Genomic DNA, 72,089 nt, shown 5'->3' with positions numbered 1-72,089 from the left:
ACGCAAAATGGCGTTCAACACCAGCTTCCTGCCCTATTCTGGAGTTAAACGCCAGAAACAGGTTGCAAAGTGGAGTTCAACGCCCAAAATGGCACAAAGCTGGCGTTAAACTCCAAGAATGACCTCTCCACGTGTAGACTTCAAAGCTCAGCCCAAGCACACACCAAGTGGGCCCCGGAAGGTGATTTATGCATCAATTACTTACTTCTGTAAACCCTAGTAGCTAGTTTATTATAAATAGGACCTTTTACTATTGTATTAGACATCTTTGGAATCATCTTTGGACACTTAGTTCTTAGATCATGGGGGCTGGCCATTCGGCCATGCCTGGACCTTTCACTTATGTATTTTCAACGGTAGAGTTTCTACACTCCATAGATTAAGGTGTGGAGCTCTGCTGTTCTTCAAAGATTAATGCAAAGTACTACTGTTTTCCTATTCAATTCATCTTATTTCGCTTCTAAGATATTCATTCGCACTTCAACCTGAATGTGATGAACGTGACAATCATCATCATTCCCTATGAACGCGTGGCTGACAACCACTTCCGTTCTACCTTAGATTGAATGAGTATCTCTTAGATCTCTTAATCAGAATCTTCGTGGTATAAGCTAGATTGATGGCGGCATTCATGAGAGTCCGGAAAGTCTAAACCTTGTCCGTGGTATTCTGAGTAGCACTCTGGGATTGAATGACTGTGATGAACTCCAAACTCGCGAGTGCTGGGCGTAGTGACAGACGCAAAAGGATAGTAAATCCTATTCCAGTATGATCGAGAACCTCCAAGATGATTAGCCATGCTGTGACAGAGCATTTGGACCATTTTCACAAGAGGAGGGGATGTAACCAATGATTTACATAAGTATTTCTATCCTTCTTTTATTACTAAATTTCGAAAACTACATAACTATTTTATATCCGCCTGACTGAGATTTACAAGGTGACCATAGCTTGCTTTATACCAACAATCTCCGTGGGATTCGACCCTTACTCACGTAAGGTATTAATTGGATGACCCAGTGCACTTGCTGGTTAGTTTATCGAATTTGAGATTAGAGCACCAAGTTTTTGGAGCCATTACCAGAGATCACAATTTCATGCACCAAGTTTTTGGCGCCGTTGCCGGGGATTGTTCGAGTTTGGACAACTGACGGTTCATCTTGTTGCTCAGATTAGGTAACTTTCTTTTCGTTTTCTTTTCAAAAAGTTTTCAAAAAATTTTTCAAAAAATCTTTCAAAAAATTTCTCCTTTGTTTTCAAAAAAAAAAATAAAAAATAATGTTTTCAAAAATATATTTTTCTTCAAAATTTTTAAGAATGAATTCTAGTGTTTCATGAAGCATGTTGAAGCCTGACTAGCTATAAAGCCATGTCTAAATTCTTTTGGACTGAGGCTTCCAAACCATCACCATAGAGGCAAGTTACTTTGATAAGTAATGAGCAGTATATTCTCTGATGTTATATGCTAAAGCTTGGCTGCCTAACCCTCAGATTGGCGCTTTAGACTAAGAATGCTAGATTCCTGGAATTCATATTAAAAATTTTGGAATCCTTATTTTTGTTTTTCAAATAATTTTCGAAAAAATACAAAAAAATTAGAAAATCATAAAAATCAAAAATGTTTTTTGTGTCTCTTGTTTGAGTCATGTGTCATGTTATAAGTTTGGTGTCAATTGCATGTGCATCTTGCATTTTTCGAAAAAAATCATGCATTCATAGTGTTCTTCATGATCTTCAAGTTGTTCTTGGTAAGTCTTCTTGTTTGATCTTTGCATTTGCATGTTTTGTGTCTTTTCTTGTTTTTCATATGCATTCTTGAATTCTTAGTGCCTAAGCATTAAAGATTTCTAAGTTTGGTGTCTTGCATGTTTTCTTTGCATTAAAAATTTTTCAAAAATGTGTTCTTGATGTTCATCATGATCTTCATAGTGTTCTTGGTGTTCATCTTGACATTCATAGCATTCTTGCATGCATTCATTGTTTTGATCCATAACTTTCATGCATTGCATCATTTTTCTTGTTTTTCTCTCTCATCATAAAAATTCAAAAATCAAAAAAATATCTTTCCCTTTTTCTCTCTTAAAATTTCGAAAATTAGATTTGACTTTTTCAAAAATTTTTAAAATCTAGTTGTTTTTATGAGTCAAATCAAATTTTCAATTTTAAAAAATCTTATCTTTTTCAAAATCTTTTTCAAAAATCAAATCTTTTTTTCAATTTTTTTTAGTTATTTTCGAAAATTTTAAAAATATTTTTCAAAAATCTTTTTCTTATTTTTACATCAAATTTTCGAAAATAACAACAACAATTAATGTTTTGATTCAAAAATTTCAAGTTTGTTACTTATTTGTTAAGAAAGATTCAAACTTTGAGTTCTAGAATCATATCTTGTGATTTCTTGTGAATCAAGTCATTAATTGTGATTTTAAAAAAATCAAATCTTTTTCAAAACTAACTTCAATCATATCTTTTCAAAAATATCTTCTTATCTTACCTTTTTCAAAAATTTGATTTCAAAATATCTTTTCTAACTTCTTATCTTCTTATCTTTTCAAAATTTGTTTCAACTAACTAACTAACTTTTTGTTTGTTTCTTATCTTTTTCAAAACCACCTAACTAACTCTCTCTCTCTCTAATTTTCGAAAATATCTCCCTTTTTTTTCAAAAATTCTTTTTAATTAATTAATTATTTTAACTTTTGATTTTAAACTTTTCGAAAAATTACTAACCTTTTTCAAAAACTATTTTCGAAAATCACTAACTCTCTTTCAAAAATAATTTTCGAAAATCCTTCTCCCTCATCTCCTTCTAATTATTTATTCATCTACCAACACTTCTCTTCATTTCACATCACTGCTCTTATCCTTACCCTTGTGTTTGGATTCTTCATTCTTCTTCACCCCTATTCCTTTTCTTCTTCTACTAACAATAAGGAACCTCTTTACTGTGACATAGAGGATTCCTCTTCTTTTCTTGTTCTCTTCTCTTTCTTATGAGCAGGAAAAAGGAAAAAGGTATTCTTGTTGAAGCTGATCCAGAACCTGAAAGGACTCTGAAGAGGAAACTAAGAGAAGCTAAATTACAACAATTCAGAGACAACCTTATTGAAAAATTCGAACAAGTAAAGGAGACGGCAGCCGAACCCAACAACAATAATGCAAGGAGAATGCTTGGTGACTTTACTGCACCTAATTCCAATTTACATGGAAGAAGCATCTCCATTCCTACCATTGGAGCAAACAATTTTGAGCTGAAACCTCAGCTAGTTTCTCTGATGCAGCAGAACTGCAAGTTTCATGGACTTTCATCTGAAGATCCTTTTCAGTTCTTAACTGAATTCTTGCAGATCTGTGATACTGTTAAGACTAATGGAGTAGATCCTGAAGTCTACAGGCTCATGATTTTCCCTTTTGCTGTAAGAGACAGAGCTAGAATATGGTTGGACTCTCAACCCAAAGACAGCCTGAACTCTTGGGATAAGCTGGTCACGGCTTTCTTAGCCAAGTTCTTTCCTCCTCAAAAGCTGAGCAAGCTTAGAGCTGATGTTCAAACCTTCAGACAGAAAGAAGGTGAATCCCTCTATGAAGCTTGGGAAAGATACAAGCAGCTGACCAAAAAGTGTCCTTTTGACATGCTTTCAGAATGGACCATCCTGGATATATTCTATGATGTTTTATCTGAGCTATCAAAGATGTCATTGGATACTTCTGTAGGTGGATCCATTCACCTAAAGAAAACTCCTGCAGAAGCTCAAGAACTCATTGACATGGTTGCTAATAACCAGTTCATGTACACTTCTGAGAAGAATCCTGTGAGTAATGGGATGCCTATGAAGAAGGGAGTTCTTGAAATTGATACTCTGAATGCCATATTGGCTCAGAACAAAATATTGACTCAGCAAGTCAATATGATTTCTCAGAGTCTGAATGGAATGCAAGCTGCATCCAACAGTACTCAAGAGGCACCTTCTGAAGAAGAGGCCTATGATCCTGAAAACCCTGCAATAGCAGAGGTAAATTATATAGGTGAACCTTATAATCCATCATGGAGAAATCACCCAAATCTCTCAGGGAAGGATCAAAAGCCTCAACAAGGCTTTAATAATGGTGGAAGAAACATGCTTAGCAATAGCAAGCCTTTTCCATCATCCACTCAGCAACAGACAGAGAATTCTGAGCAGAATCCATCTAGCTTAGCAAATTTAGTCTCTGATCTATCTAAGGCCACTGTGAGTTTCATGAATGAAACAAGGTCTTCCATTAGAAATTTGGAAGCACAAGTGGGTCAGCTGAGTAAAAGAATCACTGAAATCCCTTCTAGTACTCTCCCAAGCAATACAGAAGAGAATCCAAAAGGAGAGTGCAAGGCCATTGAATTAATTACCATGGCCGAACCCACAAGAGAGGAGAAGGACGTGAATCCCAAGGAGGAAGACCTCTTGGGACGTCCAGTGATCAATAAGGAGTTTCCCTCTGAGGAACCAAAGGACTCTGAGGCTCATCTAGAGACCATAGAGATTCCATTGAACCTCCTTATGCCATTCATGAGCTCTGATGAGTATTCCTCTTCTGAAGAGAACGAGGATGTTACTGAAGAGCAAGCTGCTAAGTTCCTTGGTGCAATCATGAAGCTAAATGCCAAATTATTTGGTATTGAGACTTGGGAAGATGAACCTCCCTTGTTCACCAATGAACTAAGTGATCTGGATCAACTGACATTGCCTCAGAAGAGACAGGATCCTGGAAAGTTTATAATACCTTGTACCATAGGCACCATGATCTTTAAGGCTCTGTGTGACCTTGGTTCAGGGATAAACCTCGTGCCCCTCTCTGTAATAGAGAAACTGGGAATCTATGGCGTGCAAGTTGCTAAAATCTCATTAGAGATGGCAGACAATTCAAGAAAACAGGCTTATGGACAACTAGAGGACGTGTTGGTGAAGGTTGAAGGCCTTTACATCCCTACTAATTTCATAGTCCTAGATACTGGGAAGGATGAGGATGAATCCATCATCCTAGGAAGACCTTTCCTAGCCACAGCAAGAGTTGTGATTGATGTGGACAGAGGAGAATTGATCCTTCAATTAAATGAGGACAACCTTATGTTTACAACTCAAGGATCTCTCTCTGCATCCATGGAGAGGAAGCATAAAAAGCTTCTCTCAAAGCAGAGTCAACCAAAGCCCCCACAGTCAAACTCTAAGTTTGGTGTTGGGAAGCCACAACCAAACTCTAAGTTTGGTGTCAAACCCCCATATCCAAACTCTAAGTCTGGTGGGGAGGTCTCAACAAAGCTCTACACATCTGTGAGGCTCCATGAGAGCCCACTGTCAAGCTATTGACATAAAAGAAGCGCTTGTTGGGAGGCAACCCAATGTTTATTTATCTAATTTTATTTTTGTTTTTCATATTTTCTTAGGTTCATGATCATGTGGAGTCACAAAATAAATATAAAAATTGAAAACGGAATCAAAAACAGTGGAAGAAAAATCACACCCTGGAGGAAGCACCTGTTTGGCGTTCAACGCCAGAACAGAGCATGGTTCTGGTGCTGAACGCCCAAAATGGGCAATATCTGGGCGTTGAACGCCCAAAATGGGCACCAACCTGGCGCTGAACGCCCAGAGTTGTGTGCAAGGGCATTTTACATGCCTAATTTGGTGCAAGGTTGTAAATCCTTGAACACCTCAGGATCTGTGGACCCCACAGGATCATCTCAGGATCTGTGGACCCCACAGGATCCCCACCTACCTCCACTCACTCTCTTCTCTCTTCTCAATCATCCTCTATTCCCAATAAACACTCTTCCCCAAAACCCTTCACCACTCACATCCACCCACTTTTCCCCATAAACCTACCCAATAAACTCCACCTACCTTCAAAATTCAAATCAATTACCCACCCAAACCCACCCATATGGCCGAACCTTAACCCCCCCTCCCTTCGCTATATATAGCCCTCCATCCTTCCTCATTTTCACATAACACAACCCTTTTTTCTCTTCTTGGCCGAAACACACCTCCCCCCTCCTCTCCATATTTTCTTCTTTTTTTCATTTATTCTTTCTTCTCTTGCTCGAGGGCGAGCAAAAGTCTAAGTTTGGTGTGGTAAAAGCATAAGCTTTTTGTTTTTCCATTACCATTGATGGCACTTAAGACTGGAGAATCCTCTAGAAAAGGGAAAGGGAAGACAAAACTTCCACCTCCGAGTCATGGGAGATGGAAAGATTCATCTCCAAAGCTCATCAAGACCACTTCTATGATGTTGTGGCCAAGAAGAAGGTGATCCCCGAGGTCCCTTTCAAACTCAAAAGAAATGAGTATTCAGAGATCCGACATGAAATTCAAAGAAGAGGTTGGGAAGTTCTAACAAATCCCATCCAACAAGTCGGCATCCTAATGGTTCAAGAGTTCTTGCAAATGCATGGATCACCAAGAACCATGATCAAAGTAAGAACCTGGATCCAAAGAACTATGTTACAATGGTTCGGGGGAAATACTTGGATTTTAGTCCGGAAAATGTGAGGTTGGCGTTTAACTTGCCTATGATGCAAGGAGATGAACGCCCCTACACTAGAAGGGTCAACTTTAATCAAAGGTTGGACCAAGTCCTCATGGACATATGTGTGGAAGGAGCTCAATGGAAGATTGACTCCAAAGGCAAGCCGGTTCAACTAAGAAGACTGGACCTCAAGCCTGTAGCTAGAGGATGGTTGGAGTTCATACAACGCTCCATCATCCCCACTAGCAACCGATCCGAAGTTACTGTGGATCGGGCCATCATGATTCATAGCATCATGATTGGAGAGGAAGTAGAAGTTCATGAAGTCATCTCCCTTAAACTCTACAAAATAGCCGAAAAGTCCTCCCCCATGGCAAGGCTAGCTTTTCCTCATCTTATCTGCCATCTATGTTACTCAGCTGGAGCTTCCATAGAAGGAGACATTCACATTGAGGAAGAGAAGCCCATCACTTAGAAAAAGATGGAGCAAGCAAGATAGCCCATTCATGGAGCTCAAGAGGCACAGGAAGCTCATCACCATGAGATCCCAGAGATGCCTCATATGCATTTTCCTCCACAAAACTATTGGGAGCAAATCAACACCTCCCTAGGAGAACTAAGTTCCAACATGGGACAATTAAGGGTGGAACATCAAGAGCACTCCATCATCCTTCATGAAATTAGAGAAGATCAAAAAGCAATGAGGGAGGAGCAACAAAGACAAGGAAGAGACATAGAAGATCTCAAGGACATCATTGGTTCCTCAAGAAGGAAACGCCACCATCACTAAGGTGGATTCATTCCTTGTTCTTATTTCTTCTGTTTTTTTCTATGTTATGTGCTTATCTATGTTTGTGTCTTCATTACATGATCATTAGTAGTTAGTAACTATGTCTTAAAGTTATGAATGTCCTATGAATCCATCACCTCTCTTAAATGAAAAATGTTTTAATTCAAAAGAACAAGAAGTACATGAGTTTTGAATTTATCCTTGAACTTAGTTTAATTATATTGATGTGGTGACAATGCTTCTTGTTTTCTGAATGTATGCTTGAACAGTGCATATGTCTTTTGAAGTTGTTGTTTAAGAATGTTAAATATGTTGGCTCTTGAAAGAATGATGACTAGGAAACATGTTATTTGATAATCTGAAAAATCATAAAAATGATTCTTGAAGCAAGAAAAAGCAGCAAAGAACAAAGCTTGCAGAAAAAAAAAGGGGGCAAAAAAAAATAGAAAGAAAGAGGCAAGAGCAAAAAGCCAATGACCCTTAAAACCAAAAGGCAAGGGTAATAAAAAGGATCCCAAGGCTTTGAGCATCAGTGGATAGGAGGGCCTAAAGGAATAAAATCCTGTCCTAAGCGGCTAAACCAAGCTGTCCCTAACCATGTGCTTGTGGCGTGAAGGTGTCAAGTGAAAACATGAGACTGAGCGGTTAAAGTCAAGGTCCAAAGCAAAAAAAGAGTGTGCTTAAGAACCCTGGACACCTCTAATTGGGGACTTTAGCAAAGCTGAGTCACAATCTGAAAAAGGTTCACCCAATTATGTGTCTGTGGCATTTATGTATCCGGTGGTAATACTGGAAAACAAAGTGCTTAGGGCCACGGCCAAGACTCATAAAATAGCTGTGTTCAAGAATCATCATACTGAACTAGGAGAATCAATAACACTATCTAAACTCTGAGTTCCTATAGATGCCAATCATTCTGAACCTCAATGGATAAAGTGAGATGCCAAAACTATTCAAGAGGCAAAAAGCTACAAGTCCCGCTCATTTGATTGGAGCTATGTTTCATTGATAGTTTGGAATTTATAGTATATTCTCTTATTTTTATCCTATTTAATTTTCAGTTACTTGGGGACATGCAACAATTTAAGTTTGGTGTTGTGATGAGCCGATAATTTATACGCTTTTTGGCATTGTTTTTAGTATGTTTTTAGTAGAATATAGTTACTTTTAGGGATGTTTTCATTAGTTTTTATGTTAAATTCACATTTCTGGACTTTACTATGAGTTTGTGTGTTTTTCTATGATTTCAGGTATTTTCTGGCTGAAATTGAGAGACTTGAGTAAAAATCAGATTCAGAGGTTGAAGAAGGATTGCTGATGCTGTTGGATTCTGACCTCCCTACACTCAAAATGAATTTTCTGGAGCTAAAGAACTCAAAATTGCGCGCTTCTGATTCCGTTGGAAAGTAGACATCCAGGGCTTTCCAGCAATATATAATAGTCCATACTTTGCCCAAGTTTAGATGACGCAAACTGGCGTTCAACGCCAGCTCTCTGCCCAATTCTGGCGTCCAGCGCCAGAATCAAGTTGCAAAGTGGAGTTCAACGCCCAAAATGGCACAAAAGTTGGCGTTCAACTCCAAGAATGACCTCTCCCCGTGTAGACTTCAAAGCTCAGCCCAAGCACACACCAAGTGGGCCCCGGAAGTGGATTTATGCATCAATTACTTACTTCTGTAAACCCTAGTAGCTAGTTTATTATAAATAGGACCTTTTACTATTGTATTAGACATCTTTGGAATCATCTTTGGACGCCTAGTTCTTTGATCATGGGGGCTGGCCATTCGGCCATGCCTGGACCTTTCACTTATGTATTTTCAACGGTAGAGTTTCTACACTCCATAGATTAAGGTGTGGAGCTCTACTGTTCCTCAAAGATTAATGCAAAGTATTACTGTTTTCTATTCAATTCAACTTGTTTTGCTTCTAAGATATTCATTCGCACTTCAACATGAATGTGATGAACGTGACAATCATCATCATTCCCTATGAACGCGTGCCTGACAACCACTTCCGTTCTACCTTAGATTGAATGAGTATCTCTTAGATCTCTTAATCAGAATCTTCGTGGTATAAGCTAGATTGATGGCGGCATTCATGAGAGTCCGGAAAGTCTAAACCTTGTCCATGGTATTCCGAGTAGGACTCTGGGATTGAATGACTGTGACGAACTCCAAACTCGCGAGTGCTAGGCGTAGTGACAGACGCAAAAGGATAGTAAATCCTATTCCAGTATGATCGAGAACCTCCAAGATGATTAGCCATGCAGTGACAGCGCATCGGACCATTTTCACAGAGAGGAATAGGATGCAACCAATGACAAGGGTGATGCCTCCAGACGATTAGCCGTGCTATGACAGAGCATTTGGACCATTTTCCCGAGAGGATTGAAAGTAGCCATTGGCACCGGTGACATCCTTACATAAAGCCAGCCATAGAAAGGAGTAAGACTGATTGGATGAAGACAGCAGGAAAGCGAAGGTTCAGAGGAACGAATGCATCTCCATACGCTTATCTGAAATTCTCACCAATGATTTACATAAGTATTTCTATCCTTCTTTTATTACTAAATTTCGAAAACTACATAACTATTTTATATCCGCCTGATTGAGATTTACAAGGTGACCATAGCTTGCTTCATACCAACAATCTCCGTGGGATTCGACCCTAACTCACGTAAGGTATTACTTGGATGACCCAGTGCACTTGCTGGTTAGTTGTATCGAAGTTGTGACAAATTATGAATTTGAGATTAGAGCACCAAGTTTTTGGAGCCATTACCAGAGATCACAATTTCGTGCACCAATTACATAGCCCAAATGGCATGCGCCTATAGGCAAACACTCCATACGGACAAGTAACTGAGGTTTTCTCTTGGTCTCTGGGATCAACCACTATTTGGTTATATCCTGAATAACCGTCGAGAAAACAATAATATGCGTGCCCTACAAGTCTTTCCAACATCTGATCCATGAATGGAAGGGGAAAATGGTCTTTTCGGGTAGCCTCATTGAGTTTTCTGTAGTCTATGCACATCCGCCATCCTGTGACGGTCCTTGTAGGTATGAGTTCGTTCTTCTCATTGGTAACCACAGTGATTTCTCCCTTCTTGGGCACAACATGTATGGGGCTAACCCAAGGGCTGTCCGAAATTGGGTATATGACCCCTCCTTGCCAAAGCTTCATAACCTCTTTCTGTACCACTTCCTTCATGATTGGGTTCAGCCTTCTTTCGGATTGAATGGATGGCTTAGCATCATCTTCCAACAGTATTTTATGCATGCATATGGCTGAACTGATTCCCTTCAAGTCAGCAAGGGTCCATCCAATGGCATCCTTATGCTCCTGCAGCACCTTGAGTAGCTCGTCCTCTTGATCTTGACTGAGGGATGAATTTATGATCACTGGGTAGTTTTCATTTTCTCCTAGATATGCATATTTGAGAGTGGGTGACAGTGCTTTGAGTTCAAGTTTGGGTGCTTCTGACTTTTCGTTCCCTTCCTTTGGTGCATCTGGTATATGTATGTCTGCTGTGGCCACCTCTTCACTTTATTCAGATTCTTCCTCCACCAATCTCTCGTCCTTTTCAGGTTCTTCTTCTTCAAAATTCTCCTGCACTTCATCCTCAAGTGCATCTAACCTCATGCATTCCCCCAATTGTTCTGGTGGGTAACTCATGGCCTTGAACACATTGAATGTCATCTTTTCATTGTGTAATCTCAGGGTGAGGTCACCCTTCTGAACATCAATGACAGCTCCAGCAGTGGCCAAGAATGGCCTTCCCAAGATGATGGAGGTCTTGGCGTCCTCCTGCATGTCCAGCACCACAAAATTTGCTGGAAATATGAAATCTCCCACTTTTACCAGCAGATCCTCTACTATCCTGTGAGGGAATTTGAACGATCGGTCTGCCAGTTGTAGGGCCATTTTTGTTGGTTTAGCCTCCTCAATTTTCATCTTTTTCATCATAGCAACTGACATCAAATTGATGTTGGCCCCTAAGTCACAAAGAGCCTTCTCTACTGTGATTTCTCCTATAATACAAGGGATCTGAAAACTCCCAGGATCCTTCAGTTTTTGGGGTAGTTTATGCTGAATGATAGCACTACACTCTTCGGTTAGTATCACAGTCTCATTGTTCTTCCAGCTTCTCTTCTTAGTCATTAGCTCCTTCAAAAACTTGGCATAGAGTGGCATTTGTTCTATGGCTTCAGCAAAGGGTATGTTGAGTTGGGGATATGGAGCTCTTGAGATGTTCAGTTGTGGCACCCCTTTTTCTTTCTGCGGACTTGGCGTGGGAGGTTGAACTCCATCTTGTTTTTCTCCCTTCTCATTTGAGCCTTCTTCTTGTGGTTTTTGGGGCAGTTCCTTCAGTTCCTTCCCACTCCTAAGTGTGATAGCTTGACACTCCTCCCTTTTGCTTGAATTGGCATCATAGCAAAGGTTGTGGTTAGGAAGCTGCTTAAATAGATAGCTGATTTGTGTCTCCAGTTTCTTGATGGCAGCATTTTAATTCTGCATGTTTGACTGCACATCCTCTCTGAATGCTTTACTGTTTTGAATGTCTTTGCATACTTCTTCAATTAAGGTTTCGATCTTAGAGAGCTTGTCATCAATTGATGGATGATTGAGCAGATGTGCTATTTTGGTCTTGATAGGCGTGTGGAGAAGTGTTGTTGTGGGGGTTGTAACGTCTCTGGTCTGGTTTTGATCTTGCTCACTTTCCCACCCAAAGTTTGGGTGGTTTCTCCACCCAGGGTTGTAGGTCTTGGAGTATGGATCATAGTTTTTCCTTGGTGAATTTCCAATGTAGTTGGCTTGCTCCTGACTACCCTCTGCTTCTTCATTCACTCCTTCTTGGGTTGTTGATGAAGTTGAGATTGCTGCTACTTGGTTCCTCTCCATCTTCTTGGTGAGGTCAGCCAGCTGCTTGGTAATGAGCTTGTTTTGGGCCAACATAGCATCTACATTGTTTAGCTCCATTACTCCTCTTGTGTTCCCTCTTTCGGAAGCATAGAAGTAGTCGTTCTCTGCTACTATTTCAATAACATCTATGGCTTCCTCAATAGTCTTCTTCTTGTTCAAAGATCCTCCGGATGAATGGTCTACGGCCTTCTTTGACTCATAAGAGAGCCCTTCATAGAAAATGTGCAGCTGCACCCATTCGTTGAACATATCTGGTGGGCACCTCCTTGTTAGGTCTTTAAACCTCTCCCATGCTTCATATAGAGTCTCACCATCTTGTTTGGACCTCAGCTCTCAGCCTATTGATTCGTTGAGAAGGGTAAAATCTTGCTAAGAATTTGTTCATCACGTCTTCCCAAGTTGTCAAGCTTTCCCTTGGGAAAGATTCCAGCCACTTGGCTGTTTTGTCCCTAAGTGAGAATGGAAACAAGAGCAGTCTATAGGTGTCAGGATGAACACCATTAGACTTCACTGTGTCACATATTCTCAGGAACGTGGTCAAATGTTGATTGGGGTCTTCTTGAACACCTCCTCCAAACGAACAGTTGTTCTGAACAAGGGTAATGAGCTGTGGTTTAAGTTCAAAGTTGTTGGCATGGATTGTTGGCTTTTGGATGCTACTTCCACAATTTCCTGGGTTTGGATTGATGTAAGAGCCCAAAAATCTTCTATCCTCCCCAGCATGATTCACTCTACCTCCTCCCCCATGGTTGTGATCCTCTTCTTCATGATGGTTTTCCATGTTGTCTTCCATGTTTGGTTCAAAGAATTCCTCTTCTTCCTCATCTCCAACCACTTTCTTTCCTCTTGCCTCCCTCCTTAATCTAAGGAAGGTCCTCTCAGGTTCAGAATCAAAGGAAGTTGAAGGTCCTCTCAGGTTCATACAACCATCAAGTGTAAGCAAGAAAAGATAGGTGCAGAGAGTATTTTTTTTGTCAGAATTACTGTTAGTTGTGGGTGATGCAATATATCAAACAGTTAGTGGGTTAGCAAACAGAATTGAAAATAACAAAGAAAAACAAAAGAGTAGGGGGGGAAGGGAAGAAGTTTAACTAAAACAGAAAGTAAATCACTCAAACAAAAAACAAAAAATGAAATTCACAAAGTAAAAATGCTCAATCTAGTGATCTTCCAATTTAATCATTGTTGATGCACAATCAATCCCCGGCAACGGCGCCATAAACTTGATGCGGGTGGAAACTGTCTCTCAACAAATTTCCTTCGGCAAGTGTACCGAATTTGTCGTCAAGTAAAAACTCACAATAGAGTGAGGTCGAATCCCACAGGGATTGATTGATCAAGCAACTTTAATTTGGGTCGAGAGTTGCAGAAAATAAAATGGCGGGAATGTAAATAACAGAAAAGTAAATGCTAGAATTAAAGGACTGGAAGTAAATGACTGAAAATAAATTGCAGAATTGTAAATGGGAATGGGGGATTTGCTCATAAAAGTAAATGGCAGAAATTAAAGAGAATGGGTAAGATCAGAGATGGGGAGTTCATTGGGCTTAAGAGATGTTGCAATTCTCCGGATCAAGTTAATTTTCATCTCTTTCTCAATCAATGCACTCATTGATCTCATTGGCAATCTTAATTGATTGAATTACAATTTCTTGCAATTCAATCTCTCAAATCTTGATCAATAGCCAATTCTTTGGTCAATTGCTCATGAGAAGAGATAAAGTATGGTCACTGATTATACCACATGCATTTCCCAAATCAAGTATTGAGAGGGTTATAGTCACATACCCATCCAAACCCAATTTGGTCCAGCATGCGAAAGCATTTCTAGCTTGATCTCTTCATTCCTCTTTCAAGGTTCAGAAGAGATCCAAGTTTGAATAGCTTCTTTTCCAAGATAACTACTCAATTGGATGAAGATCGAAAGCTTTCAAGTAAAATCAAGAGAAAAGATAGAAGAAGAATAATGAAAATTATTATTGATCCATCAAATTACAACAGAGCTCCCTAACCCAATGAAAGGGGTTTAGTTGTTCATAGCTCTAGAAAATGGAAACAAAGATGGAGAATACATCATAGAACTAGAAATTGCAGAGAAAGTAAAATACAGAGAGTAGTTCCTTTTTTCCCCCTTTTCCTTATATTTTCAACAATTCAAAGCTACTCCTATATATACTACTTCTCTCAGCTTCTAGTTGGCTCTTCAAGTCTTGGGCCTTTGGATCTTGAGTTTGAAGCAGTTCTCTTCTTCATTTGGGCTTGGCTTTACTTGCAGAGAGAAAATGTGAAGTGGGCAGAGACTTTAGCTCAGGACGTTAGGGGTGTTAACGTTTAGTGAAAATATAAGTTCGAGAACGTTAGTGACAATCAACTTTCTCACTAACGTTACTAAGTAAAAGCCACGTTAACTTCAACGTTAGTGGCATAAACGTTGCCACTAACGTTGCCTCTAAGTCCTTCGCACACGTTATTGAGACTTAACATTTCCAATAATTTTGAAAAGCCCCCTTTGTTCCCACGTTAGAGCCCACGTTAACTTAGTTAAGGTGGCTCTTTAACGTGGGCTTGCCATCCTTTGAGAATATTAGTGACACTCAACATTGTCACTAACGTTCCAAGGTGCCCCTATGTCTCACGTTAGAGTCCTCGTTAACTAGGTTAACGTGGCTTCTAACGTGGCCATGCTTAGCCATCCCCAACGTTAGTGACAATGTTGAGTGTCACTAACGTTGGCCATTCTTTCACTCATCAACGTTAGCTTCCACATTAACTAAGTTAACATGGAAGTTAACGTGGCTCCTTGGGGTGTTGTGTGGTTGCTTCCAACGTTAGTGACAATGTTGGGTGTCACTAACGTTGTCGACCATGCTTGCTTCTTACGTTAGCTCCCACGTTAACCAAGTTAACGTGGTATGTTTCTCCTTAGGCCAACGTCAGTGACAATGTTGAATGTCACTAACGTTGGCATTTCTCCCCCTTTCTAACGTTAGAGGCCACATTAACTAAGTTAACGTGGACTCTAACGTGGCCACTTCTGAGCATTTGCCAACGTTAGTGACAATGTTAAGTGTCACTAACGTTGGCTCAACTTCCCTTCTCCACGTTAGAGTTCACGTTAACTTAGTTAACTTGACTCTTAACATGGTCAATGATGACTTTGAGAGCGTTATTGGCAATCACTTTTCTCATTAACTTTGCAAGTTACCTCCCATTCCTTGCTTCCTTTGGTCCTGAAATCAAGCAATAGAGCGCATCAAAGTTCTAATCCAAGTCATGGGCAATGCAACATACAATTTGTCACTAAAATTATTGATGCCAGGACATCTTGGCCAGTTTCACTGACCTTTTCTTTACTATTTTTAGGTTAGTTTCATGCATTTCCTTAGGAAATAAGCTAGTTTTGGGTAGATATTCACTTACACCTTGACTCAAGCATACATTGTGCATTTTACATTATTTCATGAGGATTTTGCATAAGTTTAGTGACAAATTGTATGTTGTATTGCCCATGACTTGGACTAGAACTTTGATGCACTCTATTGCTTGATTTCAGGACCAAAGGAAGCAAGGAAAGGGAGGAAACTTGCAAGGTTAATGATAAAAGTGATTGCCAATAACACTCTCATAGCCATCATTGCCCACGTTAAGAGTCACCTTAACTAAGTTAACGTGAACTCTAACGTGGAAAAAGGGAAGTTGAGCCAACGTTAGTGACACTTAACATTGTCATTAACGTTGGCAAACACTCATGAGTGGCCACGTTAGAGCCCACGTTAACCTAGTTAACGTGGCCTCTAACGTTAAAGGGGGAAGAGAAGCCAACGTTAGTGACATTCAATATTGTCACTAACGTTGGCCTAAGGATGCAACACACCATGTTAACTCCCACGTTAACTTGGTTAACGTGGGAGCTAACGTAAGAAGTGAGGGTTGTCGCCAACGTTAGTGACACTCAACATTGTCACTAACGTTGGAAGCAACCACACAACCCCCCAAGTAGCCACGTTAACTTTCACGTTAACTTAGTTAACATGGAAGCTAACGATGAGGAATGAATGATGAGCCAACGTTAGTGACACTCAACATTATCACTAACGTTGGGATGGCTAAGAATGGCCACGTTAGAAGCCACGCTAACCTAGTTAACGTGGACTCTAACGTGAGATCTAGGGGCACATTGGAACGTTAGTGACAATGTTGAGTGTCACTAACGTTCTCGAAGGTTGGCAAGGCCATGTTAGAAGCCATGTTAACCTAGTTAACGTGGAGCTTTAACGTGAAGCAAAAAGGGGCACACTGGAACGTTAGTGACAATGTTGAATATCACTAACGTTCTCGAAGTTTGGCAAGGCCACATTAGAAGCCACGTTAACATAGTTAACGTGGGCTCTAATGTGAGGCAAAGGGGTATATTGGAACGTTTGTGAAAATGTTAAGTGTCACTAACGTTCTCGAACTTATACTTTCACTAAATGTTAACACCCCTAACGCCCTGAGCTGAAGTCTCTGCCCACTTAGCACATTCTCTCTGCAAGTAAAGCCAAGCCCAAATGAAGAAAAGAACTACTTCAAACTCAAAATACAAAGGCCCAAGACTTGAAGAGTAAACTAGAAGCTGAGAAGAGTAGTATATATAGGAGTAGCTTTGAATTGTAAAAGGAGTTCTGGAGGCTGGAAAAAAAGAACTACTCTCTGTATTTTACTTTCTCTACATTTTCTAGTTTTATGATGTATTCTCCATCTTTGTTTTCATTTTCTAGAGCTATGAACAACTAAACCCCTTTCATTGGGTTAGGGAGCTCTGTTGTAATTTGATGGATCAATACTAATTTTCATTATTCTTCTTCTATCTTTTCTCTTGATTTTACTTGAAAGCTTTCGATCTTCATCCAATTGAGTAGTTATCTTGGAAGAGAAGCTATTCAAACTTGGATCTCTTTTGAACCTTGAAAGTGGAATGAAGAGATCAAGCTAGAAATGCTTTCTTATGCTGGACCAAATTGGGTTTGGATGGGTATGTGACTATAACCCTCTCAATACTTGATTTGGGAAATGCATGTGGTATAATCAGTGACCAAACTTCATCTCTTCTCATGAGCAATTGACCAAGGAATTGGCTATTGATCAAGATTTGAGAGATTGAATTGCAAGAAATTGTAATTCAATCACTTAAGATTGCCAAGGAGATCAACGAGTGCATTGATTGAGGAAGAGATGAAAATGAACTTGATCCGGAGAATTGCAACATCTCCTAAGCCCAATGAACTCCGCATCTCTGATCTTACCCATTCTCTTTAATTTCTGCCATTTACTTTTATGAGCAAATCCCCCATTCCCATTTACAATTCTGTAATTTACTTTCAGTCATTTGCTTCCAGTCCTTTAATTCTAGCATTTACTTTTCTGTTATTTACATTCCTGCCATTTTATTTTCTGTAACTCTCAACCCAAACTCTGGATTCGTGCAACTAGAACATTCTTCTAATTAAAGTTTCTTGATCAATCAATCCCTGTGGGATTCGACCTCACTCTATTGTGAGTTTTTACTTGACGATAAATTCGGTACACTTGCCGAAGGGAGATTTATTGTGAGACAAGTTTTCTGTGCATCAAGTTTATGGCGCCGTTGCCGGGGATTGATTGTGCATCAACAATGATTAGATTGGAAGATCACTAGATTGAGCATTTTTATTTTGTAAATTTCATTTTCTGTTTGAGTGATTTACTTTTTGTTTTAGTTAAACTTCTTCCCTTCTCCATCTTCTCTTTTGTTCTTCTTTGTTATTTTTAATTCTGTTTGCTAACCCACTAACTGTTTGATATATTGCATCACCCACAACTAACAGTAATTCTGACACAAATACTTTCTGCACCTATCTTTTCTTGCTTGCACTTGATGGTTGTATGACAAGGAGAAGAAGCAGGGCTTCAACTTCCTTCGATTCTGAACCTGAGAGGACCTTCCTTAGATTAAGGAGGGAGGCAAGAGGAAAGAAAATGGTTGGTACTGAGGAAGAAGAAGAATTATTTGAAACAAACATGGAAGACAACATGGAAAACCATCATGGAGAAGAAGATCACAACCATGGGGGAGGAGGTAGAGCAAATCATGCTGGGGAGGATAGAAGAGTTTTGGGCTCTTACATCAATCCAAACCCAGGCAATTGTGGAAGTAGCATCCAAAAGCCAACAATCCATACCAACAACTTCGAACTTAAACCAGCTCATCACCCTTGTTCAGAACAACTGTTCGTTTGGAGGAAGTGTTCAAGAAGACCCCAATTAACATTTAACCACCCTCCTGGGAATATGTGACACAGTGAAGTCTAATGGTGTTCATCCTGACGCCTATAGACTGCTCTTATTTCCATTCTCACTCAGGGACAAGGCAGCCAAATGGCTGGAATCTTTCCCAAGGGAAAGCTTGACAACTTGGGAAGACGTGGTGAACAAATTCTTAGCAAGATTTTACCCTCCTCAACGAATCAATAGGCTGAGAGCTGAGGTCCAAACTTTCAGGCAACAAGATGGTGAGACTCTATATGAAGCATGGGAGAGGTTCAAGGACTTAACAAGGAGGTGTCCACCTGACATGTTCAACGAATTGGTGCAGCTGCACATTTTCTATGAAGGGCTCTCTTATGAGTCAAAGAAGGCCGTAGACCATTCATCTGGAGGATCTTTGAACAAGAAGAAGACCATTGAGGAAGCTATAGATGTTATTGAAATAGTAGCAGAGAACGACTACTTCTATGCTTCCGAAAGAGGGAACACAAGATGAGTAATGGAGCTAAACAATGTAGATGCTCTGTTGGCCCAAAACAAGCTCATTACCCAGTAGCTGGCTGACCTCACCAAGAAGATGGAGATGAACCAAGTAGCAGCAATCTCCACTTCATCAACAATACAAGAAAGAGTGAATGAAGAAGCAGAGGGGAGTCAGGAGCAAGCCAACTACATTGGGAGTTTCCCAAGGAAAAACTATGATCCATACTCCAAGACCTACAACCCTGGATGGAGAAACCACCCAAACTTTGGGTGGGGAGGTGAGCAAGATCAAAACCAAGACCAGAGACGTTACAACTCCAACAACAATACAGCTCACCAGCAATTCACACAGAGGACGTCTCAACACCCCCACAACAACACTTCTTCATATGCTTATCAAAACCAAAATAACACATCTGCTCCGAATCACCCATCAATTGATGACAAGCTCTCTAAGATTAAAGCCCTACTTGAAGGAATACGCCAAGAGATTCAAGAAAATAAGGTGTTCAAAGAGGAAGTGCGAGCCAATATTAAGAACCAGGGAGAGACCATTAGGAAGCTGGAATTCCAGGTGGGATATTTAGCTGAGAAGATTCCCAAACCCACCGATAGCTTCCCAAGTGACACGGAGAAAAACCCCAAGGGAGAAGCAAAGAAAGTAAGATGGGAAGATTGCAAAATGGTCACTACGAGTGATCAAGAGACTGAAGACAAGCAAGGCAAACTTTGCAAACAACCTGAAGACAACTCAACAAAGGAGGAGGATAGAAATCACCAAGGACCAGAAATTTTACAACAAGAGTTGTTGAAGCTCTATGCTCCCTTCCCTCAACAGATCAATGGTGCTGTGGGAAAGAGAATATACTCAAGGTTCCTAGACTTGTTTGCATCTCTGCATGTAAACATACCATTCATCAAGGCAATTCAACAAATGCCTGCATTTATCAAGTATATGAAGGAACTTTTTTCCAGGAAAAGCTAACTCAAAGGAGGCCAGACTATAGTGATGAACAAGGAATGTAGTGCCCTTATTCAACCTGAGCTGCCTACAAAAAGAAGAGACCCAGGGAGTTTTCACATCCCTTGTGCCATAGGCGAAACTATGTTCGATAGAGCACTATGTGATTTGGGGGCCAGCATCAACTTACTGCCTTTACCCCTGGTGAAGAGGCTGCAGATTAATGAAATAATGCCCACAGATGTAATCATCAGACTGGCTGACAAAACTCAAAAGCAAGCAATAGGAGTGGTGGAAAATGTGTTGCTAAAGGTTGGGAAATACTTTCTCCCAACAGACTTTGTCATTCTGGACATGGAAGAGAGTCACACTCACCCAATCATATTGGGAAGACCATTCCTAGCTACGGCCAGAGCACTTATCGATGTAGAGAAATGGGAGCTAATATTGAGAATCCATGATGAACGACTCAGCTTCAATGTCTTCAAACTCTCACAAGAAACAGATCAAGAGGACAAGGAACTAAGCACAAACGATAAAGAGACACTGAAGGAGGAGACAAGCACTGAAGCACAGCAAGTTCATTCTGAAACCCCCTCAATTGATAAACAAGGAAAACAGCAATTGCCACAGCTCAAGGAAAAGTTGGAGGAACCTAAACCTCTAGAGGCATGTGAAGACAACATCACAACTCCTTGGAAAAAAAAGGTCACCAAGGGGAAGGCAACCTCAAAAGAAACAAAGAAGAAGGTACCAAGGAAATGGAGGAACAAGAAGATCCCTACGGAAGACTTCTCTCTAGGGGATAGAGTTGTCTCAGCTTACTTCCCAGATATTCCCCCTAATCTCCCTACTGTACCATCTCAGTTACCTAAGGTCTTCACTATCAACAGAGTTCTTTCCTTGGAACATGTGGAGATCATTGATCCAACCAATGGATACAAGTCCACAGCAAGAGGGGAGGATTTTAAGCACTACCAACCACCCTAATGAAGGAAAAATTTCAAGCTAGTGACGCTAAAGAAGTACTTCATGGGAGGCAACCCATGTTTTATATGTTTTTAAATTAATGAATAAATCGATGTTTATGAATTTCAACCAAAACTTGACAAACACTTGGTGAAATCTTTATCATGCAGTCTATAGTGAAGAACAAGTTTGGTGTTCAAAGCAGAACTCTTGGAGCTTTGAACAAAACTTGTCATCACAATGCTTCAAACTAAGTTTGGTGTCACCCCATGGTGCCACCAAAATGCATGAGGATACACTAGTAGTTGGCTAAGTTGAAATTCATAAATATACAAACTCTCTTTCTTCCCTTGTATTCTAGCCGTAGAGTTTGAATTTTTTTTTATGATATTAATTTTCTTATTTTAAATCTTTATAGGAAAGGAAAAGAAGCATGAAAAGGGATTGATTGGACAATTAAATGGGGGAGATTTCGCCAATTAATGAAGAGCACTACACACATGTCCCAAGAGGGAACGCATGGGGAAACGCTGCCATGCAACATTGGAGAAAGAAGACCCTTGAAGATCGAACCAATCACTCTCATTAAGTGATGATCCTTGTCTTTCCTTCATACACAACCCCAACCGTCCATCAAGTAACAATCCTTGCAATCCACACCTTTCATCCACTCATGACCCCGTATATAAGTGAACCTTAGTGCATGATCATTCCTCACACTCAAATTCCCACTCTCCACACTTCATACTTTCGGCTTGCTCAAACCCCTTCATCACACTCTGTCCTAGCCAACCTATTCCTCATCTCTCCGTATCCTCCAACCTCCACTTCAAAACAGCAACTCAATTCATGGCATCATCAAGCTCAAAGAGGCAAAAGAGGAAGGAACCCATGGACAGTATTCCTTTCGATGAGAAAAAATTCAAAACTGCCTTTCATGAATGTGAATTCGAACAGATAAGGGTGAGAAAGATATTGCCAGAGTTAATCTTCCAAATCAATGCAGATGAGTCACCACAAATTCTGGAGAAAATCGAACAGAGGGGGTGGCAATTGCTCACAAGTCCAGAGGGGAAGATCAATGGAAACCTCATCAAAGAATTTTATGCGAATGTAGTAAGAGAAGATAAAACCAAGGCCCCAACCTTCAAAAGTTACGTAAGAGGAAAAGAGGTGGACTTCAGCCCAAATGCCATAACAAGAGTTCTTCACCTGAAATCACCTCGTTTTGATGAGGAAAGTTATCAAGCAAGGATAAGTAGAAGCCCTGATAATAATGAGCTCTCAGAGATAGTGGCAGACATCTGTGTTATAGCAGCTGACTGGGAGAGGTACACAGATGGGAGACCCAAGTTCATCAAGAGAGGAGACCTGAGCCCTGAAGCCAAGGGGTGGTTTGAACTTGTGAGGAGGTCCATTCTACCAGCTGCAAATAATTCAGAGGTAAACATCAATCGAGCTATTATGGTGCATTGCTTAATACAAGGTGGGGAAATCAACGTGAATGAGCTCATCGCCGAGGGGATTCAAGATTCGGCTGAGAAGGTTGATTCAGGTCCAAAAAGATTTTGTAGAATAAGAAGAGAGGAAGGTAAAAGATTTTGTAGAACAAGAAGAGAGGAAGGTAAAACAGCAAAAGGAGACACTCAAGAAGAAGATGGAAGATGGTGGTTTCTGGAAGAAGCTGCTTGGAAAAGGCAAAGGAAGTGGGAGCACAAGCACTCAAGAGAGACAATGAGGACAAGCAAGGAGGGGAGCATGGGCATCCACATGAATGAAAGGTGGTGGAGTTCCTTTTAGTCCATCATTTTCTATGCTTTAAATAAGGAAGATCTTGTATGAAATAGAACCTGCTTCCATGTTATGTTTAAACTTTTTAAATTCTGTCTTTTAAGTTTTCTTTCTGAATAGGTCCATGATTTCTGGTTTAAATGTCACTGCATCTTTCCCTTATTTACCTGTAAGCTTGTCCATTTTGAATTAAATGAAGAGAGAATGATTGTTTTTAAAAGACCAGAGTGGAGTTCATATTGTGGAAGTGCATTCATGAATCTTTGGGGTAGTCATAAGTTAGCTAAGTTGGTTCAACCACAAGGTTAGGAGGATAACTATCTATCCTGAATACTTAACTTTGGATATACCCATGAGACTGAGTATATGACAAGATCCTAATAAGAGAAAAGGGAAAGAATAATGGAAGTGAAAAACAAGAGAAAAAGAGTAAGCAATAAGGCTAGGCACCAATGGTTTGGACCTTGAGACAAGTGTCTGTGGTGCTCCTGTGTGAGGGATCTACTTGGATGAATAAGCTCTCAGGGGTGCTTTATCACTTGGCAACTTGGGTTAACTAACCCGGGATTATCAGCTGAAAATCCACTATCAAGAGTAACCCTCACTACAGAGCATTTAGTAACCCAAAGAGGTGCTGGACACCAAGGTCTCAAGAAAAGAAAATAAACAAACTATATGCCTGTGGTGTGTATGTATGGGGGAGAGACTTGAGGGAGTAAGTCCTTAGGGGTGTTTCAACACCTAGCACCTTGAACCAACTGGTTCGGGAGTGTTGGCTGAAAACTTATCTTAAAGAGTTGCCCCCTTACAGAGCACTTAGCCTAAATAACACAAATAACCCTTGAAATAACAATAAAAAGATCAATGAATAAAAGTCTCATGGGATATAAACAAAGTAAGTGTTTAGGGACATGATAAAGGTTTGAAAGCCAGTAATGGAATGAACCTAAGTTGCTATGCTTGAAACCACCATAAAATCAGTAACATGACTTTCACAAGAATGACTCATTCCTCTGGATATTCCATTCATCATTCTCTTGTTCCAGTACTTGCTTAGGGACAAGCAAGCTTTAAGTTTAGTGTTGTGATACCAGGGTATCTTGACCAGTTTCACGGACCTTTTCTTTACTATTTTTAGGTTAGTTTCATGCATTTCCTTAGGAAATAAGCTAGTTTTGGGTAGATATTCACTTACACCTTGACTCAAGCATACATTGTGCATTTTACATTATTTCATGAGGATTTTGCATAAGTTTAGTGACAAATTGTATGTTGCATTGCCCATGACTTGGACTAGAACTTTGATGCACTCTATTACTTGATTTCAGGACCAAAGGAAGCAAGGAAAGGGAGGAAACTTGCAAGGTTAATGAGAAAAGTGATTGCCAATGACACTCTCATAGCCATCATTGCCCACGTTAAGAGTCACGTTAACTAAGTTAACGTGAACTCTAACGTGGAAAAAGGGAAGTTCAGCCAGCGTTAGTGACACTTAACATTGTCACTAACGTTGGCAAACACTCATGAGTGGCCACGTTAGAGCCCACGTTAACCTAGTTAACGTGGCCTCTAACGTTAAAGGGGGAAGAGAAGCCAACGTTAGTGACATTCAACATTGTCACTAATGTTGGCCTAAGGATGCAACACACCACGTTAACTCCCACGTTAACTTGGTTAACGTGGGAGCTAACGCAAGAAGTGAGGGTTGTCGCCAACGTTAGTGACACTCAACATTGTCACTAACGTTGGAAGCAACCACACAACCCCCTAAGGAGCCACGTTAACTTCCACGTTAACTTAGTTAACGTGGAAGCTAACGATGAGGAATGAATGATGAGCCAACGTTAGTGACACTCAACATTATCACTAACGTTGGGATGGCTAAGAATGGCCACGTTAGAAGCCACGCTAACCTAGTTAACGTGGACTCTAACGTGAGATCTAGGGGCACATTGGAACGTTAGTGACAATGTTGAGTGTCACTAACGTTCTCGAAGGTTGGCAAGGCCACGTTAGAAGCCACGTTAACCTAGTTAACGTGGAGCTTTAACGTGAAGCAAAAAGGGGCACACTGGAACATTAGTGACAATGTTGATTGTCACTAACGTTCTCGAAGTTTGGCAAGGCCACGTTAGAAGCCACGTTAACATAGTTAACGTGGGCTCTAACGTGAGGCAAAGGGGTACATTGGAACCTTAGTGAAAATGTTAAGTGTCACTAACGTTGTCGAACTTATACTTTCACTAAATGTTAACACCCCTAACGCCCTGAGCTGAAGTCTCTGCCCACTTAGCACTTTCTCTCTGCAAGTAAAGCCAAGTCCAAATGAAGAAAAGAACTGCTTCAAACTCAAAATCCAAAGGCCCAAGACTTGAAGAGTAAACTTGAAGCTGAGAAGAGTAGTATATATAGGAGTAGCTTTGAATTGTAAAAGGAGTTCTGGAGGCTGGAAAAAGAGAACTACTCTCTGTATTTTACTTTCTCTACATTTTCTAGTTTTATGATGTATTCTCCATCTTTGTTTTCATTTTCTAGAGCTATGAACAACTAAACCCCTTTCATTGGGTTAGGGAGCTCTGTTGTAATTTGATGGATCAATACTAATTTTCATTATTCTTCTTCTATCTTTTATCTTGATTTTAATTGAAAGCTTTCGATCTTCATCCAATTGAGTAGTTATCTTGGAAGAGAAGCTATTCAAACTTGGATCTCTTTTGAACCTTGAAAGAGGAATGAAGAGATCAAGCTAGAAATGCTTTCTCATGCTCAACCAAATTGGGTTTGGATGGGTATGTGACTATAACCCTCTCAATTCTTGATTTGGGAAATGCATGTGGTATAATCAGTGACCATACTTCATCTCTTCTCATGAGAAATTGACCAAGGAATTGGCTATTGATCAAGATTTGAGAGATTGAATTGCAAGAAATTGTAATTCAATCACTTAAGATTGCCAAGGAGATCAATGAGTGCATTGATTGAGGAAGAGATGAAAATGAACTTGATCCGGAGAATTGCAACATCTCCTAAGCCCAATGAACTCCCCATCTCTGATCTTACCCATTCCCTTTAATTTCTGCCATTTACTTTTATGAGCAAATCCCCCATTCCCATTTACAATTCTGCAATTTACTTTCAGTCATTTGCTTCCAGTCCTTTAATTCTAGCATTTACTTTTCTGTTATTTACATTCCTGCCATTTTATTTTTTGCAACTCTCAACCCAAATTCTGGATTCGCTCAACTAGAACATTCTTCTAATTAAAGTTGCTTGATCAATCAATCCCTATGGGATTCGACCTCACTCTATTGTGAGTTTTTACTTGACGACAAATTCGGTACACTTGCCGAAGGGAGATTTGTTGTGAGACAAGTTTTCTGTGCATCACTTATGCAAAATCCTCATGAAATAATGTAAAATGCACAATGTATGCTTGAATCAAGGTGTAAGTGAATATCTACCCAAAACTAGCTTATTTCCTAAGGAAATGCATGAAACTAACCTAAAAACAGTAAAGAAAAGGTCAGTGAAACTGGCCAAGATGCCCTGGCATCAATGGATTTATAGATACCATCGTTCCCGACCTAAGGGAATGTCGGCTTCCGCACTTACCTTGGAGGCTCGCATATGGGCACAGATTATGTCCCACTACGTCTTTCCAAGCACTCATGAGTCCTCCTTCACTGCAGACATGGCCATTCTACTATGGTGCATCCTCACAGACCAGCCTCTAAACCTACCAAGATACATCCGGAATGCCATGGGACACGTACAAATTGCGGGCAACCTACCTTTTCCCGCGTTGGTCTCAGATCTTGTCGCAGCAGCCGGAGTCTCCTACAGAGCTGGGGACACCAAAGTCATGCTTCCACGGGATGATCAGTATATCCCTAACGGAAAATATCTCAGGCCACCAACAGCCACTACCAGCCAGTCCGTAGAACAAGCTGCAGATATTCCCCCTTCCACACCACAAGCACCTTCAACAAGTCAGCTGCTCCATCAAATACCGGAGAGGTTGGACCGGCAAGAACAAAAGGCGAAGCTACGAGAGCGCCGCAACCAGCGCCGATTCAAATACCTCAAGGAGCTACCCACAGGCAACCACATACCTGACAAGGACCCAGACACCCCGAACTCCACTTCATTTACCAGCATAGGGAGCCATGACGGTCCCGACTGTGGAGATACTGCTACCAGCCCCCCTTTGTTCCTGACAGATGGCACCGAGGACGGTGCAAAGCCTTAAGTGTAGGGAGGTCGGTCAGTGCCTGACTTCCGGAGGTAATTTCTCTTCCTTAACACCAATAAAATAGTTAGTTTTTCAATTTTTTTAGAATAGGATAGATTGCATAGTAATAGGTTAATTGCATACATGTTCTACTTGATTGAAAAGATAATAAATTCCTTTTAAGACCCTATTTTTGAAAAATTTCACTAATTTAAATCAAAACCTTTATGTTAAATTTGTTTGAAGTTGTAATTGGAACATGGTTTTTGAGCTAAAGAACACACAACCTGTGAGACTTTGAGCCTAAATACATGGTTACATTATTTAACCATAATTATTTTATTCTTGTGTGCTTATTTCTCTATGATTGTAATTTGAATTTTGTTTTATCCTATATGTCCAATGTTAATATGTTATATGCATGCATATGATTGAGGCCATTTTTTGTCTAGCTCACTTATCCCAAATAAGCCAACCCTTTAAGTTACCTTTGTTAGCCACTTTGGGCCGTTTTAACCCCACTTGTTCTACATTTTACCACATTACTAGCCTTAAGCAGCAAAATAATTAAATATCCCAATTGAATCTTTGGTTAGCTTAAGATAGAAATTGTGTGTTAATTGAGTATGGGAAGATTATGGGAAGAAAGGTTAATAAAGGAATGTGTCATGATAAGATAATGGGAATTTGGGTACCTGCTCATGTAAAACTATGAAAGAAAACTGAAAATCTATGTGCATTGATAAGCTATGTTTATTTTTATGTTAAAAAAAAAGAAAAAGAAAAAAAAATTTAGTAAATAAGGGGACAAAATTACCCCAATGATAAGTTAAAGTTCAACAATCAATGCACATGTGATAAAATTAAAATAAAGGTTGATACACGAGTGTGGAATGCGAAAATGAAATTCTGGGTAGCTAGGTATAAAATTTGAGGCTATCTAGAAAATACATATATGATTAGGTGAAAGCTTGGGTTAATTAAAGATTCAATTTATAAGCTCACTTAGCCATATATACCTTTACCCTTACCTTAGCCCCATTACAACCTTGAAAAGACCTCATGATGTTTGCATTGGTACATTAAATATTGTTGATTGGTTAGGTGAAGAACAAAAATTAGAAAGCATGATTAGAGAAGGATAGAGTGATTACCCTATATACTAGAGAGATTAGAGTGCACACACACCATCAGTGAGGGTTCAATACTTGATTCTATGTTCCCTGCTTTCACGAGCTGTCTCCTTACAAATTTACTTGCTTTTACTGTATGATTTGAACTAGTGGAATCTGCTCCATGTTTGGTCTTAGAGAACTTATTTATTTTTAATCAGATAGAAAAATCATATAGTTGCATTCGTGTATATAGGTTGCATTGCATTGCATGAGTCTTACATGCCCCTATTCATTCATATTTATCTCCTTCAACTAAGCATGAGGACATGCTAATGTTTAAGTGTGGGGAGATCGATAAACCATTATTTTATGATTTATATTGTGTTTAATTGAGTGGTTTTATCAAGTCTTTCACCCACTTATTCATATGATTTAAATGTATTCACAATTCCTTCCTAAAATTGTTCTATGATTAAAAACTTGCTTCCAAAAGATCTTTTAATTGAATATTTTTATTCTCCTTTATACCATTCGATGTCGTGATCTGTGTGTTAAGTGTTTCAGGCTTCATAGGGCAGGAATGGCTTAGAGAATGGAGAGGAAGCTTGCAAAGATGGAAGGAACACAAGAAATTGAGGAGATGACCAGTGAGAAGTGACGCGGGCGCATGGCTCACGCGACCGCACGAAATAGAGGAAATTGCAGTGATGCGCTCGCGTGCCTGACGCGAACGCGTGGATTGGAAACTACACGAGTGACGCGAATGCATGGACGACGCACACGTGTGGCACGGAAAACGCTGAGTGACACGAACGCATGGACGACTCGGTCGCGTGACGTGCGCGATCTGCAGAATTTACAGAAGTTGCTGGCGTGAATTTTGGGCTGCGTTCTAACACAGTTTTCGGCCCAGAAACGCAGATTGGAGCCAGGGGACATGCAGAGACAAAACAACTCTCATTCCAGATAATTTTAGTTTTTTAGTTGGGAGATCTAGAGGGAGAATTCCACCTTTTTCTCTAGGTTTTTCTTTATACTCATAATTTAGGATTTAAAGATTTTGGCTTTGGGGATTGAGAAGAGTCTACCTCCGGAACTGGTCATTCTAGTTTGCTTACCTACTTTTTACTTATTCTTTCATATCCTTAATTTGTCCAGAGTACAATTGGATTATTTTTAGAGTTATTTAATACAAAGACTATTTTTATTTATTTTTATTAATCTTTTTTATTAATGTTTATCATGTCTCTTTTTATTTCCCCTCTTTATTTTGTGAAGTCTACATTTATGATAATGGAGTAGTTCCTCAACTTGATTGGGAGTTGATTAAAAGGAGATCCTTGAGTTGGAATACTCAAGAGTTCAATTGTAATTGGTTCGTTGTTGGTTGGCTTGTTAGTCACTAACTCTAATCCTTCCCAAGGGAGAGGATTAGGACTTGTGAATAGAAGTTGACTTTTAACTTGACTTTTCGTCATTCGTTGAGGGTTAACTAAGTAGAAATAACTACTAATTATTAATTGATCTTGAGAAAATTCCAACACGGATAGAACTTCCGATTAAACTTCTCCCGGTCAAGATTTTTATTTAAATTACATAAATTCTCTGATTTAGTTTCCTATTTATCAAACTCAAAACCATTTTGGAAAACCTCTGATTAATAAAATAGCACATCTTTTCGCAACTCGTTGGGAGACGACTTGGGACTTATACTCCCAGTATTCTAATTCTAATTTTGTGACAACTCTTTTCTAAATTGACAAGGGGATTTTTGTTGGTTAAGAGCTGTACATGCAACGCCATTTTTCTTAATAATTCTTAATCTGCTAATTTTCACCACGTCACTCATCACGCATCCACACACATTCAGATTCATCGATATTAGGATTACTCTTAGTTTTTAGATCTGAATCTAGATTTGCATTACATTCATAGTTTATGCTTTTGCTTGGATTTTTTATGGTGAGAGTCATTACCTCCATTGAAGACATTACTTTAGTTTGCTTCCTTATTCCTCTACTTTTACTCATTGCTCATTGACTCTATTCAATTAAGTATGTTACATTTTGAATTTATCAATATATAGAGTTATTTTTATTTTTAATAAATTTTGATTCTCTATTTAATTTTAATTAATTATGTCTTCTTATATTTTTATGATTATTAATTTCATGTCAATGGAGTAGATCCTCTACTTGACATGGCGGTTGATTAAGAGGAGACACTTGAGTTGCAATGCTGAAGTGCCTAGTTAAATTGGACGTTGTTGGCTAATTCTATACCTGCTAACGCTGGACCTTCCTAAGGGAGAGGACTAGGATTTGTGGGTAAGAGTTAGTTCAATCACTATACGTTCCTTTATTTAGTAAGGGTTAACCAAGTGAGAACAACAACCTCTTTACACTACACTTGAGAAGATTCCAACAAGGATAAGACTTCCACTCAATTATTCACCCAGTCATGGCCTTTTATTTAGAATATCCATAATTATTCTTAGTTTATTGTTATTGCTTTAATTTACAATCACTTTTAATTACTAATAATCCAACTCAAACTTTCTGGAATTTTTTTGATCAATAAACTAGCACTCTTTCCTGCAACTCTTTGGGAGATGACCTGGGACTCACACTCCCAGTATATTTATTTCTAAAATTTGTGACAACCCTTTTTTAAATTGGTGAGACAGATCTTAGCTGGTTAAGAGCTATACGTGCAACGCTATTCTCTTATTTGGAATCTCTTAATTGGTTAACTTCTGCCACGCATCAGACGCGTACGCGTATATCACGCGTACGCATGCATGGCAAATCAGAGAGTCGACGTGTACGTGTCCTTGATGCTTACGCGTGGGTTGGCTTGCATGTTTCGCACAGTGTTCGCGCGACGCAGGCACAACACTCAGGAAAATGGCTTGGAGGTGAGATTTTTGCATCCACGCGTACGTGTGGGTGACGCGTGTGCGTGGATGGTTGAAAATGCTTGTCACGCGTACGCATGAGGCACGCGTACACGTGGGTTGGTGCTCTGTTTGTCAAAATATTTCTATGTTTTTACACCAAACCAAGCATTCCAAACCTCCAAACAGCTACCAAAACACCATAAGACCTTATTTAACATACTGAACTACCAAATAAGCTCAATAATAAACCCCATTTTTAGGTTTATCTTGTGTTAAATTTAGAGTATTTTATCAACCTTTTCTCACATTTATTCAATGAAATAGCATGGTTTTGTGATTCTTCCTTAATTTGTGCTTAAGTGTGTGATGAGCGAATAATTTATACCCTTTTTGGCATTGTTTTTATATACTTTTTAGTATGTTTTAATTAATTTTTATTATATTTTTGGGTTAACTACCAAAAATGTCTCCGAATTATTCAAACGCTGACAAAAATGCACCCGAATTTTACTATTGACAAAAATACTTTTAAATAATTTAAAAATGGAACAAAAATACCCAACAGTAAGTATGTATTTTCAAAAATTACCTTAGAGATTTAATTTTGATGCAATTTTTCGTAAAAATGATTAGAAAAATGAGATATTATTATTCTTAAAATTTGATAAGTTTTTGCTGACTATGTATTTTTTTGGTGATTTTCTAAAACTATTATTGATTGTTAATAAAAAAATTACAAAAAAATTATATACTTAACAAAAAATCACCGAATTTTAAGGATAATAATATCTCGTTTTTCTAATCATGCTTGATAAAAATCGCATCAAAATTCAATCTCTAATACATTTTTTGAGAAATACGTATTTAATGTTAGATAATCTTGCAAAAAAAAAACTAACATTAAATATGTATTTCTACAAAAATACATTAGAGATTGAATTTTGATGCGATTTTTTGCAAGAATGATTAAACAAATGAGATATTATTGTTCTTAAAATTTGGTGATTTTTTGTTAAGTATATATTTTTTTATAATTTTTTAAAAGTATTATTGGTTGTTAACAAAAAAATTATAAAAAAATATATACTTAACGAAAAATCACCAAATTTTAAGGATAATTATATCTCAATTTTAAAACCATGCTTGCAAAAAATTGCATCAAAATTCAATTTTAAGGCATTTTTTGAAAATATATATTTACTGTTGGATATTTTTGTTGTGTTTTTAAATTATTTGAAAGCATTTTTGTCGATAGTAAAATTTGGGTTCATTTTTGTCAGCGATTGAATAATTCGGGGAAGTTTTTGGTGGTTAACCCTATATTTTTATTAGTTTTTATGCAAAAATTACATTTCTGGACTTTACTATGAGTTTGTGTATTTTTCTATGATTTCAGATATTTTCTGGCTGAAATTGAGGGACCTGAGCAAAAATCTGATTCAGAGGCTGAAAAATGACTGCAGATGCTGTTGGATTCTGACCTTCCTGCACTCGAAGTGGATTTTCTGGAGCTACAGAAGCCCAATTGGCGCGTTCTCAATTGCCTTGGAAGGTAGACATCCTGGGCTTTCCAGCAATATATAATAGTTCATACTTTGCTAGAAATTTGATGGCCCAAACCGGCGTTCAAGGTTAGCCAAAAATTTCTGGCGTAAAACACCCAAACTGGCACCAAAGCTGGCGTTTAACTCCAGGAACAGCCTAAGCACGAAAAAGATTCAATGCTCAGCCCAAGCACACACCAAGTGGGCTCCGGAAGTGGATTTCTGCACCATCTGCACGTAGTTACTCATTTTCTGTAAACCTAAGTAACTAGTCTAGTATAAAAACTACCTTTAGAGATTCATTTTGTATCTCATGACATTTTTACACTTCGTATTGTATTTGTGATGGCTTGAGCCTCTAAACCCCATGGTTGGGGGTGAGGAGCTCTCCTGTGTTTCAATGAATTAATGCAATCACTACTATTTTCCATTCAATCACGCTTGATTCTATTCTAAGATACTCATTCGTACTTCAATCCGGAGAAGATGATGATCCGTGGCACTCATCATTATTCTCAAATCTATGAACGCATGCCAGACAACCATTTCGTTCTATTTGAGCTCAACGTAGTCATTGGGCGACAGCTTGAATGCGTATCTCTTTGGTTTCCGATCCATGGACCGAGTCCGGAGGTTAGAACCTTCGTGGTATAGGCTAGAACCAATTGGTAGCATTCTTGGGATCCGGAAAGTATAAACCTTGTTTGTCGTATTCCGGTAGGATCTGGAACGGGATGACTGTAAAGAACTTCAAACATGCGAATGTGGGGCCCAAGTGACAGTGTGCAAAAGGACAATGGTCCTATTCCGACGCTAGCGGGAACCGACAGATGATTAGCCGTGCGGTGACAACGCATATGGATTTGTTTTAATCTGAGAGGATCATATAGCCTGCCATGGAAAGAGCCGTGCGTGTTTGGAGAAGAAGACAGTAGGAAAGCAGAGATTCAGATGACAGAGCATCTCCGGAACCTCAACATGTTTCTCATCACTGAATTACAAGTACTGTTTATTTCATGCTATTTATTTTCATAAATATAACCACTATTATCATTAGTCTCCTGACTGAGATTTACAAAATAACCATAGCTTGCTTCAAGCCGATAATCTCTGTGGGATCGACCCTTACTCACGTAAGGTATTACTTGGATGACCCAGTGCACCTGCTGGTTATTTGTGCGGAGTTGTGAAAAGTGTAATCACAATTTTGTGCACCAAGTTTTTGGCACCGTTGCCAGGGATTGTTCGAGTTTGGACAACTGACGGTTTATTTTGTTGCTTAGATTAGGAAGAATTTATCTTTTTGGTTGGTTTAGAGTCATTAAATTTGAGTTTGCTATTTTCTTTTCAAAAATCTTTCAAAAATTTTTATTTTTTTGTATTAATCTGTGATTTGTCTTTGAGTCTTTTATTATTGTTCTTGTTAAAATTTTAGAATCCTTATTTTCTTTTTCTTAATTATTTTCGAAAATTTTTAAAACCAATAACCTTTTAATTTAGTCTTCTATTTGAGTTTAGTTTCATGTTTTAAGTTTGGTGTCAATTGCATGATTTTATTTTTCTTTCAATTTTTTGAATTATATGTTCTTAGTTCTTTCTTAATCTTCAAGTTGTTCATGTTTATTTTCCTTGTTTGATCTTTAATTTTTCTTGTTTTGTGTTCTTTCTTGTTTTTCTTGTGCATTTTCGAATTATTAGTGTCCAAAGTATAAAAATTTTTAAGTTTGGTGTCATTTTATTATTTTTATCTTCTTAAAAATTTCCAAAATTTGTTCTTGGTGTTCATCTTGATCTTCAAAGTGTTCTTGGTGTTCATCTTGACATTCAAAGTTTTCTTGTTTGCTTTCTTTGTGTTGATCTAAAAATTCTAAGTTTGGTGACATTTTATTATTTTTCTCTTTCCTCATTAAATTCAAAAAAAATATATCTTTTCTCTTTATTTTAAGTTAATTTTCAAAATTTACATAAGAATTTCAGATTTTTATTTTAAAATTTCTATTTTATCTTATCTTAGTTTTAAAATTTCAAAATTCAAATTTCAAAATTTCAAATTTCAAATTTTAAAATTTCAAATTTTAAAATTTAAAATTCAAAATTTAATTTTCAATTTTAAAATTTAAATTTCAAAACTTTTTAATTTAAATTCCTTATCTTCTCTTACCTAACTTATCTTATCTTTTCTAATCTCAAATCTTTTTCTTTTTTTATTTATCATTTTCGAATTACTTGTTCTATTTTATTATTTTGATTGAAAAATTATGTTTGGTGTTTCCTTGTTAAGAAGGTTTCAATCTTTAAAATTTCAAAGTCATATCTTTTTCAAATCTTTTTAATTAATCAATTATTTTAGTTTTCAATTATCTTTTAATTTTTGAACGTATATTCGACTTTTCATTTATTTTATTTTATTTTATTTTCTTTTAATTTCGGTATTCAAAAAAAATTTAATAAAGAATAAAATTCTTAATCCACATCATCTCCCTTTCTCCATCATGGACCTAAGTGGAAATGAACAGTCCAGAAGGACTCTGGGGTCATATGCTAACCCCACTACTGCTTCATATGGGAGTAGTATCTGTATACACCCCATCAGAGCAAGGAGTTTTGAGCTAAATCCTCGGCTCATTATCATGGTGCAACAAAATTGCCAGTATTTCGGTCTTCCACAGGAAGAACCTATTGAGTTTCTGGCACAGTTTTTACAAATTGCTGACACAGTACGTGATAAAGAAGTGGATCAGGATGTCTACAGATTATTACTGTTTCCATTTGCTGTAAAAGATCAAGCCAAGAGGTGGTTAAATAACCAACCCACAGCAAGCATAAGAACATGGAAACAGTTATCAGATAAATTCCTAAATCAATATTACCCTCCAAAAAGGATGACACAGCTAAGGCTGGACATCCAAGGCTTTAAACAAGAGGATCATGAATCTCTTTATAATGCCTGGGAGAGGTACAGAGGGATGCTGAGGAAATGCCCCTCTGAAATATTTTCAGAGTGGGTGCAGTTAGACATCTTTTACTATGGGCTTATAGAAAAATCTCAAATATCTCTAGATCATTCAGCTGGTGGATCTATATATATGAGAAAGACAATTGAAGAGGCTCAAGAGCTCATTGATACAGTTGCTAGAAATCAGCATCTGTACTTGAGTAGTGAGTCCTCCCTGAAAGAAGAGGCTAAAGTAGTATCCACTGAACTTAGTCCTCAAGAACAAGTTGCTGAACTCAATCGGCAATTGCTTATTATAACAAAACAGTTTGCAGAATTTAAAGAGATGCTCCAAGACACTAAAAATGCCAACCAAAATATGGAAGCACAATTGGATCAGACAAGACAGCAGCTATCCAAATAGATAACAGAAGAATGCCAAGCTGTTCAAGAAAGGAACAACTAATAAAGAATAACCAAACCACTACCCAAAATCCCTCTGAGGAAAGTAAGAGCCCAGACAGGAATAATTCTGGCATTCAAACGCCAGAAATGGGTGACAATGTGGCGTTAAACACCCAAGGGACAGCCAATTCTGGCGTCCAGACGCCAGAAAAGGATGGTAATCTGGTGTTAAACGCCCATGTAGCCCCCAATTCTGGCGTTCAAACGCCACAAAGGGGTCAGATACTTGCAAGTGCTGATAACAACCCCCTTATGCAGGCTTCTCCAACCACTTCTGTAGGAAATATACCTGCAACAACCAAGGTTGAAGAATATAAAGCCAAGATGCCTTATCCTCAGAAACTCCACCAAGCGAAACAGGATAAACAATTTGCCCACTTTGCAAACTATCTCAGGACTCTTGAAATAAAGATTCTTTTGCAGAGGCACTTGAGAAAATACCCTCTTATGCTAAGTTCATGAAAAAGATCTTAAGTCATAAGAAGGATTGAAGAGACACTGAAATAGTTTTCCTCACTGAAGAATGTAGTGCAGTCATTCTGAAAAGCTTACCAGAAAAGCTTAAAGATCCCGGAAGCTTTATGATACCATGCATATTAGAGGGTGCTTGTACCAAGACAGCTCTATGTGATCTTGGGGCAAGTATCAACCTAATACTTGCATCAACTATCAAAAAGCTTGGTTTGACTGATGAAGTTAAACCAACCCGGATATGCCTCTAACTTGTTGATGCCTCCATGAAAATCCTATCAAGCATAATTGAGGACATGATTGTCAAGGTTGGGCTACTTGCCTTTCCTACTGACTTTGTAGTGCTGGAAATGGAGGAGCACAAGAGTGCAACTCTCATTCTAGGAAGACCTTTCCTAGCAACTGGACGAACCCTCATTGACGTTCAAAAAGGGGAGATAACCCTGAGAGTCAATGAGGATGACTTTAAGTTGAATGCTGTCGAAGCTATGCAGCATCCAAACACACCAAAAGACTGCCTGAGCGCTGATAAAGATGTTCAGCCTGACCTGGAGGGACTAAAGAGAACAGAGGAACCTCTGAAAACTCCTCAGGAAGAGGATAAGCCTTATAAACCTGAGCTCAAACCACTACCACCATCCCTGAAATATGCATTTCTAGGAGAAAATGACACTTTTCCCGTGATCATAGGCTCTGCTTTAAAGCCACAGGAAGAGAAAGCACTAATGCAGATGTTAAGGACACATAAGACAGCTCTTGGGTGGTCCATAAGTGATCTTAAGGGCATTAGCCCAGCTAGATGCATGCACAAGATCCTACTAGAGGATGATGCTAAGCCAGTGGTTCAACCACAGAGGCGGCTGAATCCAGCCATGAAGGAGGTGGTATAGAAAGAGGTCACTAAGTTACTAGAGGCTGGGATTATTTATCCTATTTCTGATAGTCCCTGGGTAAGCCCTGTCCAAGTTGTCCCTAAGAAGGGAGGCATGACAGTAGTTCTGAATGAAAAAAATGAACTGGTTCCTACAAGAACAGTTACAGGGTGGCGTACGTGAATTGACTACAGAAGGCTCAATACAGCCACCAGGAAGGATCATTTTCCTTTACCATTCATAGACCAGATGCTAGAAAGACTAGCAAGGCATGAATACTACTGCTTTTTGGATAGCTATTCAGGTTACAACCAAATTGCGGTTGATCCTCAAGACCAAGAGAAAACAGCATTCACATGTCCATCTGGGGTATTTGCCTACAGAAGGATGCCTTTTGGTTTGTGCAATGCACCTGCAACCTTTCAGAGGTGCATGCTCTCTATTTTCTCTAATATGGTAGAGAAATTTCTGAAAGTTTTCATGGATGACTTCTCAGTATTTGGAGACTCATTCAGCTCCTGTCTTGACCATCTAGCACTTGTTCTAAAAAGGTGCCAAGAGACTAATCTAGTTTTAAACTGGGAGAAATGTCACTTTATGGTGACTGAAGGAATTTTCCTTGGGCACAAAATTTCGAACAAGGGAATAGAGGTGGATCAAGCTAAGGTAGAGGTAATTGAAAAATTACCACCACCTGCCAATGTTAAGGCAATCAGAAGCTTTCTGGGGCATACAGGATTCTATAAGAGGTTTATAAAGGATTTTTCAAAAATTGCAAAACCTCTGAGCAATCTGCTAGCTGCTGACACACCATTTGTCTTTGACACAGAGTGTCTGCAGGCATTTGAAACTCTAAAAGCTAAGCTGGTCACAGCACCAGTCATTTATGCACCAGACTGGACATTACCATTTGAACTAATATGTGATGCCATTGACCATGCCATTGGTGCAGTATTGGGACAGAGGCATAACAAGCTTCTGCATGTCATTTATTTTGCTAGCCATGTTTTGAATGATGCACAGAAAAATTATACAACCACAGAAAAAGAGTTGCTTGCAGTGGTTTATGCCATTGACAAGTTCAGATCTTATTTAGTGGGATCAAAAGTAATTGTGTACACTGACCATACTTCTCTAAAATATCTCCTCACAAAGTAGGATTCAAAACCCAGGCTCATAAGATGGGTGTTGCTTCTGCAAGAGTTTGATATAGAAATAAGAGACAGGAAGGGGATAGAGAACCAAGTAGCTAATCACCTGTCCTGAATAGAACCAGTAGCATGAGCATCCCTCTCTCCTACTAAGATCTCTGAAATATTTCCGGATGAGCAACTCTTTGCCATTCAGAAAGTACCATGGTTTGCAGATATTGCAAACTATAAAGCTGTGAGATTCATACCTAAGGAGTACATTAAGCAGCAAACGAAAAAATTGATTTCTGATGCAAAGTAATACTTATGGGATGAACCATATCTCTTTAAGAGGTGTGCAGACGGAATGATCCGTAGATGTGTGCCTAGAGAAGTGGCACAGAAGATCCTATGCCACTGCCATGGATCACAATATGGAGGACACTTTGCAGGTGAGCGAACAGCCACTAAAGTTCTCCAATGTGGTTTTTACTGGCCCACCCTCTATAGAGACTCCCAAGAGTTTGTACATAACTGTGACAGTTGCTAGAGAGCTGGTAATCTGCCTCACAGTTACGCCATGCCTCAGCAAGGGATCTTAGAGATTGAGTTGTTTCATGTTTGGGGTATTGACTTCATGGGACCTTTCCCGCCATCATGCTCAAACACTTATATTCTGGTGGCAGTAGACTATGTATCTAAATGGGTAGAAGCAATTGCAACACCCACTAATGATACTAAGACAGTGATGAAGTTCCTCTAGACGTACATCTTCAGTAGGTTCGGTGTCCTTAGGATACTGATCAGTGATTGAGGCACTCATTTCTGCAATAAATAGCTTGACTCTGCTCTGGTCAGAAATGGAATTAACCATAAAGTGGTAACTCCATATCATTGATGCGCATAAACGTGTTATGCTACGATTTAGGAAATTGCACGATCGGCAAAATTCCTTCCGGCAAGTGCACCGGTTATCATCGTCAAGTAAAAACTCACAATAGAGTGAGGTCGAATCCCACAAGGATTGGTTGAGTGAGCAATTCGGATTAGAAGTGTGTTCTAGTTGAGCGGAATCAAGATTTGAGATGAGAATTGCGGAATGTAAAAATTGGCGGGAAAAGTAAATGACAAGAAAATTAAATGGCTGAATCTTAAATTGCATGAATTAAAGAGCAGAATGTAAATTGCTGTAATTAAAAGGGAATGGGGATGATTGCAAGAATTGAATTGCAGAATGTAAAGAGAAAGTGGAAATCAGAAATGGGGAATTCATTGGGTTTAGGAGATATTGAAATCTCCGAATCAAAACATGTATATCTCTTCCTCAACCAATGCATTCATTGAATTTTGCTTGGCAATCTTATATGATTGGATCCCAATTCCTTGGCTCACCAATGCTCTCTAAAAACAAACAAATTCCCAATCCCTTGGTTTAAATGTTCATAAGAAGAGATGATGCTTGATCACTGATTATACCACACAATTTCATGAACCACAATTTGGTAGGATTACATGTCACAATATCCATCCAAACCCCAATCCAATCCACTGTGAGAAAGCTTCTCTAGCATGAATCCTCCATTCCTTTCCCAAGGCTCCGAAGGATTCCAAGTATGAGTAGTTTCTTTCCCAAGACAACTACTCAATGGAATTAGATCGAGAAGCTTTCTAACAAAATTCAAGAGAAAAGATTGAAGAAGAAGATAAACTATTATTGATTCATTGAATTACAATAGAGCTCCCTAACCCAATGAATGGGGGTTTAGTGAGTCATAGCTCTGAATTCAATTACAAAGAAAAGGAAAACTAGCTAAAAGTGAAAGTAAAGTCCCCTCTAACTTAACTTCTATCCTATTTATACACTTTCTATATTGAGCTTCAGTTGTGCTTCTTGGGCTTTGAGGCCTCTCCTTGCTTTCCTTTTGCCTTGGGTTTATGATCCATAATCTTGATGAGGTTGTTGATCCAAATCCTGTAACATTTATTGAGCCAACTTAGTGATAATCAAATAATGACACATGACTCAATAAATTGAGATTTCAAACTCATCAATCCTTCAGGCCCAATCCCATAAACCATGATATTCAATTGGGTTTCATACCAAAGTAAGTTTAAGTTAATATTTGTGCTCAAAGACTAACTTAAATCACAATATTTTTGGCCCAGAAACCTTTTTCAAGAGTGGCGTTTAAGTTGTAGTTTAAGCTTAAACTGCAACTTAAACGCCAGACACTTCCAGTGAGGCCTTTTGTAGAAGCACGTTTAAGCTTCAGTTAAGGTTAAACTGAAGCTTAAACGTGGAAATGGAAGAAGGTAGCCCTGGAGAGTCATGTAGTCGAACACGTTTAAGCTTCAGTTTAAGGTTAAACTGAAGCTTAAACGTGGAGATAGGAAGGGCAGCCCTGGAGGTCGAACACGTTTAACCTCCAGTTTGAGGGCAAACTGGAGGTTAAACGTAGAAAAGGGTGGAGGCATACTGGAGGTCGAACACGTTTAACCTCCAGTTTGAGGTCAAACTGGAGGTTAAACATGGAAGCTTAGAATGGTGGCCCTGGAGGTGTCGAACACGTTTAACCTCCAGTTTGGGGTCAAACTGGAGGTTAAACGTGGAGATGGAGAGAGCAACCCTGGAGTAGAAAAGCTATCGAACACGTTTAAGCTCCAGTTTGAGTCAAACTGGAGCTTAAACGTGGAATGGCTCCCTGGTACTCTTCCTGGTTCTGGCGTTTAACCTCCAGTTTGAGGTCAAACTGGAGGTTAAACGTGGAACTCCTCCCTGGGTGGCATACTCATTCTGGCGTTTAACCTCCAGTTTGAGGTCAAACTGGAGGTTAAACGTGGAATGCTCCTTAAGTGAGGTTTTTCATTCTGGCGTTTAACCTCCAGTTTGAGGTCAAACTGGAGGTTAAACTTCAATCCCAGCATTTCTTATCCTTCATGATTTTGGCGTTTAAGCTCCAGTTTAGGCTTAAACTGGAACTTAAACTCCACATGTGATATTCAAGCTTCCTTTATTGATTTTGTTGCTTCCTTGCTTAGCCTCTTCTTCCCTGAAATCATCCAAATAATTGCATCAAAGTCTTGCAAAATTTCATGAGAACTCTTTCATTCATAGCATTTAAGTAATATAACTAAAACTCATGGAATTTGCATCAAAATCATATTGTTTGGATGGTTCATTACTTTGTTCTTCATTTAACCATTTTTGGTTACTTTAAGCTCAAGAAAATGCATAAAACAACTAAAACTAACAGAAAAATGCTAGTGAAACTAGCCTATGATGCCTTGGCATCACAACACCAAACTTAATACTTGCTTGTCCCTAAGCAAGTCCTGAGTTATTTGAGAAGAAAGTATGAAACAGAAAGCAATTACATTGGCTATATTAGCAAGCATTTGAAGTTCATCAGAAGGGTTTTATGCAGAAAGTTGCAGCATCACTTTTTCATACTTATCAGGTAGGATTATCACTTTTTCATTGCATCCATCAAAAATTGCTATGGCATCTTGTTATTCTTATGTCTTTGGCACTTTTCTCTTCTTTGTTTTTCTTTTCTTTTTCTTAGAGCTTCTTTTGCTCCTTGTTTGCTTAGTGTCATGTGTTGCACAAGCCTTTGGCATTTTCTTTTTCTTATCAGTGCACTACACATATCCACTTTAGGCATTTTAGTTCACATTTCTTCTTGAGACATTGGTGCCCAGCACCTCTTTGTGTGACTAAATGTTTTGTATTTAGGTTGCTCTTGATAATGGACTTTTGGTTGATAATCCCGGGTTAGTTAACCCAAGTTACCAAGTGTTGAAACACTCCTCAGAACCTATTCATCCAAGCATATCCTTAATACATAAACACCACAGGCATTTGTCTCAGAAGTTCAAACCATTGGTACCTAGCTTATTTTCTCAATTTTTTTGCTTTTTGGTTGCCTTTTTCCGTGGCTTTTTCTTTTTCTTTTTCTTTCTTTTTCATGGCCAAAGACATTTATTCATCAAGATCCATAGACAATTTTTACTTCCTACATAAAAAATGATAATTCTACACTCTAATTTTAGTGATCTGACTACACAATCCAGCATGCATACCACCACTTAATTCTACTTGATTTGTCACTAATTTAGCCAAGTTACTTTTGTTCAAACTTTTCTTTTATTTTTGGAAACAGAACAAGCATGGCACGCACTTGTTTAAGAAGGTGAAGTTATATCCAAACATCTAGGCATTCACTTTATTCAAAGCAATTAACAAAAAAACTACACATTCCAGAAAGATTCAACATTTACAGTTTAAACCAGAACACGCATGCTTTTGTTTGCCCTTTTTAAAGAATTATCAAGGAATAATACCACCTTGTGAAATTCCTTGTTTTCTCTTTGTTGTCAGGAAACACTTTGATTTCTCCTTCTTCTTCCTAAATGTTGCTTCATGCTTTAAGGTTCTTGTTTCCTTTCCTGCAAAGAGTAATGAAGTTGCTTGCTTCTCAAGCACTTGAGTGGTTAGCTCAACTATGTGTGGGTAAGTATCGGATTCTTAAGTTGGTGTGTGAACACCAAACTTAGTCTCCCACTTACTTCTCTCTGTTCTTTGAATCCTTGAGTTATCTTGGAATGATGTTGCTACTAAGGGTTTTAAGCATTTCTGTGACTGCTTAGAATAGTTGTTCCTTTCATATAATTCAAAGGTTGTTGTGTTCAGTTGATCTTTATGGTGGAACACCAAACTTAGAGTCACACATTCCCCTTTGACTTATTGATCCATGAATTCATTGTTTGGTGTGAAACACCAAACTTAATTCTTTGCAATGCACAGAAACTACTTTACCCTTTTTATTGAAACAAATAAAAGAAATAGCAAAAGGGTATTACCTCAGGTTGGGTTGCCTCCCAACAAGCGCTTGTTTAACGTCATTAGCTTGACGGTCAGCTTCCTCAGTTGAGGTGATATTTAACTTTGTCCTTCTCCTCCACATCTCCCAAGTAATGTTTGAGTCTTTGACCGTTAACAATGAAGGTTCGTTGTGACTTTTCTTCCATGATTTCTACTTGTCCATAATTGGAGACCTTGGTGACAAGGAATGGTCCAGACCACCTTGATTTTAGCTTCCCTGGAAATAGCTTCAGCCTAGAATTGTAGAGCAATACTTTTTGCCCTTCTTCAAATTTCCTTGGGGCTATGTTGCTGTCATGCTTCTTCTTTGCTCTTTCTTTGTAAATTTTGGCATTCTCATAAGCTTCCGCTCTGAATTCTTCCAACTCTTGAATTTGCAACATCCTTCTTTCTCCAGCGGCTTTGTTGTCCAAGTTCAGAAGTTTCAAGGCCCAGTATGCCTTGTGCTCCAACTCCAGTGGCAGATGGCAAGCTTTTCCATATACTAGTTGGTAAGGAGACATTCCAATTGGTGTTTTGAAAGCTGTCCTATATGCCCAAAGAGCATCATCTAGCTTAATCGACCAGTCCTTTCTTGAAGTTCCCACAGTTTTTTCCAGGATTCTTTTGAGTTCTCTGTTAGATATTTTGGCTTGCCCACTTGTCTGTGGATGGTATGGTGTGGCTACCCTGTGTTTGACTCCATATTTTAGGAGCAATGCCTCTAATGGTTTGTTGCAAAAGTGGCTTCCTCCATCACTGATGATTGCTCTTGGAACCCCAAAACGGCAAAAAATGTGTTTTTTGAGGAAGTTCATGACTACCTTGTTATCATTGGTTGGAGTTGCTATTGCTTCAACCCATTTGGAGACATAATCTACTGCCACAAGAATGTAATTATTTGAGTATGAGGAGGGAAATGGTCCCATGAAATCTATCCCCCATACATCAAACAATTCAAGTTCCAGAATGAATTGTTGTGGCATTTCATTTCTTCTTGGCAGGTTCCCAGCTTTCTGGCATTCATGGCAGTGCTTCACTAATTCTTTTGCATCTTTGAAGATAGTAGGCCAATAAAAACCACACTGCAACACCTTAGCTGCTGTTCTTTCCCCTGCAAAGTGCCCTCCATAAGTGGAGCCATGGCAGTCCCATAAAACTTCCCTTCCTTCTTCCTCGGATATGCATCTTCTGAGTATGCCATCGGAACATTTTTTGAACAAGTATGGTTCGTCCCAGATGAAGTATTTGGCATCATTTACCAATTTCTTCCTTTGATGTTTGTTAAATTCCAAAGGTAAACTCCCAGTGGCCTTGAAGTTTGCTATGTCTGCAAACCAGGGTGCTTTGTGAATTATCATGAGTTGTTCATCAGGAAAGCACTCATTTACATGTGTGCTTTGTGTGCTTCCTTCTTCACATGGTATCCTTGATAAATGATCTGCCACCTTGTTCTCTACACCCTTCTTGTCTTTGATTTCAATGTCAAATTCCTGCAACAAAAGAACCCATCTAATAAGTCTCGGTTTAGATTCTTGTTTGGCAAGTAAATATTTTAAAGCTGAATGATCAGTGAAGACAATGACTTTAGATCCAATGAGATAAGATCTAAATTTTTCAAATGCAAAGACTATTGCCAAGAGTTCTTTTTCAGTGGTTGTGTAATTCCTTTGGTTAGCATTCAAGACTTTACTGGCATAATAAATCACATGTACCAAATTGTCTTTCCTTTGTCCTAACACTGCCCCAATAGCAAGGTCTGATGCATCACACATCAGTTCAAACGGTAAGTTCCAATCAGGTGGGGCAATGATAGGTGCAGAGGAAAGTTTTTGCTTCAAAAGTTCATAGGCTAGCATGCAATTTTTATCAAATACAAAGGGTGTATCAGAGACAAGCAAGTTACTCAAAGGTTTGGCTATTTTAGAAAAGTCTCTAATAAACCTTCTGTAAAAACCAGCGTGTCCCAAAAAGCTCCTAACTGCCTTGACATTACTTGGTGGAGGTAGTTTTTCAATGATTTCCACCTTAGCTCTGTCCACCTCCATGCCTCTATTAGAGATTTTGTGGCCAAGGACTATTCCTTCTGTGACCATGAAATGACACTTTTCCCAGTTTAATACTAGGTTAGTCTCTTGGCACCTCTTAAGCACCAAGGCAAGGTGGTGTAGGCAGCTGGGAAAAGAATCTCCAAACACAAAAAAATCGTCCATGAAGACCTCAATAGATTTTTCAATCATGTCCGAAAAGATGGACAGCATGCATCTTTGGAAAGTGGCAGGTGCATTGCACAATCCAAAGGGCATGCGTCTATAAGCAAAAACTCCATATGGACAAACAAATGATGTTTTCTCTTGATCACTAGGATCAACTACTATTTGGTTGTAGCCTGAATATCCATCCAAGAAGCAATAGTAAGCATGTCCGGCAAGCCTTTCAAGCATCTGATCCATGAATGGGAGTGGGAAATGATCTTTTCTGGTGGCTTCATTGAGCTTCCTGTAGTCTATGCACATCCTCCACCCAGTAACGGTTCTTGTGGGTATGAGTTCGTTCTTCTCATTTGGCACCACAGTTATGCCACCTTTCTTGGGAACTACATGGATGGGACTAACCCATGGGCTATCAGAAATGGGGTAGATTACCCCTGCCTGCCATAACTTCCTCACTTCCTTTTGTACCACTTCTTTCATGACGGGATTCAATCTTCTCTGAGCTTGAATGGAGGGTCTAGCATCTTCTTCTAACAAGATTTTATGCATGCATATGGATGAACTTATCCCCTTCAAATCAGCTAGGGTCCATCCAATGGCATCTTGATGAGTTTGCAGCACCTTGATCAATTCTTCTTCCTGTTCTTGGCTCAAGGCCGAGCTAATGATAACAGGGTGACTCTCATCACTACCCAAGTATGCATACTTGAGATTAGGGGGCAATGCTTTGAGCTCAGGTTTTGGTGCTTCCTTTTCTTCTTTCACTTTCTCTGGCCTGCTTAGCATGGTTGTGTCAGCACCCTTGATATCACTAACTTCAATATCCTTGGTGAACTCCTCCTCTGCCACTTCCTTTATTGTTTCCTCAAAAGTTTCTTGTACTACAATGTCCACTACATCAACCCTCATGCATTCCCTTAGTGATTCTGATGGATAGCTCATTGCCTTGAATACATTAAACACCAATTTCTCATCATGGAGTCTAAGAGTGAGTTCACCCTTTTGTACATCTATGATGGCTCCAGCAGTAGCTAGGAAGGGTCTTCCCAGAATTATTGAAGCTTTGGCTTCTTCCTCCATATCTAACACCACAAAATCAGCAGGAAATATAAATTCTCCCACTTTCACCAACAAATCCTCAACTATCCCATGAGGGAATTTAAAAGTTCGATCTGCCAATTGGAGGGCCATTCTTGTTGGTTTGGCTTCTTCAATCTTCATTCTTCTCATCATTGTTAGCGACATCAAATTGATGCTGGCCCCTAAATCACACAAGGCCTTCTCCACCATGACTTCTCCTATAATACAGGGGATTTGGAAACTGCCTGGGTCCTTCAATTTCTGAGGCAATTTGTGCTGAATGATGGCACTGCATTCTTCAGTTAACAACACAGTTTCCTCATTTCTCCAGCTTCTCTTCTTGGTCATTAATTCTTTTAAGAATTTTGCATAGAGTGGCATTTGCTCTATTGCCTCAGCAAAGGGAATGTTGATTTGAAGCTTCTTGAAAATCTCCAAGAACCTGGAGAATTGGCCATCCTTTTCACTTTTCATCAAACGTTGAAGATAAGGTGCTTTAGGTGTGTAAGGCTTCAAGACCTCTTTTTCTTTTTCTTTTGTTGCAAACGGTGTAACAGATTGTCCTTGTTCTTTGTCTTTCACATTTTCCTTTGCTTCATCCTCTGTGGTTTCCCTTGAAATCTCCTTTAGATTCTTTCCACTTCTGAGGGTTATGGCCTTACATTCCTCCCTTGCAATAGCCTTGGCAGCATGAGAACCGCTTGTCCCAGGGGCTTGCTTAGTCAAATACAAAATTTGATTTTCTAGCTTCTGGATGGCAGCTCCTTGGTTTTGCAAGTTAGAATTTACTTCTTCCTTAAAAGCTTTCAATTCAATTATGTCTTGGCTCATGGTTGCAAGCATTCCTTCTATTCGGTTTAATTGATCTTGAAATTGTTGGTTCGGATTAGGTTGGGTATGTTGATTATTCTGGCCATGATATGATGGTTGGGGGTAAGTGTTTTGTGTGGCTTGGTATGATCTTTGGTTGGAGTTTTGGTATGTGGAATTGTTATGTTGGTTGTGGTTGTAAGGTTTGTGGTTTTGTGGTTGGGTTTGTTGGTTTCCCCACCCAAAGTTTGGGTGGTTTCTCCAGCCTGGGTTGTAAGTGTTGGAATGTGGATCATATGATTGCCTTTGTTGGTTTCCCACATAGTTAACCTCATCCCAATCACCTCCTTCAATGCCTACTTCCTCTTGATCTTGTGTGTGTATTGCAGCCACTTGCTTTGTTTCTAATTGCCTGGTAAGCTCTGCTAGTTGCTTGGCAAACACCTTGTTTTGGGCTAATATTGTATCAACCTGGTTCAGCTCCATGACTCCCTTAGTGTTGTGCCTTTCTGATGCATAGTAGTACTCATTCTCAGCCACTGTCTCGATCACTTCAATGGCTTCTTCCACAGTCTTTTTCCTGTTCAATGAACCTCCTGATGAATGGTCTACAGCCTTCCTTGATTCATAAGAGAGCCCATCATAGAAGATGTGCAGTTGCACCCAATCATGGAACATGTTTGGTGGGCATTTCCTTGTCAAGTCCTTGAATCTCTCCCATGCCTCGTAGAGAGTTTCACCATCTTGTTGTCTAAAAGTCTGAACCTCAGATCGAAGCCTATTGACCTTTTGTGGAGGGTAGAAACGTGCCAGAAACTTGCTTTCCACCTCATCCCATGTTGTTAGACTCCCCCTTGGGAATGATTCCAGCCACTTAGCTGCTTTGTCCCTAAGTGAAAATGGGAACAAAAGCAGTTTATAGGCATCTTCCTGGACTCCATTGGACTTCACAGTGTCACAAATTCTCAGGAATTTTGTGAGATGTTGGTTTGGGTCTTCATTAGCACTTCCTCCAAAGAAACAATGATTTTCCACAAGTGATATTAGCTGTGGCTTGAGCTCAAAATTGTTGGCCTGAATGGGTGGTTTCTGGATGCTACTACCACAATTCCCAGAGGTTGGGTTTATGTATGAACTAAGAACCCTCCTCTCAGGGATGGCATCGTTTCCATCAGCTCTCTCATGGTTGTGAACTTCTCTATCCATGTTGAGATCTAAAGCTTCCTCAAAATTGTCCTCAGATTCCTCTTCTCCCACTACTCTCTTCCCTCTTGCTTCCCTTCTAAGTCTATGAAGGGTCCTCTCTGGTTCGGTATATGGAGGAGTTGATGTCTCTCCTCTCCTACCTGTCATACAAGAACACAGCTCAAACACAAACAAGTGAAATACTCTTGGTTAATGGAAGAGTATGGTTAGCTCAATTGAGGAATTAATTCAAACAGTTAGTGAGTCAGTGAGTTAGTTGCATGAATTTAAAGGCATAAAGAAGGAAAGCATGTAACCAAGTGCAGAAATTAAAATTCAACAAGTATCTAGAACAGAATTAACAAAGCAAGAGAAAATTGCTCAATCTAGTTAGCTTCCAATTTGAGAATTGTCAATCGAAAACCAATCCCCGGCAACGGCGCCAGAAACTTGATGCGCATAAACGTGTTATGCTACGATTTAGGAAATTGCACGATCGGCAAAATTCCTTCCGGCAAGTGCACCGGTTATCGTCGTCAAGTAAAAACTCACAATAGAGTGAGGTCGAATCCCACAAGGATTGGTTGAGTGAGCAATTCGGATTAGAAGTGTGTTCTAGTTGAGCGGAATCAAGATTTGAGATGAGAATTGCGGAATGTAAAAATTGGCGGGAAAAGTAAATGACAAGAAAATTAAATGGCTGAATCTTAAATTGCATGAATTAAAGAGCAGAATGTAAATTGCTGAAATTAAAAGGGAATGGGGATGATTGCAAGAATTGAATTGCAGAATGTAAAGAGAAAGTGGAAATCAGAAATGGGGAATTCATTGGGTTTAGGAGATATTGAAATCTCCGAATCAAAACATGTATATCTCTTCCTCAACCAATGCATTCATTGAATTTTGCTTGGCAATCTTATATGATTGGATCCCAATTCCTTGGCTCACCAATGCTCTCTAAAAACAAACAAATTCCCAATCCCTTGGTTTAAATGTTCATAAGAAGAGATGATGCTTGATCACTGATTATACCACACAATTTCATGAACCACAATTTGGTAGGATTACATGTCACAATATCCATCCAAACCCCAATCCAATCCACTGTGAGAAAGCTTCTCTAGCATGAATCCTCCATTCCTTTCCCAAGGCTCCGAAGGATTCCAAGTATGAGTAGTTTCTTTCCCAAGACAACTACTCAATGGAATTAGATCGAGAAGCTTTCTAACAAAATTCAAGAGAAAAGATTGAAGAAGAAGATAAACTATTATTGATTCATTGAATTACAATAGAGCTCCCTAACCCAATGAATGGGGGTTTAGTGAGTCATAGCTCTGAATTCAATTACAAAGAAAAGGAAAACTAGCTAAAAGTGAAAGTAAAGTCCCCTCTAACTTAACTTCTATCCTATTTATACACTTTCTATATTGAGCTTCAGTTGTGCTTCTTGGGCTTTGAGGCCTCTCCTTGCTTTCCTTTTGCCTTGGGTTTATGATCCATAATCTTGATGAGGTTGTTGATCCAAATCCTGTAACATTTATTGAGCCAACTTAGTGATAATCAAATAATGACACATGACTCAATAAATTGAGATTTCAAACTCATCAATCCTTCAGGCCCAATCCCATAAACCATGATATTCAATTGGGTTTCATACCAAAGTAAGTTTAAGTTAATATTTGTGCTCAAAGACTAACTTAAATCACAATATTTTTGGCCCAGAAACCTTTTTCAAGAGTGGCGTTTAAGTTGTAGTTTAAGCTTAAACTGCAACTTAAACGCCAGACACTTCCAATGAGGCCTTTTGTAGAAGCACGTTTAAGCTTCAGTTAAGGTTAAACTGAAGCTTAAACGTGGAAATGGAAGAAGGTAGCCCTGGAGAGTCATGTAGTCGAACACGTTTAAGCTTCAGTTTAAGGTTAAACTGAAGCTTAAACGTGGAGATAGGAAGGGCAGCCCTGGAGGTCGAACACGTTTAACCTCCAGTTTGAGGTCAAACTGGAGGTTAAACGTGGAAGCTTAGAATGGTGGCCCTGGAGGTGTCGAACACGTTTAACCTCCAGTTTGGGGTCAAACTGGAGGTTAAACGTGGAGATGGAGAGAGCAACCCTGGAGTAGAAAAGCTATCGAACACGTTTAAGCTCCAGTTTGAGTCAAACTGGAGCTTAAACGTGGAATGGCTCCCTGGTACTCTTCCTGGTTCTGGCGTTTAACCTCCAGTTTGAGGTCAAACTGGAGGTTAAACGTGGAACTCCTCCCTGGGTGGCATACTCATTCTGGCGTTTAACCTCCAGTTTGAGGTCAAACTGGAGGTTAAACGTGGAATGCTCCTTAAGTGAGGTTTTTCATTCTGGCGTTTAACCTCCAGTTTGAGGTCAAACTGGAGGTTAAACTTCAATCCCAGCATTTCTTATCCTTCATGATTTTGGCGTTTAAGCTCCAGTTTAGGCTTAAACTGGAACTTAAACTCCACATGTGATATTCAAGCTTCCTTTATTGATTTTGTTGCTTCCTTGCTTAGCCTCTTCTTCCCTGAAATCATCCAAACAATTGCATCAAAGTCTTGCAAAATTTCATGAGAACTCTTTCATTCATAGCATTTAAGTAATATAACTAAAACTCATGGAATTTGCATCAAAATCATATTGTTTGGATGGTTCATTACTTTGTTCTTCATTTAACCATTTTTGGTTACTTTAAGCTCAAGAAAATGCATAAAACAACTAAAACTAACAGAAAAATGCTAGTGAAACTAGCCTATGATGCCTTGGCATCAATCATCCACAGACAAATGGGCAGGCTGAAGTCTCAAATAGAGAACTAAAATGAATCCTGGAACGGACTGTAAGTACCCGTAGAAAGGATTGGGTAAGAATTCTGGAAGATGCTTTGTGGGCATACAGAACAGCATTCAAAACTCCTATAAGAACCTCTCCATACCAGTTGGTGTATGGAAAAGCCTATCATCTGCCAGTAAAACTGGAACACAAGGCCTACTGGGGAACCAGGTTCCTAAACCTTGATGCTAAGGTAGCTGGAGAGAAAAGATTACTCCAGTTGAATGAGCTGGAAGAGTTCAGACTTAATGCTTTCAAAAATGCTAAGATTTATAAAGAGAAAGCAAAAAAATGGCATGATAAAAAGCTGTCATCCAGAGTCATTGAGCCAGGACAGAAGGTCTTGCTGTTTAACTCCAGGCTCAAATTGTTCCCTGGGAAATTGAAATCCTGGTGAAGGGGAATATATGTGATTACAAGTGTGTCACCATATGGGTATGGAGAGCTTCAGGATATTGACTCTGACAAAAAGTTCGTTGTTAATGGACAGAGAGTCAAACATTATTTTGAAGGCAATGTTGAGCAAGAGTGTTCAAAACTGAGACTAAATTAATAGCTCAGTAAAAGTCCAGCTAAAGATAGTAAAGAAGCACTTTTTGGGAGTCAACCCAATCTTATTTATCTATGTTAATTACTTTTTCATTTCATTTTCTATCGTTATTTTATATTTTCCTTAGGTTGATGATCATGTGGAGTCATAAAAACAGCCGCAGAATTAAAGCGGAATAAAAAATAGCAACAAAAATAGCACACCCTGGAGGACAGGCTTACTGGCGTTTAAACGCCAGTAAGGATAGCAGAATGGGTGTTTAACGCTCAATCTGGCAGCATTCTGGGCGTTAAACGCCAGAATTGGCAGACAGACTGGCGTTTAACGCCAGAAAGGGGTGTCTGGTGGGTGTTAAACGCCAGGATGACACAATGGAGGTAATTTTGTTTCCAATTCGATTTTTTTCAATTTTTCATGTTTTAATTCATAATATTTTTGCATCAAACATGTTTTAAACTTTCATCTTTCAATTTCTATTTTCAAAAATTAATAATCTTTCCAATTCTTTTTATTTCTTTTTCAATTCTTTTCAAATCCTTCCAAAACGTTTTCAAAACTTACATATCTTTTCAAATTCTTTTCAACCTTTCTTAACTTTTCTTGTATACAGTAATAAGTTTTCATAATTAATTGCATCATTCTTCTTCTACTCCCTTCTATCTTATTTTGCTCGAGGATGAGCAAAGCTTTTAAGTTTGGTGTGGAAAAGCTCAGCTTCGTGCTTTCCATAACCATTAATGGCACCTAAGGCCGGAGAAACCTCTAGGAAGAGAAGCAACAAAGGCAAGGAAGAGACATAGAGGAGCTCAAGCACTCCATAAGATCTTCAAGAGGAAGAATTAGCCGCCATCACTAAGGTGGACCCGTTCTTTAACTTCCTTGTTCTTATTTTTCTGTTTTTCAAATTCTATGCTTTATGTTTTGTCTATGTTTGTGTCTTTATTACATGATCATTAGTGTCTAGTGTCTATGCCTTAAAGCTATGAATGTCCTATGAATCCTTCACCTTTCTTAAATGAAAAATGTTTTTAATTGCAAAAGAACAAGAGGTACATGATTTTGAATGCTATCTTGAAATTAGTTAAATTATTTTGATGTGGTGGCAATACCTTTTGTTTTCTGAATGAATGCTTGAACAGTGCATATTTTTGAATTTGTTGTTTATGAATTTTAAAATTGTTGGCTCTTGAAAGAATAATGAAAAAGGAGAAATGTTATTGATAATCTAAAAAATCATAAAATTGATTCTTGAAGCAAGAAAAAGCAGTGAATACAAAGCTTACGAAAAAAATGGCGAAAAAAAAGAAGAGAGAAAGAAAAAGCAAGCAGAAAAAGCCAATAGCCCTTTAAACCAAAAGGCAAGGGTAAAAGAGGATCCAATGCTTTGAGCATTAAGTGATAAGAGGGCCCAAAGGAATAAAATCCTGGCCTAAGCGGCTAAATGAAGCTGTCCCTAACCATGTGCTTGTGGCGTGAAAGTGTCAAGTGAAAAGCTTGAGACTGAGCGGTTAAAGTCATGGTCCAAAGCAAAAAGAGTGTGCTTAAGAGCTCTGGACACCTCTAACTGGGGACATTAGCAAAGCTGAGTCACAATCTGAAAAGGTTCACCCAGTTATATGTCTATGGCATTTGTGTATCTGGTGGTAGTACTGGAAAACAAAATGCTTAGGGTCACGGCCAAGACTCATAAAGTAGCTGTGTTCAAGAATCAACATACTGAACTAGAAGAATCAATAACACTATCTAAATTCTGAGTTCCTATAGATGCCAATCATTCTGAACTTCAAAGGATAAAGTGAGATGCCAAAACTTTTCAGAAGCAAAAAGGCTACAAGTCCCGCTCATCTAATTGAAACTAATTTTCATTGATAAGTTCGGAATTTATTGTATATTCTCCTCTTTTTATCCTATTTTGTTTTTAGTTGCTTGGGGACAAGCAACAAATTAAGTTTGGTGTTGTGATGAGCGGATAATTTATACCCTTTTTGGCATTACTTTTATATACTTTTTAGTATGCTTTAATTAATTTTTATTATATTTTGATTAGTTTTTATGCAAAAATCACATTTATGGACTTTACTATGAGTTTGTGTATTTTTCTGTACTTTCAGGTATTTTTTGGCTGAAATTGAGGGACTTGAGCAAAAATCTGATTCAGACGCTGAAAAAGGACTGCAGATGCTATTGGATTCTGACCTCCCTGCACTCGAAGTGGGTTTTCTGGAGCTACAAAAGACCAACTGGCGCGTTCTTAATTGCCTCGGAAAGTAGACATCCTGGGCTTTCCAGCAATTTATAATAGTTTATACTTTGCCAGAAATTTGATGGCCCAAACCGGCGTTCAAAGTCAGCCTAAAATTTCTGGCGTAAAATGCCCAATCTGGCACCAGAATTGGAGTTAAACGCCCAAACTGGCACCAAAGCTGACATTTAACTCCAGGAACAGCCTAAGCACGAAAAAGCTTCAATGCTCAGCCCAAGCACACACCAAGTGGGCCCCGGAAGTGGATTTCTGCACCATATGCACGTAGTTACTCAATTTTTGTAAACCTAAGTTACTAGTCTAGTATAAAAACTACTTTTAGAGATTCATTTTGTACCTCATGACATTTTTACACCTCATATTGTATTTCTAACGGCATGAGTCTCTAAACCCCATGGTTGGGGGTGAAGAGCTTTGATGTGTTTCAATGAATTAATGCAATCACTACTGTTTTCCATTCAATCATGCTTGATTCTATTCTAAGATACTCATTCGTACTTCAATCCAGAGAAGATGATGATCCGTGACACTCATCATTATTCTCAAATCTATGAACGCATGTCTAACAACCATTCCATTCTATTTGAGCTGAACGTAGTCATTGGGCGACAGCTTGAATGCGTATCTCTTTGGTTTCCGATCCATGGACCGAGTCCGGAAGTTAGAACCTTCGTGGTATAGGCTAGAACTAATTGGCAGCATTCCTGGGATCCGAAAACTCTAAACCTTGTCTGTGGTATTCCGAGTAGGATCTGGAAAGGGATGACTATAAAGAGCTTCAAACCTGCGAATGTGGGGCACAAGTGACAGTGTGCAAAAGGACAATGGTCCTATTCCGACACTAGCGGAAACTGACAGATGATTAGCCGTGCGGTGACAGCGCATATGGATTTGTTTTCATCCGAGAGGATCATATAGCCTGCCATGGAAAGAGCCGTGCGTGTTTGGAGAAGAAGATAGTAGGAAAGCAGAGATTCAGATGACAGAGCATCTCCGGAACCTCAACCTGTTTCTCATTACCAAATTACAAGTACTATTTATTTCATGTTATTTATTTTCATAAATATAACCACTATTATCATTAATCTCCTGACTGAGATTTACAAAATAACCATAACTTGCTTCAAGCCGACAATCTCTGTGGGATCGACCCTTATTCATGTAAGGTATTACTTGGACGACCCAGTGCACTTGCTGGTTAGTTGTGCGGTGTTATGAAAAGTGTAATCACGATTTTGTGCACCAGTGTGAAAACATGCTTTTAAACCCTTAATTTGATAATTTTAATCTTCCTTTGATTCCACTAGATGCCTTAATGTGTTTGTTAGTGATTTCAGATTGAAAAGGGCTTGGAATGGATCAAAGGAGTGAAGAGAAAGCATGCAAAGTGGAGAACACATAGAAAACGCCAAAGATTTGGATGCACCCATCCACGCGCACACGTAAGGGATGCACACACGTGGATCGTAAAACCCCGAGGATGCGCATGCGTGCTGTACGCGTACGCGTCGGTGCTGGCACGTGATTTTTGAGTGAAACGTGCCCAGCGAATTCACAAAGGCTGTGGGACCCAATCTGAACCAACTTTGGCGCCAAAACACTTAAAAGGACCAGGGATTGAAAGGGAGAGGCATCATTGGGGGATTCAATCATTCCATCACATAAGGCATTAGTTTTAGCTTTAGTTTAATTTTAGAGAGAGAAGCTCTCTCTTCTTTCTAGGATTAGGATTAGGTTTAGGTTAATAAGCTTAGATCTAGGTTTTAATTCATGCTTTCATCTACTTGTACCTTTCAATTCTTTGTAGCTACATCTTGTTCTTCTATTTTCTTGTTGTAATTTCTTCTATTTTGTTTCTATACTTTGTTGTTGATCTACTCTTGTTCCTCTTATTTTCTTTTAATGTAATTTGGGGTAATTCATGTTGATTGCATTCTCCTTGCTTGTTGTTGCTAATTCTTTGCAATAAATTGTTGTTAGATTTCATTCTTGTTGTCAATTTACTATGCTTTTCTTTTATGCCTTCCAAGTGTTTGTCAAAATGCTTGAAAGTATGTTAGAGTAGAAATTTATGTTCTTGGCTTGGGAAGGTAACTTAGGAATTCTTAAGTTGCTAATGTCCAAGTGATTGATAGTTGGTAGCCATTGACTCTAGCTCTCATTAATTCCATTAGTGAATAGCTAGGATTTATGGACTTGGATTGATATAGCTCATTTGACTTTCCCCTACTTGTTAGAGGATGATTTAATGGGATTAATCCTTGCAATTGTCATATTGTGGTTAGTGATAAGGTAGAGATCCTTGACCACCAAACCTTGTCAAGTCCTTTTCATCATTTGAATTCCTTTGCCACTTACTTTTCTTGTCTCTTATTCAAATCCCCAAAATATACATGTCCATAGCCAATAACAAGAAAACCACCTTGCAATTCCTTTGACAGACGACCCGAGGTTTAAATACTTCGGTTATTAGTTTTATTAGGGGTTTGTACTTGTGACAAACAAATTTTTGCATGAAAGGATTCTTTGATTGGTTTAGAAACTATACTTCGACGAGAATTTATTGTGAAATTCTTAACCGTCAAAAAGAAGAGCAAAGCATAAAGAAGAAATTGGAAAATCCTATGGAGAAGGAGAAGTTGGGTTTTGTATTGGAACAATTGGAGAAACCAATGATAATTGAAGAAAAGGAAGAAAGTGGTTGAAGATTTAGGAGATGCGAAACCACCATGGGAGTCTCAACAACCTCCGGAGTAGGCACCATGATTGGAAGAATGCAAACTTGTCCGGGTCCAGGAGGAGACTTTGGTGCACTAAGGAGAATTATATGTGTCAAGCACCCGGATGGAAGAATCATGACGATCAACTGGAAGACAGGTGTGAAGATAAGATATGGAATCCTGGATCAAAGCATGGAAATCAACTATGGGACCTCATATCTTGGGTTGAACTTCACCCAATCTTGGTGAAGACGGTTGAAATTTCTGTCAACCATTTGAGGAGCAAGGATCCTTGGAAATTCAAGGATGAGTACAAACACAAGCTACCTTGATGAGGAGTCTCCCAAATGTCCAACTTAGGAACTTAAACTCAAAGTGCTAGGTGAGAGGCACCCCACCATGGTAAACTTTTTTCATTTTTTCTCTTTTGTAAATATTGGTAAAATTAGTTTAATTTCATGTTTTGTTGAGTTGTAGAGTTTATTTGTTAGTACAATATGTTAAATAAGGTTTTATGGTATTTTGGTAGCTGTTTGGAGGTTTGGAATGCTGGGTTTGGTGCAAGAACTTGGAAAATTTTTGAAAAACAGAGCACCAACCTACGCGTACGCGTGTCTCACGCGTATGCGTGGATGCCAAATTTTCACTTCCAAGCCAAATTCCAGAGACTTGCACCTACACTGCGCTAACATTGTGCCTTTCGCGCAATCTAACACATACGTACGCATGCCTCACGCGTACATGTCGCTCTCTAAATAAGCCATGCACACGTACGCGTCGCTTCCAATTCACCAACGCACACGCACGCATCGATGCACGCGTACGCGTGGATGCCCTTCCTTCACATACTTCTTTTCTTTTTTTTTCTTTCTATTTCCTTCCTTCTTCCTCCTTCTTTTCCTTTCCTTCCCTTCTTCCACCATCACCCAACACTACCAAACACCATCAACCATTAGTTAGTTAGTTAGATTAGTTGTTTTGTTACTTTAATTTTTGTTCAATATTCTGTTTTCGTACTAAGTGTTGGATTATTAATTTTGTTTACTGCATATTGGTGATGATTGTTGATGAGATGTTATTTTAACATCATTGTTGTTAATAATATCCATTGTTGGATCCCATTGTTGAGGTTATATTTTGTTACTAGGTTTTGAGTTTTTCATGTTTGATATCTTTTCATACCAAGTACATGAGAATTGCCTTCAAGCTTTTAACCCCTTTTGAATTACATGATTTGGCCACCATGTGATTTGAATCCTATTCTTTGATTGGGCAATTAATTGATGAATGTTGTGCATTTATCTTAATGCATTGTGTTTCTTGATCATATACATCCATATGTATATATTTGCTTGAATGCTTTCATGCTTCTTTATCGCTTGTTTGGTTGACTTAACCCACAAGTTTAAAGTATTTTAAGCACACTAGAATGAGTGAAGTGATGGGTAAAAATTAGATTTCCACACAAAACTCACCGGCAAGTGTACTGGGTCGCATCAAGTAGTAATAACTCATAAGAGTAAGGTCGATCCCACAGGGATTGATGGATCAAGCAACTTTAGTGAGGTGATTAGTCTAGTCAAGCTAACCTTGATGAATTGGATGAAATTGAACTGGCAGAAAGTAAATTGCACTGAATTGTAAATTGCAGAAAGTAAAATGGACAAAAGCTTAAATTGGCAGAAGTTTAAAGAGAAAGCAAAGTAAATTGCATCAAATGTAAAGGGGGCTGGGTGCTGGAAATTAAAGAAAGCAGTAAAGCAAGCAATTGAAAGAGATCTTGAGAATAAGTGACTGGAAATTTAAATTGTAGGAAGAGTAAATTCAGATCACAGCAAGAATTGTAAAATGCAGAACAATTGCAGAAGAATTAAATTGCATGAAAGTAAATTTAGATTTGCAGCAAGTTCAATTGTAAAGTTGCATAATGTAAATGTGCATAGGAGTAAATCAAGCTAAAGGGAAGTGATAAACCCATATTTTATGATGTATTTTGTGCTCAAGAGTGTTCCTATCAATTCTTCACCCACTTATTCATGTAAATTGCATGGTTTTACTCTCCCTTCCTTATTTTATGATATAAGTGAAAAACATGTTTCCGATGCTTTAAAAATATTAATTTTAATTACCCTTTACTATCATTTGATGCTGTGATATGTGTGTTAAGTATTTTCAGATCTCACAGGGCAGGAATGGCTTAAGGGACAAAAAGGAAACATACAAAAATGGAAGGAAAACACAAAAATGGAGTTTTCAAGAAAAGGGTAGCGACGCGAACGCATGGACCAGCGAACACGTGCCTAGCACGAAAATGCATCGACGCGTACGCGTGGACGACACGGACGCGCGCCTTGAGCAGAATGCAAATGACGCGTACGCGTGACCGACGCGTACGCGTGACAAGGAAAACTCCCAAATGACGCGAACGCGTGACCCACGCGGACGCGTGACCGACGCCACGTACAGCAATCTGTAGAAAATGCCCCCAGCAATTTCCGGACCCTTTTTTGGCCCAAATCTAATCCAGAAACACATAATATAAGCCAGAGAATAGAGGAATCAAAAGATATACGTAATACAACATTCATAATTCATAATTTTAGGTTTTAGATGTAGTTTTTAGAGAGAGAGGTTCTCTCCTCTCTCTTAGGATTAGGATTAGGATTTCTCTCAAGTTTAGGATTATTTCTCTTCAATCACAGGTTCAATATTCCTTTAATTTACTTTCTAGTTTTATTTACTTTATTACTTTAATTGATATTTATCTTCCAGATTTGGCTTATGGACCATTCATGTTATAATTTTCTTAATTAATATATTTTGAGGTATTTCAGACTTGATTTTGCTTTAATTTATTTATGAATGATTTCAATTCAAATTAGATTTATTTTTCCTTTTTGGTTTTGGTTAAGTAATTAGCAACACTTGAGTTATCAAACTCAGCTGTTGAATGAAATTAGAATTCTTTGCTGATTGATTTGTACTCCAATAACTCTAGTCTTTCCATATGAGTTGACTGGGATCTGAGGATCAATTCAATTTGTTCACTTGACTTTCCTTTGTTTAGTAAGGGTTAATTTAAGTGGGAGCATAATCCAATTCTCTTCACACCTGATAAGGGTAACTAGGATAGGACGTCTAGTTCTTATACCTTTCCAAGAGTTTTATTTATTTATTTAAATTAATTCCAACAGTTTACTTTCTTGCCATTTACTCTTCTTGCTTTTTATCTTATACATTAAAAAACCCAAAAACATATCTTTGTATATAACCAATAATAAATTATACTGCCCTGCAACTCCTTGAGAGACGATGTGAGGTTTAAATACTTCGGTTATTTATTTTTATTGGGTTTTGTTACTTGTGACAACCAAACTTTTGTATGAAAGGATGATTGCTTGGTTTAGAAACTATACTTGCAACGAGAATTTATTGTGAATTCTAAACCATCAATCTTCAGTTCATCAGGAAGCAAAAATGTGAAAGTGCAGAAGAACAAAATTGCAAGAAAGGAAATTGCATAAAGCTGAATTGATTTTTGAAATGTAAAGAGTGCAGAAAATTAAAAGTGTATCAAAGAGAGTTTTCTTTTCTACTCCTACTCCTATTGCTCTCTAGCAGAGCCAGCCTCCTTAATGAAATGAAATTGATGGCTTTATATAAGCTTTACAAAATAAAAATGGAATTGAAATTGAAAACAAATTACAATTCACATGAACTTCCTAATCTAATTGTTTCTTGTGCCTTTGAGTGATGATATGGGCTTTGCTTGCTTTGGATTTGAATGAGAGTGGATCCAGATGCATTTAGTGGCTTGGGTCTGTGAAGAATTGGATCCAAGATGGCACTTGATGGCATAGGTCAGGAGTGGCTTTGGTTGAAAATGGGTTAGGGTGCTAGCTCCAGTGGAGTGCTCCATTTTCAGTAGTGAACGTTGTGTTCGCTTTTTATTGGTGAGCCAATTTGGTGTGCCTCCTTGCCTAGCATTCACTCTTTGAACACTATGTTCAAATTGTGAACGCTACATGATGCTGAGTTTTCCTCCCAAGGCATGAATTCACGATAAAGTTGGAACTAGTGAACGTACTTCTTTGAACACTACCTTGGCCTTTGCTGCACCTTGCTTCCAAAGCCCAATAAGCCCGAAAAAGGTTAAATTAGTGAACGTAGTGCTCACTAGCGTGAACGCTTGCTCCCATGCTTGTAGCATTCCTTTTCTTAATGAAGCGTTGCCTTTAATGAACGCTAGCTCATTCATTTTGAAAAATACTAAGGAAAAATTAAAACTAAAACGCCTAATCTAAGCAATCAAACAACTGATAGTTGTCAATCACAATCAATCCCCGGCAACGGCGCCAAAAACTTGGTGTGGTAATTTATAACCACAAACTAACCGGCAAGTGCACCGGGTCGTACGAAGTAATACCTCAGGTAAGTGAGGGTCGATCCCACGAGGATTGAAGGACTAAGCAACAATGGTTGATTAATTGGTTTAGTTAGGCAAACAGAAAATAGTGTTGAGAGTTCAAAGACATTAAACAATATAAAGAATACTAAAAGAGCAAATAAATAAGTTGGTAATAAAGTATGGAGAAGGCAGTTAAGGCTTCAGAGTTATCTATTTTCTGGATTAATTTTTCTTATTAATTTATTTTAATCATGCAAGATTTTATTCATGGCAAACTATATGTGACTAGACCCTAATTCCTTAGACCTTCCTAATCTCCTCTAAAATTCATCAACAGCCAATTCCTTGGTCAATTAATTTTAATTAGGGGGTGAAGTTCAATTCTAGTTATATGCCATAGAAATCCTAATACCCAAATATAAAAGGATTATATGTCACGTATCCTGTTAAATCCAGATAATTAAAATTTAGGAGAAATTGTTTTCAAGCTGTTGTTCAAGTAAAGAGCTTTTCCAAGTTATATAAGAACGCAATTAGAAAGAGGGTCATACTTCCGTTAAACCCAAATTCACAAAATAAAGAACGAAAATAATTCTTAAATATAAATCAAGACATGAATTAAGATAGAAAAACAATAAAATCAATCTATACAATAGACAGAGCTCCTAACCTTAACAGTGGAGGTTTAGTTGCTCATGGTCCAAAGAGAAAAATAAGGATTGTAAATTAGAATGGAATGGAATAATGTTGTGTTGAGGTGGAATGAAAAGTTAACTAATTCCAATCCCCTTTTATATCTAATCCTAATAATTTTAAAATCTATCTTCTAAAACTAAAATAATATCTTTTCCTGTTTTTAAAATAAAAATTAAAGTTTTAATCAGAATTAATTAAAGCAATTAGTATGTCTTCAATTTGATGGATAGGGACCACTTGCTTCGTAGGGTCCACGCCTAACTTGGAGTGGGCATAACCATTCTTGTGTCAATCTCCCTTGAGTCTCTGCTATCCCCTGGCTCTAGTCTGTGTTTCTGGGCCGAAAACTGGGTCGAAACTGGGCCTGAAATTGCCCCTAGCATTTTCTGCATTTTTTGAATGTCGCGCATGTCATGCGTACACGTCAGTCACGCGTACGCGTCGATGGCCTTTTTTGCCTGTCACGCGTACGCGTCAGGTACGCGCACACGTCACTGAGCAACTTTTCTTTTCACGCGTACGCATCAAGTACGCGCATGCGTTGCTATGAATAGCTCTAAATCACGCGTACGCGCAGGCACGTGCACGCATTGCTCCTCGCTGGTCAGCTCCTTAGTTTCTTCTCTTTCTCTGTAAAAACTCCATCAAATCCATCCGAATGCTACCTAAAATAAACAAACTTGCACAAGATTCAAAGTAGCATCCATAGTGGCTAAAAGATAATTAATTCTTGATTAAACTCAACAATTTAAATGCAAATTCACTAGAAAAAGATAGGAAAGATGCTCACGCATCACAACACCAAACTTGAATTGTTGCTTGTCCTCAAGCAACCAAAATAATATAGGCTTAGAATGTGAATTTGCATGAGAATGGGAGTTCGATTAAGCCAATGTCTCTTCTTATAGTGGGGTTTACAACTGCAATCTTGAATAGTTTTGGCATCTCACTCTCCTTTGAATCAAAAGGATGTCAGTGTCATTCAGAATTAGAATCCGGATAATATTATGAATCCTCTGATCTTTTGTAACTCAATTTAACCCTTGAACACATCAATTTTTCTTTTCTTTGGTGCTTTGCACCTTGAGCCTAGCCATGACTTTAAATGCTTTGTCTCAAGCTTTACTTGACACAGAAACACCAAAAGCACTTAACTTGGGAACTCTTTTTGGAGTTTTGCTTTTTTCAGCTACTCCCAGACAGTTGTGCTCAAAGCCTTTGGCATACTCTTCTAATTGCAATTGATCTCGACTCTAAATGTTTTGTCTCAAGGATTACTTGACACAAGAACACCACAAGCATGTGACTAGGGAAATAACTCTTTGAGCTTTTAATCATGTCTGACCTCCCTAGTCATTGATGCTCAGAGCCTTGGACCTCTTATACATCAACATTCTTTGATTCAAATTTAATTATGCAGTGTTCATGTCATGCATTCAGAGTCACAAAAAATACCACCACATGTAAGTGAATAAGACTACTTTTCAATATAAACTCAATTTCTCATGCAATATATCACTTCTTTTTCTTTTTAGATTCAAGTTCAGTGAGCGGTACATGAGATAAATAACAGAATGAAACTAATTCTAAGAACTAAAAGTACTAAAGATCATGCAGGCAATTAAAGCAACAGAAAACAGAAAACAATAAAATAAGAACGGAAAGAGAAGTAGAGTGAAAGGAACTCAACCACCTTAGTTATGCTAGTGGCCATCTCATTCCTCCATGAAGAACCTTCATCTCCCTTTGGTGCTATTGAAATAAACAAAAAAGCCATATGTGGAGTGACACAACACCAAACTTAAAGGTTTGCTTTTCCTCAAGGAAAGAAGAACTGAAAACAAAAACATGTAGTATGAGGAAAGAATAATAAAAGGATAAAAGAACAAGAGAGAATTAGGATTGGGGGGTGGATGATTTGAAATTAGGCACTGAGGGGTTTAAGTTGGGCGTCGCATGCGACGCGTACGCGTGAGGGATGCGTACGCGTGGATCGCGCGAGTCTCATATGACGCGTACGCGTCTTGGACGCGTCCGCGTGGATTTGGTTTGTGTGAATTGCGTGAAGGCAGCCGCGCGCACGCACAACTCTCTGTTCGCGTGACTTTGGAATCAAAATCTTCATATGACGCGTGCGCGTCATGTACGCGCACGCGTGGATGGCCTTTTGGGGAAAGGACGCACACGCGTCAGGGACGCGTACGCGTGTTCAACTTTGTGCCTCTAGCACACTTCCAGTCCCAAGCCATCACAACTTTATGCCCAAACACTCATTGACGCTGTTTTTCAGGGTCACGCGTACGCGTCAGGGATGCGCACGCGTGAGTGGCCATTTGCGCAAACAACGCGGACGCATCAGGGACGCGTACGCGTGATGTGGCTTATGCGCCCAGCACAGTTCCAGCCCCACTCCTGCTCAACTCTCTGTCAAATTTTTTTTTCACGCACACACACATGACGCGTATGTGTTAGCGACGTTTGGCGTCGTGTGCTTGTTTTTTTTTATGTGTCGCCGAAAGTGTTCGGTTCCTGTTGTAAAATAGCTGCATGATCAGAAAAACAGTAAAAACAAAATAAAAATCAAATAAGTAATAAAACTATTACTACGAAAAATAACTAAGGATACGAAATTATCGGGTTGCCTCCCGACAAGCGCTTCTTTAACGTCACTAGCTTGACGGTCAGTTCTGCTAATTCAGCAGATGAATGGACCCCTGGCAATCGATCTCGCCTCCAAGATAGTGCTTCAACCTCTGGCCATTCACTGTAAATTTTCTGTCAGAATTCTCTTCCTGTATTTCCACATAACCGTATGGTGAAGCTCTGGTAACCACAAACGGTCCTGACCACCGGGATTTCAGCTTCCTGGGAAAGAGTTTGAGCCTTGAAGACTCTGATGGCAATCTTTTTGTCATGTAGTAACTTGGTTCTCTCCTTATAGAGCTTGGCATTCTCATAGGTTGAATATCTGAATTTATCAAGCTCATTCAATTGAAGCATTCGCTTGATTCCTGCAGCTTCTGAATCAAGATTCAGATAGCGGATTGCCCAGTAAGCTTTATGCTCCAGCTCAACTGGCAAGTAACAGGCTTTGCCAAAGACCAACTGATAAGGGGACATGCCAATAGGAGTCTTATAAGCTGTCCGGTATGCCCAGAGAGCATCATCAAGCTTCCTAGACCAGTCCTTTCTTGGAATACTGACGTTCTTCTCTAAAATCCTCTTAAGTTCCCTGTTGGAAACTAAAAACCTGTCCACTTATCTGAGGGTGATAGGGGGTTTTCAGTTTATGACGGACTCCATATCTCTGCAGAAGAGAGTCTAGCTGTCTGTTACAGAAGTGGCTTCCACCATCACTAGTGAGTGTCCTTGGGATACCAAACCGGCTAAAGATATATCTCTGAAGGAAGCTCATTACCACCTTGGCATCATTGGTGGGTAGGGCCACAGCTTCCACCCATTCGGACACATAATCAACTGCTACTAGAATATAGTTGTTTGAATGTGAGGGTGGGAAAGGTCCCATGAAATCAATACCCCACACATCAAACAACTCCACCTCAAGAATCCCTTGCTGTGGCATTTCATGGTTGGCAGGGAGATTTATGGCTTTTTCACATTTGTCACAGTGCTTCACAAATGCTCTTGAGTCTCTGAAGAGAGTCGGCCAGTAAAACCTACTCTAAAGGACTTTTGTAGCTGTCCTTTCACCACCCAAGCGGCCTCCATACTCAGAACCATGACAGTGCCAAAGAATCTGCTATTTTTCTTCATCTGGGACATATTTCTGGATGATACCATCTGAACACCTTTTAAAAAGGTGTGGTTCCTCCCAAATATAGTACTTTGCATCAGTCAATAGCTTCTTCACTTGTTGCCTACTATACTCCTTTGGAATAAAATTCATGGCTTTATAATTTGCAATGTCTGCAAACCATGGAGCGTGCTGAATGAGGAACAATTGCTCATCCAGAAACGTCTCAGTTACAGCTGTGGGTGGTTGTACTCCTGCTTCAGGCTCAATTCTAGAGAGATGGTCAGCTACTTGATTTTTTGACCCTTACCTGTCTTTTATCTCAATATCAAACTCCTGAAGGAGCAACACCCATCTGATTAATCTTGGTTTAGAATCCTGTTTGGTTAGAAGGTACTTCAAAGCAGCATGGTCAGTATAAACAATAACCTTAGAACCAAGTAAATAGGACCTAAACTTATCAACAGCATACACAATAGCTAATAATTCCTTTTCTATAGTTGTGTAATTCTCTTGAGCATCATTTAACACATGACTGGCATAATAAATGACATGTACAAGCTTACCCTGCCTCCGTCCTAAAACAGCTCCTATAGCAAAGTCACTGACATCACACATCAATTCAAATGGTAAATCCCAGTCAGGGGGAGTTATAATGGGAGCAGAGGTAAGGTTTGCTTTCATAGTTTCAAAAGAATGCAGACAATCAGAATCAAAGACAAAAGGAACATCAGCAACCAACAGGTTGCTTAAAGGTTTAGCAATTTTAGAAAAATCCTTTATAAATCTTCTATAAAATCCTGCATGACCCAAGAAACTCCTGACTGCCTTAACATTAGCTGGTGGTGGTAATTCCTCAATTACCTCCACCTTTGCTCTATCAACTTCAATTCCCTTACTTGAAATCCGGTGTCCAAGAACAATACCTTCTATAACCATAAAATGACATTTTTCCCAATTTAAAACAAGGTTTGATTCTTGACACCGTTTCATGATAAGAGATAAATGCTTAAGGCAGGATTCAAAAGAATTACTGATGACAAGTCATCTTATGCTAGTTTTTCAAGCATTTTTCACTTGTTTCATTAGGTTTTATGCATTTTCTTGCATTATAAGTAAGTGATTTGGAGAAGGTTTGCATAATTATGTTAAATCAGTCAACCATCCTTTATTTGACACAAAATCATGAGGTTTAAGCTAGAATTAGTTAGTTTTTGAATGATTTATAAACCTTGTGAATTTGGTGATGCTTTGATTGGTTGTTTTGGTTACTTGTAGGTGAAGAAAAGAAAGAAACAAGGAAAGAGTTGCTCAACCAAGCGTGGCCCATGAAAAGCATGGCATTCACCAAAAGAGCAAAGGCCAAACAAATCAATCAAGGCCATAGCGCTCAAAGTTGAGCCCTGCGCTCTTTAATTGAGAGCTAGAGAAAGAGGGGCACACCAAAGCAACAAAGCCAAGGCACAAGGCCAAGGATGCTCCGTTGGTTCATTTCACTGAGCACCCATGGAACCAAAATTTACAACGCAAAAGCATAGCGCTCAGTTAACTTAGTTAACTTTATCGTGGCTCCCTAAAAAGAAAATCAAAGCGCGACATTTGCCAGTGAAGAAGCCAAGGTTCGAAATCAGGCACATCAGGGAACCAAGAGAAGCGCTCCACCAAGCAAAGGAGCAAAGAAAGGGGCGCTCCGTTCCCTTACTTCACTGAGCGCCAATGCTTCACTAAGAAAATGGGAGAGCCAAGATTTGAAATTGGAAACCATGCCCAAAGCATGAAGCGCTGCATTGGCTTTATGATGAGCGGATAATTTATACGCTTTTTGGCATTGTTTTTAGTATGTTTTTAGTAGAATCTGGTTACTTTTAGGGATGTTTTCATTAGCTCTTATGTTAAATTCACATTTCTGGACTTTACTATGAGTTTGTGTGTTTTTCTATGATTTCAGGTATTTTCTGGCTGAAATTGAGGGACCAGAGCAAAAATCAGATTCAGAGGTTGAAGAAGGATTGCTGATGTTGTTGGATTCTGACCTCCCTGCACTCAAAATGGATTTTCTGGAGCTACAGAACTCAAAATGGCGCGCTTCTAATTGAGTTGGAAAGTAGACATCCAGGGCTTTCCAGCAATACATAATAGTCCATACTTTGCTCAAGTTTAGATGACGCAAACTGGCGTTCAACGCCAGCTCTTTGCCCAATTCTGGTGTCCAGCGCCAGAAACAAGTTGCAAAGTAGAGTTCAACGCCCAAAATGGCACAAAAACTGGCGTTCAACTCCAGAAAGAGCCTCTGCATGTGTAACATTCAAGCTCAGCCCAAGCACACACCAAGTGGGCCCCGGAAGTGGATTTATGCATCAATTACTTACTTTTGTAAACCTTAGTAGCTAGTTTATTATAAATAGGACTTTTTACTATTGTATTAGACATCTTTGATCAGTTGTATGCTATCTTAGATCACGTTTTGGGGGCTGGCCTCTCGGCCATGCCTGGACCTTTCACTTATGTATTTTCAACGGTAGAGTTTCTACACTCCATAGATTAAGGTGTGGAGCTCTGATGTTCCTCAAAGATTAATGCAAAGTACTATTGTTTTTCTATTTAATTCAACTTATTCCGCTTCTAAGATATTCATCCGCACTTCAACCTAAATGTGATGAACGTGACAATCATCATCATTCCCCATGAACGCGTGCCTGACAATCACTTCCGTTCTACCTTCGATTGAATGATTATCTCTTAGATCTCTTAATCAGAATCTTCGTGGCATAAGCTAGATTGATGGCAGCATTCATGAGAGTCCGGAAAGTCTAAACCTTGTCCGTGGTATTCCGAGTAGGACTCTGGGATTGAATGACTGTGACGAACTCCAAACTCGCGAGTGCTGGGCGTAGTGACAGACGCAAAAGGATAGTAAATTCTATTCCAGTATGATCGAGAACCTCCAAGATAATTAGCCATGCAGTGACAGCGCATCGGACCATTTTCACAGAGAGGAATAGGATGCAACCAACGACAAGGGTGATGCCTCCAGACGATTAGCCGTGCTGTGACAGAGCATTTGGATCATTTTCCCGAGAGGATTGAAAGTAGCCATTGGCACCGGTGACATCCTTACACAAAGCCAGCCATAGAAAAGAGTAAGACTGATTGGATGAAGACAGCAGGAAAGCAGAGGTTCAGAGGAATGAATGCATCTCCATACGCTTATCTGAAATTCTCACCAATGATTTACATAAGTATTTCTATCCTTATTTTAGTATTAATTTCGAAAACTCCATAACTATTTTATATCCGCTTGACTGAGATTTACAAGGTGACCATAGCTTGCTTCATACCAACAATCTCTGTGGGATCGACCCTTACTCACGTAAGGTTTATTACTTGGACGACCCAGTGCACTTGTTGGTTAGTTATGCGAAGTTGTGAAGATATGTTTAGACCATGGTTCTGTGCATCCGTTTTTAGTGCCATTGCCAGGGAATCAATTTCGAACAATAATTCACAACCTGAGTAACAATTTCGCATACCAAGTTTTTGGCGCCGTTGTCGGGGATTGTTCGAGTTTGGACAACTGACGGTTCATCTTGTTGCTCAGATTAGGTAATTTTCTTTTTGTTTTATTTTCAAAAATTTTTCAAAATTCTTTCAAAAATTTCTCCTTTGTTTTTGAAAAAAAAAATTTGTTTTCAAAAATATATTTTTCTTCAGAATTTTTAAGAATGAATTCTAGTGTTTCATGAAACATGTTGAATCCTATCTGGCTGTAAAGCCATACCCAAACTACTTTGGGATTGGTCTTCAACTAATCACCTCAATGGATGTAATTTACATGCTAAAGCTTGGCTGGCTATTAAGCCATGCCTAACCCTCAGATTAGAGCTTTAGACTAAGAATTGAAGATTCTTGGAATTCATATTAAAAATTTTGGAATCCTTAATTTTTATTTTTCAAATAATTTTCGAAAAATCCAAAAAAAATTAGAAAATCATAAAAACTAAAAATATTTTTTGTGTTTCTTGTTTGAGTCATGTGTCATGTTATAAGTTTGGTGTCAATTGCATATTCATCTTGCATTTTTCGAAAATTCATGCATTCATAGTGTTCTTCATGATCTTCAAGTTGTTCTTGGTAAGTTTTCTTGTTTGATCTTGATGATTTCTTGTTTTGTGTCTTTTCTTGTTTTACATATGCATTTTTCGTTTGTTAGAGTCTAAACATGAAAGATTTCTAAGTTTGGTGTCTTGCATGTTTTCTTTGCATAAAAAAAATTTTTTCAAAAAAAATGTGTTCTTGATGTTCATCATGATCTTCAAAGTGCTCTTGGTGTTCATCTTGACATTCATAGCATTCTTGCATGCATTCATTGTTTTGATCTAAAAATTCCATGCATTGAGCATTTTTAGTGTTTTTCTCTCTCATCATAAAAATCCAAAAATAAAAAAAAATATCTTTCCCTTTTTCTCTCTTAAAATTTCAAAAATTAGATTTGACTTTTTCAAAAAATTTTAAAATGTAGTTGTTTTTATGAGTCAAATCAAATTTTCAATTTAAAAAAATCTTATCTTTTTCAAAATTTTTTTCAAAAATCAAATCTTTTTTTAATTTTTTTAGTTATTTTCAAAAATTTCAAAAATATTTTTCAAAAATCTTTTTCTTAATTTTACATCATATTTTTGAAAATAATATCATCAATTAATGTTTTGATTCAAAAATTTCAAGTTTGTTACTTACTTGTTAAGAAAGATTCAAACTTTAAGTTCTAGAATCATATCTTGTGATTTCTTGAATCAAGTCATTAATTGAGATTTTAAAAATCAAATCTTTTTCAAAAACTAATTTCTATCATATATTTTTAAAAATACCTTCTTATCTTACCTTTTTCAAAAAAGTGATTGCAAAATATCTTTTCTAACTTCCTGACTTCTTATCTTTTCAAAATTTGTTTCAACTAACTAACTAACTTTTTGTTTGTTTCTTATCTTTTTCAAAAATCACTAACTCTTTTTCAAAAATTATTTTCGAAATTTTCCCTCTCTCATCTTATTCTATTTATTTATTCATCCACTAACATCTCCTCCTCACATCACTCACCAAAAATCCGAACTCCCTCTCTCTCTCTGAGTTCAGATTTTCTTTTTCTTTTCTTCTACTCACACAAGGACCTCTATACTGTGGTATAAAGGATCCCTATTATTATTATTATTATTTTCTCTGTGCCCTCTTCTTTGTCATATGAGCAGGAGCAAGGACACGAATATTCTTGTTGAAGCAGATCCAGAACCTGAAAAGACTCCGAAGAGGAAACTAAGAGAAGCTAAATTACAACAATCCAGAGATAACCTTTCAGAAATTTTCGAACAGGAAGAGGAGATGGCAGCCGAAAATAATAATAATGCAAGGAGGATGCTTGGTGACTTTACTGCACCTAATTCCAATTTACATGGAAGAAGCATCTCCATTCCTGCCATTGGAGCAAACAACTTTGAGCTGAAACCTCAGCTAGTTTTTCTAATGCAGCAGAACTGCAAGTTTCATGGACTTCCATCTGAAGATTATTTTCAGTTCTTAATTGAATTCTTGCAGATATGTGATACTGTTAAGACTAATGGAGTAGATCCTGAAGTTTACAGGCTCATGCTTTTCCCTTTTGCTGTAAGAGACAGAGCTAGAGTGTGGTTGGATTCTCAACCTAGAGATAGCCTGAACTCTTGGGACAAGCTGGTCATGGCTTTCTTAGCCAAGTTCTTTCCTCCTCAAAAGCTGAGCAAGCTTAGAGTGGATGTTCAAACCTTCAGACAGAAAGAAGGTGAATCCCTCTATGAAGCTTGGGAAAGATACAAGCAGCTGACCAAAAAGTGTCCTTCTGACATGCTTTCAGAATGGACCATCCTGGATATATTTTATGATGGTTTATCTGAGCTATCAAAGATGTCATTGGATACTTCTGTAGGTGGATCCATTCACCTAAAGAAAACGCCTGCAGAAGCTCAAGAACTCATTGACATGGTTGCTAATAACCAGTTTATGTACACTTCTGAGAGGAATCCTGTGAGTAATGGGACGCCTATGAAGAAGGGAGTTCTTGAAATTGATACTCTGAATGCCATATTGGCTCAGAATAAAATATTGACTCAGCAAGTCAATATGATTTCTCAGAGTCTGAATGGAATGCAAGCTGTATCCAACAGTACTCAAGAGGCATCTTCTGAGGAAGAAGCTTATGATCCTGAGAACCCTGCAATAGCAGAGTTAAAATACATGGGTGAACCATATTGAAACACCTATAATCCATCATGGAGAAATCACCCAAATCTCTCATGGAAGGATCAAAAGCCTCA

The 72,089-nt window shown here is 38.7% G+C and overlaps 4 non-coding genes across 4 annotated transcripts; 1 reads left to right on the top strand and 3 right to left on the bottom strand.

The window, feature by feature from the left end:
• Positions 1–3,530: 3,530 nt before the first annotated feature.
• On the bottom strand, positions 3,531–3,638 carry LOC148571382 (small nucleolar RNA R71). Its single transcript, XR_015908223.1, has one exon. It is a non-coding gene; the product is annotated as a small nucleolar RNA R71 (small nucleolar RNA).
• Positions 3,639–18,707: 15,069 nt separating this feature from the next.
• On the bottom strand, positions 18,708–18,811 carry LOC148571381 (small nucleolar RNA R71). The gene has a single exon (XR_015880249.1). It is a non-coding gene; the product is annotated as a small nucleolar RNA R71 (small nucleolar RNA).
• A 29,200-nt stretch (positions 18,812–48,011) lies between these two features.
• On the top strand, positions 48,012–48,115 carry LOC148571380 (small nucleolar RNA R71). The gene has a single exon (XR_015909011.1). It is a non-coding gene; the product is annotated as a small nucleolar RNA R71 (small nucleolar RNA).
• A 23,402-nt stretch (positions 48,116–71,517) lies between these two features.
• LOC148571379 (small nucleolar RNA R71) lies at positions 71,518–71,625 on the bottom strand. Its single transcript, XR_015908684.1, has one exon. It is a non-coding gene; the product is annotated as a small nucleolar RNA R71 (small nucleolar RNA).
• Between the last annotated feature and the right edge of the window lie 464 nt (positions 71,626–72,089).

The sequence above is a fragment of the Arachis ipaensis genome, chromosome B3, assembly GCF_059453495.1.
Source record: "Arachis ipaensis isolate K30076 ecotype BB chromosome B3, ASM5945349v1, whole genome shotgun sequence".
NCBI classification, from domain to species: Eukaryota; Viridiplantae; Streptophyta; class Magnoliopsida; order Fabales; family Fabaceae; genus Arachis; species Arachis ipaensis.
The sequence above is the reverse complement of the archived record's forward strand: the minus strand, read 5'-3'. Positions and strand labels throughout refer to the sequence as shown.